Source organism: Triticum urartu, chromosome 4A (assembly GCF_056163025.1).
Source record: "Triticum urartu cultivar PI428250 chromosome 4A, HENAU_Tu73, whole genome shotgun sequence".
NCBI classification, from domain to species: Eukaryota; Viridiplantae; Streptophyta; class Magnoliopsida; order Poales; family Poaceae; genus Triticum; species Triticum urartu.
This window is the reverse complement of record NC_141876.1, coordinates 148051966-148123364: the sequence shown is the minus strand read 5'-3', so window position 1 is coordinate 148123364 and position 71399 is coordinate 148051966. Positions and strand designations below refer to the sequence as shown.

At 46.2% G+C, this 71399-nt stretch overlaps 4 protein-coding genes across 5 annotated transcripts; all 4 read left to right on the top strand.

Moving 5' to 3' along the window:
• Positions 1–23898: 23898 nt before the first annotated feature.
• On the top strand, positions 23899–29578 carry LOC125551350 (ubiquitin-activating enzyme E1 2). Its single transcript, XM_048714556.2, has 7 exons — positions 23899–23997; positions 24087–24417; positions 24987–25204; positions 26355–27149; positions 27233–28101; positions 28263–28698; positions 28869–29578. The coding sequence occupies exons 2-7, from the start codon at positions 24201–24203 to the stop codon at positions 29463–29465; spliced, it is 3132 nt and encodes a 1043-aa protein (XP_048570513.1). The 5' UTR covers positions 23899–23997; positions 24087–24200; the 3' UTR covers positions 29466–29578.
• A 2903-nt stretch (positions 29579–32481) lies between these two features.
• Positions 32482–34313, top strand: LOC125553775 (uncharacterized). Its single transcript, XM_048717482.2, has 5 exons — positions 32482–32914; positions 32995–33071; positions 33192–33228; positions 33312–33408; positions 33612–34313. The coding sequence occupies exons 1-5, from the start codon at positions 32701–32703 to the stop codon at positions 34210–34212; spliced, it is 1026 nt and encodes a 341-aa protein (XP_048573439.2). The 5' UTR covers positions 32482–32700; the 3' UTR covers positions 34213–34313.
• A 5999-nt stretch (positions 34314–40312) lies between these two features.
• LOC125551349 (serine carboxypeptidase 1) lies at positions 40313–43295 on the top strand. Of its 2 annotated transcripts, XM_048714554.2 has the most exons (8): positions 40313–40766; positions 40918–41025; positions 41120–41394; positions 41477–41725; positions 41829–41947; positions 42515–42610; positions 42714–42819; positions 42970–43295. In XM_048714554.2, the coding sequence occupies exons 1-8, from the start codon at positions 40328–40330 to the stop codon at positions 43108–43110; spliced, it is 1533 nt and encodes a 510-aa protein (XP_048570511.1). In that variant the 5' UTR covers positions 40313–40327; the 3' UTR covers positions 43111–43295. The 2 variants fall into 2 exon arrangements, 1 of the variants encoding a protein (XP_048570511.1); XR_007302450.2 differs by lacking the exon at positions 42970–43295 and having other exon boundaries at positions 40373–40766; positions 42337–42610; positions 42714–42795.
• Positions 43296–59074: 15779 nt separating this feature from the next.
• On the top strand, positions 59075–66932 carry LOC125551348 (uncharacterized). The gene is made up of 2 exons (XM_087518030.1): positions 59075–59448; positions 60028–66932. The coding sequence occupies exon 2, from the start codon at positions 64210–64212 to the stop codon at positions 66916–66918; it is 2709 nt and encodes a 902-aa protein (XP_087374156.1). The 5' UTR covers positions 59075–59448; positions 60028–64209; the 3' UTR covers positions 66919–66932.
• Positions 66933–71399: the final 4467 nt, after the last annotated feature.

Genomic DNA, 71399 nt, shown 5'->3' with positions numbered 1-71399 from the left:
ACTATAATATGCAAGGGCTGAATAAAACAATTCCCGAGCTCTTCGCAATGCTTAAGGCTATAGAGGTAGAAATCAAGAAGGAGCATCAGGTGTTGATGGTTAACAAGACCACTAGTTTCAAGAAAAAGGGCAAGGGAAAGAAAGGGAACTCTAAGAAGAATGGCAAGGAAGTTAATTACCACTCCTGAGAAGAAGCCCAAAGTTGGACCCAAGCCTGAAACTGAGTGCTTCTACTGCAAAGGGACTGGCCACTGGAAGCGGAGCTGCCCCAAGTATTTGGCGGATAAGAAGGATGGCAAAGTGAACAAAGGTATATTTGATATACATGTTATTGACGTGTACCTTACTAATGCTCGTAGTAGCGCATGGGTATTTGATACTGGTCCGGTTGCTCATATTTTTAACTTGAAACAGGAGCTACGGATTAAACGGAGATTGGCTAAGGACGAGGTGACGATGCACGTCGGGAATGGTTCCAAGGTCGATGTGATCGCCGTCGGCACACTACCTCTACATCTACCTTCGGGAATTAGTATTAGACCTAAATAATTGTTATTTGGTGCCAGCGTTGAGCATGGACATTATATCTGGATCTTGTTTAGTGTGAGATGGTTATTCATTTAAATTAGAGAATAATGGTTGTTCTATTTATATGAGTAATATCTTTTATGGTCATGTACCCTTGAAGAGTGGTCTATTCTTATTGAATCTCGATAGTAGTGATACACATATTCATAATATTGATGCCAAAAGATGCAAAGTTGATAATGATAGTGCAACATATTTGTGGCACTACCGTTTAGGTCATATTGGTGTAGAACACATGAAGAAACTCTATGCTGATGGACTTTTGGAATCACTTGATTATGAATCATTTGATACTTGCGAACCATGCCTCATGGGCAAGATGACTAAAACTCCATTCTCTGGAACAATGGAGCGAGCTAATGACTTATTGGAAATAATTCATACCAATGTATGCAGTCCGATGAGTGTTGAGGCACGCGGCGTGTATCATTATTTTCTGACCTTCACAGATGATTTAAGTAGATATGGGTATATTTAATTAATGAAACGCAAGTCTAAAACATTTGAAAAGTTCAAAGAATTTCAGAGTGAAGTAGAGAATCATCGTAACAAGAAAATAAAGTTTCTACGATCTGATCACGGAAGCCAATATTTGAGTTACGAGTTTGGCCTTCATTTAAAACAATGTAGAATAGTTTCACAACTCACGCCACCTGGAACACCACGGCGTAATGGTGTGTCCGAACGTCATAACCGTACTTTATTAGATATGGTGCGATCTATGATGTCTCTTACCGATTTACCACTATCGTTTTGGGGTTATGCATTAGAGACAACCGCATTCACGTTAAATAGGGCACCATATGAACTATGGTTTGGCAAGAAACCTAAGCTGTCGTTTCTTAAAGTCTGGGGTTGCCTCACTTATGTCAAAAAGCTTTAGCCTGATAAGCTCGAACCCAAATCAGAGAAGCGCGCTTCATAGGATACCCTAAGAAAACAATTGGGTTCACCTTCTACCACAGATTTGAAGGAAAGATTTTTGTTGCCAATAATGGAACATTTCTAGAGAAGGAGTTTCTCTAGAAAGAAGTGAGTGGGAGGAAAGTAGAACTTGATGAGGTAATTGTACCTTCTCTCAATTTGGAAAGTAGCACATCGGAGAAATCCGTTCTCGTGATGCCTACACCAACTAGAGAGGAAGCTAATGATGATGATCATGAAACTTCAAATCAAGTTACTACTGGACTTCGTAGGTCGAACAAAGCACGTTCCGCACTAGAGTGATATGGTAATCCTGTCCTGGAAGTCATGTTACTAGACCGTGGCGAACCTACGAACTATGAAGAAGCTATGATGAGCCTAGATTCCGACAGATGGCTTGAGGCCATGAAATCTGAGATAGGATCCATGTATGAGAACAAAGTATGGACTTTGGTGGACTTGCCCTATAATCGGCAAGCCATAGAAAATAAATGTATCTTCAATAAGAAGACCAATGTTGATGGTAATGTTAGTGTCTACAAAGCTTGACTGGTCACAAAAGGTTTTCGACAAGTTCAAGGGGTTGACTACAATGATACCTTCTCACTCGTAGTGATGCTTAAGTCAATCCGAATCATGTTAGCAATTGCCGCATTTTATGATTATGAAATTTGGCAAATGGATGTGAAAACTGCATTCCTTAATTTATTTCTTAAAGAGGGGTTGTATATGATGCAACTAGAAGGTTTTGTCGATCCTAAAGGTGCTAACAAAGTGTGCAAGCTCCAACGATCCATCTATGGACTGGTGCAAGCATCTCGGAGTTGGAATATACGCTTTGATGAGGTGATCAAAGCATATGGATTTATACAAACTTTCTGTGAAGGTTGTATTTACAAGAAAGTGAGTGGGAGCTTTGTAGCATTTCTGATATTATATGTAGATGACATATTGTTGATTAAAATGATATAGAATTTCTGGATAGCATAAAAGGATACTTGAATAAGAATTTTCCAATGAAAGACCTCGGTGAAGTTGCTTATATATTGGGCATCAAGATTTATAGGGATAGATCGAGACACTTAATAGGACTTTCACAAAGCACATACCTTGACAAAAGTTTTGAATAAGTTCAAAATGGATCAGTCAAAGAAGGATTTCTAGCTTGTATTGTGAGGTGTGAAGTTGAGTAAGACTCAAAACCCGACCACGACAGAAGATAGAGAGAGAATGAAAGTCATTCCCTATGCCTCAGCCATAGGTTCTATAAAGTATGCCATACCGTGTATCGGACCTATTGTGTACCTTGCCATGAGTTTGGCAAGGGGGTAAAATAGTGATCCAGAAGCAAATCACTAGACAACGGTCAAAATTATCCTTAGTTACCTAAGAGGACTAAGGAAATAATTCTCGGTTATGGAGGTGATAAAGAGTTCGTCATAAAGGGTTACGTCGATGCAAGATTTAACACCAATTCAGATGACTCTGTGTCTCAATCTGGATACGTATTGAAAGTGGGAGCAATTAGCTAGAGTAGCTCCATGTAGAGCATTGTAGACATAGAAACTTGCAAATTACATACGGATCTGAATGTGGTAGACCCATTGACTAAACCTCTCTCACAAGCAAAACATGATCATACCTTAGTACTTTTTGGGTGTTAATCACATGGCGATGTGAACTAGATTATTGACTCTAGTAAACTCTCTAGGTGTTTGTCACATGGCGATGTGAACTATGGATGTTAATCACATGGCGATGTGAACTAGATTATTGACGCTAGTGCAAGTGGGAGACTGAAGGAAATATGCCCTAGAGGCAATAATAAAGTTGTTATTTTATATTATATTTCCTTATTCATGATAAAGGTTTATTATTCATGCTAGAATTGTATTGATCGAAAACTTAAATACATGTGTGAATACATAAACAAATACCGTGTCCCTAGTAAGCCTCTACTAGACTAGCTTGTTGATCAAAAATTATTAAGGTTTCCTAATCCTGGACATGTGTTGTCATTTGATAACGGGATCACATCATTAGGAGAATGATGTGATGGACAAGACCCATCCATTAGCTTAGCATAATGATCGTTCAGTTTTATTGCTATTGCTTTCTTAATGTCAAATACATATTCCTTCGATTATGAGATTATGCAACTCCCGGATACCCGAGGAATGCCTTTTGTGCTATCAAACATCACAACATAACTGGGTGATCATAAAGATGCTCTACAGGTATCTTCGAAGGTGTTTGTTGAGTTGGCATAGATCGAGATTAGGATTTGTCACTCCGAGTATCAGAGAGGTATCTCTGGGCCCTCTTTGTAATACACATCATAAGCTTGCAAGCAAACGACTAAGGAGTTAGTCACAAGGTGATGTAGTACAGAACGAGTAAAGAGACTTTTCAGTAACGAGATTGAACTAGGTATGAAGATACCGACTATTGAATCTCAGGCAAGTAACATACCGATGGACAAAGGGAATTATGTATGTTGTCATAACGGTTCGGCCAATAAAGATCTTCGTAGAATATGTAGGAGCCAATATGGGCATCCAGGTTCCGCTATTGGTTATTGACTGGAGAGGTGTCTCGGTCATGTCTACATAGTTCTCGAACCCGTAGGGTCCGCACGCTTAACATTCGATGACGATATAGTATTATATGAGTTATGTGATTTGGTGACCGAATGCTGTTTGGAGTCCCGGATGAGATCACGGACATGATGAGGAGTCTTGAAATAGTCGAGAGGTAAAGATTGATATATAGGACGATCGTATTCGGACACCGGAAGTGTTTCGGGGGTTACCGGGTACTTATCGGTCATCAGAAGGGGTTCCGGACACCCCCGGCAAAAGATACAGGCCTTATGAGCCAAGAGGGGAAACGCACCAGCCACAAAGGGGCTGGTGCGCCCCCCATATGGGCCGGCCAAAGGAGGAGAAGGAAAAGGGGAAGGGAAAGGAAAGTGTGGATTAGGATTCCCACTTCCTTCCCTCTCCCCCCTCTTTCCTTCCCCCTCGGTTATGCCTTGGGAGGGACTCCAAGTAGGATTCCTCCTACTTGGGCACCTCCTATGGCTGCTCCTCCCACCCTCCCACCTATATATATGTGGGAGGGGGCGCCTAGCACACAACAGACAATTGCCTAGCCGTGTGCGGCGTCCCCCTCCACCGTTTACACCCCCGGTCATATTTTTCATAGTGCTTAGGCGAAGCCCTGTGGAGGTCACTTCACCATCACCGTCATCACGCCGTCGTGCTGATGGAACTCATCTACTACCTCGACATCTTGCTGGATCAAGAAGGCGAGGGACATCATCGAGCTGAACGTGTGCAGAACACGGAGGTGTCGTGCATTCGGTAGTTGATCGGTTGAAGCATGAAGAAGTCTGACTACATCAACCGCGTTGTGAAATGCTTTAGCTTACGGTCTACGAGGGTACGTAGACACACTCTCCCCCTCGTTGCTATGCATCTCCATGGATAGATCATTGCGTGCATGTAGATTTTTTTTTGTTTTCCATGCTACTATTCCCAACATTAGGGATATTTATTGCTTTAATATGACACTTTTGGCGAAACAAGCTTGGCCACTATTGGAATCAGGCACTTTGCCGTTCGCCATGGCTGATGGCAAAGGCATGCCTGTCTGAGGCAAAGGCCTTTGCCATCCTCCAGCAGACGACAATAGGTCTGGCTGAATAGGCTACGGCAAAGGGCTCTTTGCCGTCTGCTGGCGGACAGCAAAGATGAAACGGTCTTTGCTGTCAGTTGGTAGACGACAAAGAACCTGGATGGCACACGTGGTGGGTTAGGTCCGTTAGGGGGTTAACGGCGTGTTTTGTCGTCTGCTGGCAGGCGGCAAAGACCATTGCACCTTTGCCGTCTGCCAGCGGACGACAAAGTAACCAAATAGGCTAGCCCCCAGGTTGCATAGGTAGGTGCCATGTGGCAGCTTTGCCGTCCGCTGGCTGATGGCAAAGCTCTTTGCCGTCCGCTAGCGGACGACAAAGAGCCTGTATAGCCCCTGTTTTTTCTTTTTTTCTTAAATTCATTCAATTTCAACACACAAGTTTGAACACACAAATTCCATAGCAGACATATCCAACACACAAGTTTCATCATATATACATACATAACCAACAGATAGTTCCATCCATACATATTACAATAGTTTCACATTGTTCATCCAACACCTATCCATCCATCCATATAACAAGTTCCACATTGTTCATCAATACAAAATAAAAGTAGAAAGGGAAAAGAAGCACTCCATCCATGCAAGCTTTCGTGAAGTAAATGAAATCTGCAAAATGGGAAACAAGAAAGTTAGAAGAAGAAGAAGAAGAAGACTAGAAAAAGAAGAAGAAGAAGAAGAAGAAGAAGAAGAAGAAAATGAAGAAGAAGAAGAAGTAAGCATACGTAGGTAAAATGGAGCTAAGTATATATGACATTTTGATATAAAGCAGCTAATATAGGTCTTTATTGAGCTAACCTAGGTAACTAAGCATATTAGAGCTAACTTAGGTCATTTTGGAGAAGAATAAGAAGAAGAAGAAGAAGAAGAAGAAGAAGAAGACTAGAAGAAGAAGAAGAAGAAGAAGGTTTTTACCCTTTTCCTTCTCATTCTTCTTCTTTTATTCTTTCTTTTTCTTCTCTTTCTTCTTCTATTCTTTCTTTTTCTCCTCTTCCTTGTTTTTCTTCTTATTCCTTATTTGTGTCATTTTAGAGCTTACATAGGTAATTATGCCATTTTTTTAGCTAACTAAGCTTATTATGTCAATTTGGAGGAAAATAAGGTAAGTATAGGTCATTTTGGAGCTAACCTAGGTTAAATGGGTCATTTTGGAGATAACTTAACTAATTATGCCATTTTTGAGTTAACTAAGCATAATTATGCCATTTTTTACACAAGTAAGCCAAGTGTATGTCATTATTGAGCAAACCTAGGTAACTAAGCATATTAGAGATAACTTAGCATATTAGAGATAACAAAGCTAAGTATAGATCATTTTGGAGATCTGACATACCTGACATAGTTCACTCCTCCTTCTTCTCCTTCTCCATCATCCTGATGCGCTTAGAGCGGCGAGGCAGTGGAGGCAGTGGGATGTAGTCTTCTAACACAATTGGCATGGTCATGTCGCCCGACTGTGGGATCGCCGGTGCCACCACCATCGCGAGGCCATCTTCAGGCGGCACCATCGCTAGGTCATCCTCAGCCACCACCATCTCTTGCCCATCCTTAGCCACCACCATCTCTTGCCCATCATCATCCACCACCATCGCTAGGTCATCCTCAGCCACCACCATCTCTTGCCCACCGTCAGCCAGCACCTCCTCATCCCCACTCTGCTCCTCTTCTTCCCCACTCCATTCCGGATCATCCTCGCTGCTGCTTTTGCTGTAGCCAGAGTCACTGCTGCTGCTCCCATTGCCTGACCAAATGCAACAATGAACGTTAACAATCGATGTGAGACAAAGCCAAATGTGGAGGAAGAAGAGGCATAATGTACTGGCATCGTCGTCGTCCTGGTAGCGCATGAGACACATAGTCGTGTTGAACACCTTCACGGTGAGCATGGCGTCGTCGCCGTATCTGAAGAGAAGGAAGTACCCGTGCCGCAGGTTGTAGGCACGGTAGAACTGCTCCCAACCACGACACAGGTACATGTGGCCGTACCTGATCACCACCTCCACGTCCCAATGCCTGCGAAGCCCACCGCTGGCCTGTCGTAGCTTCACATTCTTTAGCCGATGGCTGTCCAGCATCTTCATAAAAGTGTCAGGCAGCCTCTGCAGTTTGGGACAAGGAGTGATGTAGCAAATAGCAGAGTTATCATAATGAGATGGGTGAAGGGGAGATCTCTCCTTTTATATACCTGCCTCCTGGAGGAATTCCCAAGTATGATACTGAAGAACTCGAAAGCATCCAATGAAGGAAATATGCCCTAGAGGCAATAATAAAGTTATTATTTATTTCCTTATTTCATGATAAATGTTTATTATTCATGCTAGAATTGTATTAACCGGAAACATAATACATGTGTGAATACATAGACAAACAGAGTGTCACTAGTATGCCTCTACTTGACTAGCTCGTTGATCAAAGATGGTTAAGTTTCCTAACCATAGACATGAGTTGTCATTTGATTAACGGGATCACATCATTAGGAGAATGATGTGATTGACTTGACCCATTCCATTAGCTTAGCACTTGATCGTTTAGTTTGTTGCTATTGCTTTCTTCATGACTTATACATGTTCCTATGACTATGAGATTATGCAACTCTCGTTTACTGGAGGAACACTTTGTGTGCCACCAAACGTCACAACGTAACTGGGTGATTATAAAGGTGCTCTACATGTGTCTCCGAAGGTACTTGTTGGGTTGGCGTATTTCGATATTAGGATTTGTCACTCCGATTGTCGGAGAGGTATCTCTGGGTCCACTCGGTAATGCACATCACTATAAGCCTTGCAAGCATTGCAACTAATGAGTTAGTTGCGGGATGATGTATTACGGAACGAGTAAAGAGACTTGGCGGTAACGAGATTGAACCAGGTATTGAGATACCAACGATCAAATCTCGGGCAAGTAACATACCGATGACAAAGGGAACAACGTATGTTGTTATGCGGTCTGACCGATAAAGATCTTCGTAGAATATGTAGGAGCCAATATGGGCATCCAGGTCCCGCTATTGGTTATTGACCAGAGAGGTGTCTCGGTCATGTCTACATAGTTCCCAAACCCATAGGGTCCGCACGCTTAACTTTCGTTGAAGATATAGTATTATATGAGTTATGTATGTTGGTGACCGAATGTTGTTCGGAGTCCCGGATGAGATCACAGACATGACGAGGAGCTCTGGAATGGTCCGGAGTTAAATATTCATATATTGGATGATATGGTTTGGCCAAGGGGTCAGGCCCATGGGGCTATAAGTCGGTGCAAAAGGAGTTTTGCGGAGGCCAGGGGGCCAAACGCCGGAGACCCTGGCGTCTGGCCCTGGGCCAGACGCCAAGGATTGTGGCATTTGGTCCTGGAGTCCGAGTGGGACTCTTGCCTTTCGGGCAAAACCGACTTTGAGGAGGCTTTTGCTCCAAGTTTCGACCCCAGGGCTCAACATATAAATACAGGGGCAGGGCTAGCACCAAAGACACATCAAGAAACACCAAGCCGTGTGCCGGCAACCCCGCCCCCTCTAGTTTATCCTCCGTCATAGTTTTCATAGTGCTTAGGCGAAGCCCTACGAAGATTGTTCTTCACCAACACCGTCACCACGCCGTCGCGCTGCCGGAACTCATCTACTACTTCACCCCTCTTGCTGGATCGACAAGGCGAGGACGTCACCGAGCCGAATGTGTGCAGAACTCGGAGGTGCCGTGCTTTCGGTACTTGGATCGGTCGGATCGTGAAGACGTATGACTACATCAACCGCGTTGATATAACGCTTCCACGAACGGTCTACAAGGGTATGTAGACAACACTCTCCCCTCTCGTTGCTATGCATCACCATGATCCTGCGTAGGATTTTTTTTGAAATTACTACGTTCCCCAACAGTGGCATCCGAGCCAGGTTTTATGCGTAGATGTCATATGCACGAGTAGAACACAAGTGAGTTGTGGGCGATATAAGTCATACTGCTTACCAGCATGTCATACTTTGGTTCGGCGGTATTGTTGGATGAAGCGTCCCGAACCGACATTACGCGTACACTTACGCGAGACTGGTTCTACCGACGTGCTTTGCACATAGGTGGCTGGCGGGTGTCAGTTTCTCCAACTTTAGTTGAACCGAGTGTGGCTACGCCCGGTCCTTGCGAAGGTTAAAACATCACCAACTTGATGAACTATCATTGTGGTTTTGATGCGTAGGTAAGAACGGTTCTTGCTAAGCCCAGTAGCAGCCACGTAAAACTTGCAACAACAAAGTACAGGACGTCTAACTTGTTTTTGCAGGGCATGTTGTGATGTGATATGGTCAAGACATGATGCTATATTTTATTGTATGAGATGATCATGTTTTGTAACCGAGTTATTGGCAACTGGTAGGAGCCATATGGTTGTCGCTTTATTGTATGCAATGCAATCGCCCTATAATGCTTTACTTTATCACTAAGAGGTAGCGATAGTCGTAGAAGCATAAGATTGGCGAGATGACAACGATGCTACGATGGAGATCAAGGTGTCGCGCCGGTGACGATGGTGATCATGACAATGCTTCGGAGATGGAGATCACAAGCACGAGATGATGATGACCATATCATATCACTTATATTGATTGCATGTGATGTTTATCTTTTATGCATCTTATCTTGCTTTGATTGACGGTAGCATTATAAGATGATCTCTCACTAAATTTCAAGATAAAAGTGTTCTCCCTGAGTATGCACCGTTGCCAAAGTTCGTCGTGCCCAGACACCACATGATGATCGGGTGTGATAAGCTCTACGTCCATCTACAACGGGTGCAAGCCAGTTTTGCACACACAGAATACTCAGGTTAAACTTGACGAGCCTAGCATATGCAGATATGGCCTCGGAACACTGAGACCGAAAAGTCGAGCGTGAATCATATAGTAGATATGATCAACATAGTGATGTTCACCATTGAAAGCTACTCCATTTCACGTGATGACGGTTATGGTTTAGTTGATATGGATCACATGATCACTTAGAGGATTAGAGGGATGTCTATCTAAGTGGAACTTCTTAAGTAATATGATTAATTGAACTTTAATTTATCATGAACTTAGTCCTGGTAGTATTAGCATATCTATGTTGTAGATCAATAGCTCGCGTTTAGCTCCCCTGTTTCATTTTTGATATGTTCCTAGAGAAAACTAAGTTGAAAGATGTTGGTAGCAATGACGCGGATTGGATCCGTGATCTGAGGTTTATCCTCATTGTTGCACAGAAGAATTATGTCCTTGATGCACCGCTAGGTGACAAACCTATTGCAAGAGCAGATGTAGATGTTATGAACGTTTGGCTAGCTCAATATGATGACTACTTGATAGTTTAGTGCACCATGCTTAAACGGCTTAGAATCGGGAATTCAAAGACGTTTTGAACGTCATGGACCATATGAGATGTTCCAGGAGTTGAAGTTAATATTTCAAGCAAATACCCGAGTTGAGAGATATGAAGTCTCCAACAAGTTCTATAGCTAAAAGATGGAGGAGAATAGCTCAAGCAGTGAGCATGTGCTCAGATTGTCTGGGTACTACAATCGCTTGAATCAAGTGGGAGTTAATCTTCAGATAAAATAGTGGTTGACAGAATTCTCTAGTCACCATCACCAAGTTGGTAGAACTTCGTGATGAACTATAGTATGCAAGGGATGACGAAAACGATTCCCGAGCATTTCATGATGATGAAATCGATGAAGGTAGAAATCAAGAAAAAGCATCAAGTGTTGATGATTAACAAGACCACTAGTTTTAATAAAAAGGGCAAAGGGAAAGAAAGGGAACTTCATGTAGAATGGCAAGCATGTTGTTACTTCCGTGAAGAAGCCCAAAGCTAGACTAAAGCCCGAAACTGAGTGCTTCTACTGCAAAGGGACTGATCACTAGAAGCGGAACTACCCCAAGTAATTGATGGATAAGAAGGATGGCAAAGTGAACATAGGTATATTTGATATACATGTTATTGATGTGTACTTTACTAGTGTTTATAGCAACCCCTCAGTATTTGATACTAGTTCAGTTGCTAAGAATAGTAACTCGAAACGGGAGTTGCAAAATGAACAGAGACTAGTTAAGGGTGAAGTGACGATGTGTATTGGAAATGGTTCCAAGATTGATATGATCATCATCGCACACTCCCTATACTTTCGGGATTAGTGTTTAACCTAAAATAAATGTTATTTAGTGTTTGCGTTGAGCATGAATATGATGTAAAGATTGGAGGAAGTGTTGAACCCTGTGGTCTCGGGCCGCTGTTTATATTGACAATATGTCGTGGGTTACAAGTTTTGGGAGGTCGCTAGGACTCTCCAGGATTACACGAGAAGAAACAGAGAACTACACAAGAGGGAGAAAGGATAGAAGTTTGAATACAACATATATCGCTACTTTTTCTATCTAACATCCTCCCTCAATCTAAACCTATGAAACTCTATCAAGATTTAGATTGTATATGAACTCGTTCATCCTCCTCATGGAAAGTGGCTTAGTAAACCCATCAGCAAGTTGATCTCCTGTTGGAATAAACCTGATGTCAAGTAGCTTCCGAGCCACTCGTTCTCTGACAAAATGGAAATCAACTTCTATATGCTTTGTTCGTGCATGGAAAACAGGATTTGCTGAAAGGTAGGTTGCACCAATGTTGTCACACCATAACCTTGCAGCTTGTGGAACTTTTATCCCAAGTTCACATAGCAAAGTCTGAATCCACATGACTTCAGCGGTTGCATTTGCCAGTGCTTTATACTCAGCTTCAGTACTGGATCTAGAGATAGTAGCCTGTTTTCTTGCACTCCATGATATAAGGTTTGATCCCAAGAATACAGCAGATCCACCTATGGACCTTCTATCATCAACACATCCTGCCCAATCTGCATCAGAATATGCACTTACTAGCATAGATGGTGACTTAGTAATCTTAACTCCAAGCCCCATTGTATACTTGAGATACCTCACAATTCGCTTAACAGCTGTCCAATGAACTGTACTAGGAGCATGCAAATACTGACATACCTTGTTCACAGAATATGAAATATCTGGACGAGTTAAAGTCAAATACTGAAGCGCACCAACAATACTTCTGTAATTTGTTGCATCCTCTGGACCAAGTGCCTCTCCTCCCTCAACTGAAAGTTTTTCTGAAGTTGAGAGTGGTGTACTTACAGGCTTGCAGTATTCCAGTCCAATCCGTTTTATAATATCAGCAGTATATTTTTCCTGTGCCAAAAGTATTCCATCTTTCACCTGTTTTACTTCAATACCAAGAAAATAGTGAAGATTACCCAAATCCTTCAATGAAAACTCCATATTAAGATCATGAAGAAGACTTGTAGTAGCATCTGGATTGGAACTACCAACAATAATATCATCAACATAAACAAGAACAAATATTGTTATACTTCCTTTGTTATAGAAGAATAGTGAGGTATCTGCTTTTGATGGAGTAAACCCAAGTCGTTGTAACTGAGTACTTAACCTTGAGTACCAGGCTCTAGGTGCCTGCTTTAATCCATACAAGGCTTTATCTAGCTTGCAAACATGATATGGTGTATTTTTGTTTTCATATCCAGGTGGTTGCCGCATGAACACTTCTTCCTCAAGAACACCATGAAGAAGCGCATTCTGTACATCTAGCTGTCGTAAACTCCAACCTCTAGAAATAGCAATAGACAGTACAAGTCTGATGGTAGCTGATTTAATAATAGGACTGAATGTATCCTCATAACCAATCCCAAATCTCTGCTTAAAACCCTTTGCAACTAGCCTAGCCTTGTATCTGTCTATGCTTCCATCTGCCTTTCTTTTGATCTTGTAAACCCATTTGCAATCAATTACATTTTTACCTTTACCCGGTGGAACTAAATGTCAGGTTTTATTTTTCATGAGTGCTAGATATTCTCCATCCATAGCTTCTTTCCACTCTTTATGTGCTAATGCATCACTAAGACTTTCTGGTTCACCAACGCTAGTAAGAAAAGCATGTTTGCATTTGTCATACCTTATGGTGACATCTTTGTACTCCTTGGGCTTGAATATCCCAGATTGAGACCTGGTAGTTCGCTGAGACACCTGAGGTACATCAATTGTAGCAGCAAAGTTGTTGTTTTCGGAACCACATGCCTCTGATGTAGCAGATCCCGAGACAGCCGGGTGAGCCACAGAAGATCCAGGCACGTCACACGGAGAGGATCCAGGCTCCGGATCCGAGAACTCCAGATCAGCAGAGGGAATCAATCTCGTGTCGGATGCCAACCTTGTACTGGGCGAACCAGCAGGAGAACTCTGCGTGGCATCCGCTGGAGCCGCCCGCTCGGGTGTGCGGCAGGCCGCCTCGTGCGGGGGCCCCGCCTCGGTCGGCTTGTCTCCCATGGGCCTGGCCAGCCCACGCGTGGCGGCTGGCGACCGCCCGCATCCAGGCCCGCGCCCAGACTAGCGGGGCCACTTGCTGCTGGCGCTGGCGCTGAATCGTCATTGGATCCAGCGCCAGTTTCGTCTTGTTCTGCACACATAAAATCATGGCTAGAAACTGCATTGCTGCCATTAGATGCACTGTTTTCATCTGAATCTTTTCTGGTTGGATTAATCTCATGATCGGTTTCAATTAATTCACCCCCGTGATCAGGAGAAGTCAAAGGATCAGAAAGAAGAGAAATTTCTTGACGAAGGAGAGCACCTACATTTGGATGAAGTTGAGCAAATGGAAAAGGAGTTTCATCGAAAACAACATCACGAGAGATATAGAATCGTCTTGTGGAAACTTCAAGACACTTGTAGCCTTTGTGGAGATTGCTATGGCCAATGAAAACACACTGAGTTGACCGAAAGTTGAGTTTGTGACGATTGTATGGTCGAAGATTTGGGTAACAAGCACACCCAAATATTTTTAGGGAGTTGTAATCAGGTTTTTGATGATACAGGCGCTCTAAAGGAGTGGAATTTCCAATGACTCTACTAGGAAGCCGATTTATGAGATATGTGGCAGCAATAAAAGCCTCATCCCAATATTTGAGAGGCATAGACGCATGAGCAAGTAGTGACAACCCCACTTCGACAATGTGACGGTGTTTGCGCTCGGCAGAACCGTTCTGTTGATGAGCATGAGGACAAGAAACATGATGTTCAATGCCTATACTTCGAAAGAAAGAGTTGAGTTTTTCATACTCCCCGCACCAATCACTTTGGACGGCAAGAATTTTTCTGTCAAAGTGACGTTCAACGAGCTTTTGAAATTCTTGAAAAACAGAAAAGACTTCAGATTTGTGTTTAAGAAGATATATCCAAGTAAACTTGTTGAAATCATCAATGGAACTAACATAATATTTCTTTCTTCCAAAAGAATATCTTGCATGACCCCATACATCACTAAATATAAGCTCTAAAGGAGCATGAGAAACACTACTAGACTTCGGATAGGGAAGTTGGTGACTCTTGGCACATTGACAAGCTTCACAAACAAACTCACTATTTTCTCTACCTGACAATGGAAGATTGTCTTTATTAACTACTTGCTCAACTATAATAGAAGACGGATGTCCTAATCTTTGATGCCATCTTGCCAAGGAGGGCTTAACGACGGAGTAAACTTGACGATGATGCTTGCGGCTAAGAAACTTTGATGTAATGAGGTAGAGACCACCGATGCATCTACCGTGATGAAGAAGTTCCCTCGTTGCCCGATCCTTGATGAAAAAATATTTTGGATGAGTTTCAAAAAAGACATTATTATCAGCTGATAAGCGAGACATAGATGCAAGATTTTTGTTAGCTTGAGGAACATGAAGAACATCTTCAAGAATAAGGTCACGTTTAGAGGTAGGGGAATTAATGAAAGCACGACCAATATGATGTATATACATACCTCCACCGGTTTCAGCAGTGTTCACTTGATCGTTGCCGTAGTATCATTCACGAGTTGCAAGTTTCTCAAGCTCACTTGTGATATGATCGGTTGCACCAGAGTCAGCGTACCACACGGTTTCTCCTTCTCCTGCTTGTTCTCTCAGGGCAGCAAGGACATGGCGCTCTTCAGGCACAAAGTCCTCATCATACCTATGCCAGCACTCAAGTACTTCATGACCAGGCTTCTTGTAGAGTTGACAGTAGGGTCGAGGCCGCCCACCAGATCGGCCTCCATTGTTGTTGTTGTTGTTGGAGCGTGCACCATTGTTGTTGTTGTTGGAGCGCCACGCCCATAGCCGCTGTTGTTTCCGCCTCGGCCGCGCCCTTGCTAACCTTGGTGACCGCGGCCTCGACCACCATAGCCACGACCACGAGTCAGAGCGTTTGCCGAAGATTGACACAGATTTCCCTGTTGGAGCAGATTGATGCAGGCTTCAAAACTAAGAAGCTGATTGTAGAGCTCAGTGACGGTGACGGGCTTGACGCGGGCAGAGAGAGCCGAGACGACTTCATTGTACTCCATGTCCAAGCCCTTCAGGACGAAGGAGACGATCTCGCCTTCGCCAAGCGGGGATCCGATGCAGGCAATTTCATCCGTCAGAGCTTTGATCTTGGCGACATACTCGGGCATCCCCATGTTGCCCTTCTGGAGGTTTGCAAGAGCGATGCGAGTATTGACGATCTGCGACTGTGTTTGCGCAGCGAAGAAGGCGTGGATGGTGTTCCACACCTCGGCCGACGTCTGGAGAGTTACGACCTGTGCAAGCACCTCACGTGATAGAGACCCCGTGAGATAACCTTGTAGTTGCTGCTGCTGGGCGTACCAGATCGTCCTGGCGTAGTTGAAGACCTGCTCTTCCTTCCCATCTTTGTTGATGGTGATGGTGGCAGAGGGCGCCGTCTTTGTGGCATCCAGGAAGTGCTCCATCTGTGCCCCCTTGATCTGGGGTAGCACGATGGCCTTCCAGAGAAGGAAATTCGTCCTCGTCGGCTTCTCTGACGGAGGCGACCCGAGGGAGCTAGCGCTGTTGCTGGAGGTGGAAGAAGAGGCATAGGAGGAACCGGCGAATTGGGTAGTCAGGGTGCTTGCGGTGGATGTGCTAAGGGTGGAGAAGGTAGAGGCGGCGGCGGTGGATGCATCGGTTCCTGCCATGGCTTCGACCTGCGGTGGCTAGATTGGTTTTCCTCTCGGGGTTGAAGGCTTTCTCATGGATTGCTAGATGCGATGAGGATTGGCTGTGATGACCATGTAAAGATTGGAGGAAGCGTTGAACCCTTTGGTCTCGGGCCGCTGTTTATATTGACAATATGTCGTGGGTTACAAGTTTTGGGAGGTCACTAGGACTCTCCAGGATTACACAAGAAGAAACAGAGAACTACACGAGAGGGAGAAAGGATAGAAGTTTGAATACAGCATATATCGCTACTTTTTCTATCTAACATATGATTGGATCATGTTTATTGCAATACGGTTATTCATGTAAGTTAGAGAATAATTGTTGTTCTATTTACATGAATAAAACCTTCTATGGTCATACACCCAATGAAAATGGTTTGTTGGATCTCGATTGTGGTGATACACATTTTCATAATATTGAAGCCAAAAGATGCAAAGTTAATAATGATAGTGCAACTTATTTGTGGCACTGCCGTTTAGGTTATATTGGTGTAAAGCGCATGAAGATCCATACTGATGGGCTTTTGGAATCAGTTGATGCTTGCGAACCATGCCTCATGGGCGAGATGACAAGACTCCGTTCTCCGGAACAATGGAACGAGCAATAAATTTGTTGGAAATCATACATACTGATGTGTGTGGTCTAATGAATATTGAGGCTCGCGGCAGGTATCATTATTTTCTGATCTTCACAGATGATTTGAACAGATATGAGTATATCTACTTGATGAAACACAAGTCTGAAAAATTTGAAAAGTTCAAAGAATTTCAGAGTAAAGTGGAGAATCATCGTAACAAAAATAAAAGTTTCTACGATATGATCGCGGAAGTAAAATATTTGAGTTACGAGTTTGGCCTTCAGTTAAAACAATGTGAAATAGTTTCACTACTCACGCCATCTGGAACACCACAGTGTAATGGTGTGTCCGAACGTCGTAACCGTACTTTATTAGATATGGTGTGATCTATGATGTCTCTTACCGATATACCACTATCGTTTTGGGGTTATGCATTAGAGACAACTACATTCATATTAAATAGGGCACCATCTAAATCTATTGAGACGACACCGTATGAACTATGGTTTGGCAAGAAACCTAAGCTGTCGTTTCTTAAAGTTTGAGGTTGCAACACTTATGTGAAAAAGTTTCAACCTGATAAGCTCAAACCCAAATCGGAGAAGTGCGTCTTCATAGGATACCCAAAACAAAATGTTGGGTACACCTTCTATCACAAATCCGAAGGCAAGATATTCATTGCTGAGAATGGATCCTTTCTAGAGAAGGAGTTTCTCTCGAAAGAAGTGAGTGGGAGGAAAGTAGAACTTGATGAGGTAACTATACCTGCTCCCTTATTGGAAAGTAGTTCATCACAGAAATCTGTTCCTGTGACTACTACACCAATTAGTGAGGAAGCTAATGATGATGATCATGTAACTTCATATCAAGTTACTACCGAACCTCGTAGGTAAACCAGAGTGAGATCCACACCAGAGTGGTACGGTAATCCTGTTCTGGAGGTCATGTTACTTGACTATGACGAACCTACGAACTATGAGGAAGCGATGATGAGCCCAGATTCCACGAAATGGCTTGAGGCCATGAAATCTGAGATGAGATCCATGTATGAGAACAAAGTATGGACTTTGATTGACTTGCCCAATGATTGGCGAGCCATTGAGATTAAATGGATCTTCAAGAGGAAGACGGACGCTAATAGTAGTGTTACTATCTACAAAGCTAGAATTGTCGCAAAAACATTTTCGACAAGTTCAAGGTGTTGACTATGATGAGAGTTTCTCACTCGTATCTATGCTTAAGTCTGTCCGAATCATGTTAGCAATTGCCGCATTTTATGAAATCTGGCAAATGGATAAACAAAACTGCATTCCTTAATGGATTTATTAAAGAAAGAGTTGTATATGATGCAACCAGAAGGTTTTGTCAATCCTAAAGGTGCTAACAAAATATGCAAGCTCCAGCGATCCATCTATGGACTGGTGCAAGCATCTCGGAGTTGGAATATACGCTTTGATAAGTTGATCAAAGCATATAGTTTTATACAGACTTGCGGTGAAGCCTGTATTTACAAGAAAGTGAGTGGGAGCACTACAGCATTTCTGATAAGTATATGTGAATGACATATTGTTGATCGGAAATAATGTAGAATTATTCTGCAAAGCATAAAGGAGTGTTTGAAAGGAGTTTTTCAAAGAAAAACCTTGGTGAAGCTGCTTACATATTAAGCATCAAGATCTATAGAGATAGATCAAGACGCTTGATAAGTTTTTTAATGAGTACATACCTTGACAAGATTTTGAAGTAGTTCAAAATGGAACAGTCAAAGAAAGAGTTCTTGCCTGTGTTACAAGGTGTGAAATTGAGTAAGGCTCAAAACCCGACCACGGCAGAAGATAGAAAGAGAATGGAAGTCATTCCCTATGCCTCAGCCATAGATTCTATAAAGTATGCCACCAGATCTATTGTATACCCTACACTGTTTTTGGCAAGGGAGTACAATAGTGATCTAGGAGTAGATCACTGGACAGCGGTCAAAATTATCCTTAGTGGAATAAGGATATGTTTCTCGATTATGGAGGTGACAAAAGGTTCGTCGTAAAGAGTTACGTCGATTCAAGCTTTGACACCGATCTAGATGACTCTAAATCTCGATCTAGATACATATTCAAAGTGGGAGCAATTAGCTAGAGTAGCTCCGTGCAGAGCATTGTTGACATAGAAATTTGCAAAATACATACGGATCTGAATGTGGTAGACCCGTAGACTAAACTTCTCTCACAAGCAAAACATGATCACACCTTAGTACTCTTTGGGTGTTAATCACATAGCGATGTGAACTAGATTGTTGAATCTAGTAAACCCTTTGGGTGTTGGTCACATGACGATGTGAACTATGGGTGTTAATCACATGGTGATGTGAACTATTAGTGTTAAATCACATGGAGATGTGAACTAGATTATTGACTCTAGTGCAAGTGGGAGACTGAAGGAAATATGCCCTAGAGGCAATAATAAAGTTATTATTTATTTCCTTATTTCATGATAAATGTTTATTATTCATGCTAGAATTGTATTAACCGGAAACATAATACATGTGTGAATACATAGACAAACAGAGTGTCACTAGTATGCCTCTACTTGACCAGCTCGTTGATCAAAGATGGTTAAGTTTCCTAACCATAGACATGAGTTGTCATTTGATTAATGGGATCACATCATTAGGAGAATGATGTGATTGACTTGACCCATTCCGTTAGCTTAGCACTTGATCGTTTAGTTTGTTGCTATTGCTTTCTTCATGACTTATACATGTTCCTATGACTATGAGATTATGCAAATCCCGTTTACCGGAGGAACACTTTGTGTGCCACCAAACGTCACAACGTAACTAGGTGATTATAAAGGTGCTCTACAGGTGTCTCCGAAGATACTTGTTGGGTTGGCGTATTTCGAGATTAGGATTTGTCACTCCGATTGTCGAAGAGGTATCTCTGGGCCCACTCGGTAATGCACATCACTATAAGCCTTGCAAGCATTGCAACTAATGAGTTAGTTGCGGGATGATGTATTACGGAACGAGTAAAGAGACTTGGCGGTAACGAGATTGAACTAGGTATGGAGATACCAACGATTGAATCTCGGGCAAGTAACATACCGATGACAAAGGGAACAACGTATGTTTTTATGCGGTCTGACCGATAAAGATCTTTGTAGAATATGTAGGAGACAATATGGGCATCCAAGTCCCGCTATTGGTTATTGACCAGAGAGGTGTCTCAGTCATGTCTACATAGTTCTCGAACCCGTAGGGTCCGCACGCTTAACGTTCGTTGACGATATAGTATTATATGAGTTATGTATGTTGGTGACCGAATGTTGTTCGGAGTCCCGGATGAGATCACGGACATGACGAGGAGCTCCGGAATGGTCCGGAGTTAAAGATTCATATATTGGATGATATGGTTTGGCCAAGGGGTCAGGCCCATGGGGCTGTAAGTCGGTGCAAAGGGAGTTTTGCGGAGGCCAGGGGGCCAAACACCGGAGACCCTGGCGTCTGGCCCTGGGCCAAATGCCGAGGCCCATGGCGTCTGGGCCAGACGCCAAGGATTGTGGCGTTTGGTCCTGGAGTCCGAGTGGGACTCTTACCTTTTGGGCAAAACCGACTTTGAGGAGGCTTTTGCTCCAAGTTTCGACCGCAGGGCTCAACATATAAATACAGGGGCGGGGCTAGCACCAAAGACACATCAAGAAACACCAAGCCGTGTGCCGGCAACCCCGTCCCCTCTAGTTTATCCTCCATCATAGTTTTCGTAGTGCTTAGGCGAAGCCCTACGAAGATTGTTATTCACCAACACTGTCACCACGCGCGTCGCGCTGCCGGAACTCATCTACTACTTCGCCCCTCTTGTTGGATCGACAAGGCGAGGACGTCACCAAGCCGAACGTGTGCAGAACTCGGAGGTGCCGTGCTTTCGGTACTTGGATCGGTCGGATCATGAAGACGTACGACTACATCAACCGCGTTGATATAACGCTTCCGCGAACGGTCTATAAGGGTATGTAGACAACACTCTCCCCTCTCGTTGCTATGCATCACCATGATCCTGCGTGTGCGTAGGAATTTTTTTGAAATTACTACGTTCCCCAACATCCAACTCGTACTCCAGTGTGGCAGAGCGCAGCCTGCGGTGGTGGCCTCCCCCCATCTCTGATAAGCAGCAGAAGAGACCAATTACTACCCTTACAACATTATAGCAGCAGAAGTTTTGAGCAGAAGATAATCAACTACACGAAGTTATCATTTCACATTCAAAAAGCAATGCACTTGTGGACATATGTGGCAATAACTTGAACCCTTCAAAACTAGGGATTTCTTTATACATGAAACAAAACTGAAAATGTAAACCAAATTAACAAGTTGCAGTTACTTGGAGTAACATTTGGTTTTAATTTAACTATAATATGCAAGGGGCTGATATTGCTCAGATATGTGTTACAAAACTGAGAAACAAGTTTGAAGAGAGAATAACAAGCACTAGTGCTGGCACTCTACTTTGGGCAGTTAGTTAGTGGAAATTTTGCTAATAGATATGCTTTAACTGATTTCCTGGAACGTAAATAATTTCCTGGAACCCAAAAACCATTGGACACTGAAACAACGATATTTGCATCAATAAATAACTATTTCTTGCTACAAGTGCCAGAAATATCTTAATCTTGGTCTGAAGATGGGCACAGGTTAATTAACTGCAAGTGGAGACATTGGGTGCATTTTTCTATGAGCACACTTGCTAAGTTGCTATCACATGGTTAGCTGCTGAAGGCAAAGCTCTCACATGGTAATGATGGATCGTATTGACTTGAGACCTCGATGTCCTAGACCAATCAAGGTGCTCATGAAATAAAAATCATATATAACTGTTTTTTTACCGTGTCAAATTGGACCCTTATTAAAACAACACACGACAATACTATAATCTCCAAGTACTTATCTCTTAATTTTCTCTCAAGCCTTAACCTATCTGTTTCTTGTTCTGTTTCCCAGTGATTCCTTTACATTAGCAGCACACAACTTCTGCCATGGCTTCAATCAGCAACAAAATAAGAGATAAGTACTTCTGCCATGACAAACTTAATTGAGGGCGAGGAGCGGTCGAGGTCGAGGTCGGGGTGGCGCGGGGCGGAGGAGGGGGTCGCCGGGGCGGCGGCGGTGCGACGACGGGGTTTGCGCGGGGTCGTAGAGGGGGTCGCCGGGGCGGAGCGGCGATGTGGGTGGCGCGGGGCGGCGGCGGCGCGGGTGCGGGGCAACGGGGTTGGCGTGGGGGCGGAGAGAGGGGACAGAGAGAGGGGTCGGGCGCGGGCATGTTTGATTTTTAGTTAGGGCACGGTTCTTTGCCGTCTGCTGGCAGACATCAAAAAACTTTGCCGTCTGCCAGCGGACGAGAAAGAAAGTGGCCGTTAGGTGGCTGTCGCTAGTGGGCCACCCTTCCTCTTTGCCGTGCATCTATGCCGTCAGCTAGCGGACGGCAAAGAGCCGGCTGACGGCAAACAATATCTTTGCCGTCAGTTTCATTTAACCTTATGGCAAATACCTTCTTTGCCATCAGCTAGCTGACGGCAAAGAGCCAGCTGACGGTAAAGATCCTGATTTCAGTAGTGGGCGCCTCATTGACAATCCAGACTCATTATGTGAAACTACTCTAAAGGCTAAATGTTTCTCGGAAAGGGACCTTATGAGTGCTACATTAAATAAGAAGAAAGCATCAGACATCTCACAGAGCATTGTGGCAAGGGTAGACACGCTGATGCATGGTCATATATGGAGGATCAGCGTTAGTGAGATGGTTAAATTTGGTAGGACTTGTGTCCCCAATCGCCTTCGAAAAAGCGTTAACAACTAAAGGAAATAATATTCTCTCTCGTGTATGTGATTTTATTGATCCCTCGACAGGAGATTGGGACACACAATTGATAAATCAAACTTTTTGTCAAGTTAATGGTCAAAGGGTACTAGCCATTCCTCTCCCTTTACATGAAATGATGGATTTTACTGCTTGGACTCCTACAAAGATCGGTATTTTTCCCGGTTCACTCAGCCTGGGATTTGGAATGGTATAGCCAATTTGGACATAAGATTCAAGCCCCAACAAGATCACTAGCTCCTAATGAACGAGAATTCAGTTTGGGATTTATGCCCAACAAAAATCATAATATTTATTTAGAGGGCATTACACAGTAATATACCTTGTCGAGCTATTTCAGCAGGTAACACATAAAGGTTAAAGCGCACTGTTCTGATTGTAATTTTGGTCTAGACAATATTAGACATTTTCTTTTTGAATGTTCATGGTTGGTGAATGTTTGACGACATCTAGGTTTGTATGATGTTATCAAAAGAGCATGTTCAATTGACTTAGCTGGCGAAGCCATACTGGAGCATTTGTTGCGCATGGCGGACAATGAAGTTCAAATCCTAGGCATGCCAAAATTGAGAGAATAAGTGGCTACCACGACACGGTATCTATGGTTTGATCACATAAAAGTTTATCATGGAGAAGACATCCAAAGTTCTTCATAGATTAGCCTTGCGGTGCGTGGCGAACTTCTAGCATTGCTTGCGTGCCAAAGGCTAAAGCTCGATCCTCTGCATGGATAAAACCGCAGTCTGGCTACATGAAGTTATATGTTGATGCTGGATTTGTTATTTGCTCAAAGGGAAGGGGAGGTGTGTGTGTGTGTGGGGGGGGGGGGGGGGGGCTATCAGCCGAGACCACAAATGGAAAGTTCATAACTGCAACAAATGAAAAAGTTGAGATTTGTTATGACTCTCTCACATAAGAGACCTTGGCTTTGAGATTCGGTATAAATCTTGCACGAACTATTGATTGTAGGAACGTTGAGATCAATTCGGATGACATGGAAGTTTGTAACAAACGATTTCCTAAAATAAATAAATAAAGCAAGAACCAGATTCTCTCTCTGCCTAGAAGGAAAGCAGCAGTCCAGCACACGTACACTTCCAGTTCCACTGCCAAGCGGGCCCACAAGCCCCGTGCCCCACCTGTCAAGCCACCCCCACCCCCAGATAGGCGAACATCGCCAACGTTTGTATAGTTGAGTCGACCTCCTAATTCTCTCATCTTCCTCGTATAACCCTAGAGGCTCTCCTTGCACTCCACGAATCCTTGGTGAGCTCCGTGCTTCCGCCCAATCCCCCCTCTCTCCGATCCTCCTCCCCCTCGCTCTCCCCGCCTCACGACGAGCTGCCCGCGGCCAGTTGCAGGCCCCTCCTCGCACGCTGGATCTGTCGCGGCAGCTCCCGCCGGCCGCCTACTACTACTGCCTGCTTTTCGCGGCGGCGGCTGGGCTCATCGGCGGCGTCGCGCACTATATGCTTCCTCGGAAGCGGGAGGTCGTCGCCAGCGAGGTCGATAACTTGCAGAAGAAAACCCGCCCCGCTGCCGCCGACGACGCCATGGCCAGGCCCACGGAGATCGACGAGGACCTCCACAGCCGCCAGCTCGCCGTGTACGGCCGCGAGACCATGAAGCGTCTCTTCGCCTCCAACGTCCTCGTCTCCGGGCTCCAGGGCCTCGGCGCCGAAATCGGTAACAACTGCTCAGTCCCCCCTTCTTTAATTTCTTTCCACAATTTCAATTCTCAACTTATACCGTGGGCAGCACTATGAGTTGTCACTTCTATCTCGATTGGATATATTATTATGTTTTTAAGTAGAGTACTAATAGTGTTAATCCTCGGTTGCTATTGTGAGCTGATATGGGATGCGCCAGGATGTCCTGTACAGCGTTCTTATCTCAGCTCTGCCTCTACTGGTTGCGTTCGTAGTTTGACCCATCAAACCAAGTGATATGCCTCATCTGGAGGGACTGATTTTATTATTTGAGTCCTAGAACACTCCTGGTCCTAGATGTGCTCATCTTATTCTGCCTTATGATTGTCTGCAAACCATCAACAGATTTTTTTTGTCTCGCTGTGTTTCTGTATTGTCTGCAAACCATCAACCGATTTTTTTTTGTCTCGCTGTGTTTCTGCACTAGTCTTGTTACTGTTTAAGTTCTCGTTCTGAAATTTGAATTGGCTTTCCAGTATCTAAGTCATTAGATGTTAAAATTGTTTGTCTTACAAATAATTTACTTATAATATCCATGTGTTGCAGCAAAGAACCTTGTGCTTGCGGGTGTCAAGTCTGTAACTTTGCATGATGATGGTAATGTGGAGCTATGGGACTTGTCAAGCAACTTTTTCCTCTCAGAGAAGGATGTTGGGCAAAACCGTGCTCAAGCTTGTGTTCTGAAGCTACAAGATCTTAACAATGCAGTTGTCATCTCCACTCTAACTGGTGATTTGACCAAGGAGCACCTTTCTAAGTTCCAGGTATGTGAGCAGAAAATTGATGTGTGATCTCCTTGCTGTTTTTTCCTACTCCTGTGCGCTTTCCATTTAAGTTTATGTCGGTATTCTGCATGTACTTTCTGTCCATGTGAGTTGTAACAACAGAGTGTCCATGTGAGTTGGAACTTGGAATAGCTTAAAAGTAATTCACATTCATATACCCTTGGGTTTCTGTGTCTTCTTCCTTGCTACTTTAGTTGTGTGGTTTTGGTCTGAAATGGCACGCTTCGTCTGTGTTTTGTATTTGCCAACGTGTATCGTATAATTCCATGTAGAGCCTCCCTATGTGCGTCGTTTCAAGGCGCCACTAGGGCAGGTGGATTAGGCTCCTAGGCAGCTTTGTTATACTGTTATGTCTCCAGATTCTTTTGATTAGAGTTGATCTGTTTCCTAGTTGGTTAGTCTTTTGCTTTCTCCAGATGACTTTGTTCAACCTTTTCCTAACCTATACGACCTCTATAAAAAGAGGTACTACTGTTATAATGCAGTCCACATATCAAAAGGGAGATCAGACTCCAACCCTAAGGTGCTGCCCTAGCTGCATTTTCTGCCATAGCAACCCAGACAGCAAAGGCTGTACGCCCTTGTCCTGAAACCCACCATGATTACAACCTATACAATGTTGCATGTGACATAGAAATGCAATCAACTTTTCTTAGTAATATCTTCACCACAGCCATATATCAATCAAAACCGCGCAAACTGGTGAGAAGACGAGCAGCAGCAGCAGCATATGGAACCCCAGCAGAAATGTAAACAGCAGCAGCCTTTTGTCCCAGCAAGTTTTGGTAGTGTAGCTAGATATGAAACCCAACAGAAAAATATGTAGACCAAAAAGCAAGAGAGAGAAAAAACCCCCAAAAGATGAACAAGTACACAACTATATTTTTTTAGCATTTCTGTAGACATGTTATCTGTTTGCTTTGATTTTGTGGACATATATTTGATGCTAGCATGGCCCGCAATGAGTTTTGTTCCCATTTTCTTGCTTTTGACAGTGTGGTTTTTGCTTTGCATACAAGTTTACATGGTTTTAGCTTTTGAGGAGTATTATACAAATTATGTATTCTTGTTTATTACAATTCTATTTATTATTTCTTCTCGGAATAATCATTTCCGTATGATCTTACAGGCTGTAGTCTTTACTGATATCACCTTAGAAAAGGCAGTTGAGTTTGATGATTACTGCCACAACCATCAGCCACCCATTGCTTTCATTAAGTCTGAAGTCCGTGGTCTTTTTGGCAGTGTCTTTTGTGATTTTGGTCCTGAGTTTACTGTTTTGGATGTCGATGGAGAGGAACCACATACAGGAATTGTGGCATCGATCAGTAATGACAACCCAGCGCTAGTCTCCTGTGTCGATGATGAGCGACTGGAGTTCCAGGATGGTGACTTAGTTGTATTCTCTGAAGTTCATGGAATGACTGAGCTGAATGATGGAAAGCCAAGAAAGGTTAAGAACGCCAGGCCTTACTCTTTCTTTCTGGAAGAAGACACTTCCTCATTTGGCACATACGTCAGAGGTGGGATTGTCACACAGGTCAAGCCACCAAAGGTTCTTAAATTTAAACCCTTGAAAGAGGCCATGAAAGAACCAGGAGAATTTCTTATGAGTGATTTCTCTAAGTTTGACCGCCCCCCTCTCTTGCATTTGGCTTTCCAAGCTTTGGATAAGTTCCGGAATGAATTGAGACGATTCCCTGTCGCTGGTTCTACTGATGACGTGCAAAGGCTGATAGATTTAGCTATTAGCATTAATGAATCTCTGGGTGATGGGAAACTCGAAGAAATTGACAAAAAGCTCCTGCAACATTTCGCAAGTGGTTCCAGGGCTGTTCTGAATCCTATGGCTGCAATGTTTGGTGGTATTGTAGGTCAGGAGGTTGTGAAAGCATGCTCGGGGAAATTTCATCCGCTTTATCAGGTTAGAATTTGCCGTCTCTTTTATTCAATATCCATTCCAATTTGTTTCAGAGATATGTAATGTTAGTCGTCTTGATTTCACAGTTCTTCTATTTCGATTCTGTCGAGTCTCTCCCTGTTGAGCCTTTGGAGCCTGGTGATTTGAAGCCAGAGAACACAAGATATGATGCACAGATCAGTGTGTTTGGATCTAAGCTTCAAAACAAACTGGAGCAGGCAAAAATCTTTATGGTCGGCTCTGGGGCGCTCGGGTGTGAATTTCTGAAGAACCTGGCACTGATGGGCATTTCTTGCAGCCAGAATGGAAAGCTGACTGTGACAGATGATGATGTTATTGAAAAGAGCAATCTCAGTCGCCAGTTCCTTTTCCGTGACTGGAACATTGGGCAGCCCAAGTCGACTGTTGCTGCTACGGCTGCCATGGCAATTAACCCTAAGCTTCATGTCGAGGCCCTTCAGAACAGGGCAAGCCCTGAGACCGAAAATGTCTTTAATGATGCCTTTTGGGAAAACCTTGATGCTGTTGTCAATGCCCTTGACAATGTGACTGCAAGAATGTACATAGACTCCCGATGTGTATATTTCCAGAAGCCACTTCTAGAATCTGGAACTCTTGGTGCTAAATGCAATACACAAATGGTCATACCTCACTTGACAGAGAACTATGGGGCGTCCAGAGATCCACCTGAAAAGCAGGCACCTATGTGCACTGTACATTCATTTCCTCATAATATTGATCACTGCCTGACCTGGGCTAGGTCTGAATTTGAGGGTTTACTTGAGAAGACTCCCACTGAAGTAAATGGTTTCCTGTCAAATCCTAGCGCATATGTAGCTGCAGCACGAACTGCTGGTGATGCACAAGCTAGGGATCAGCTTGAACGTGTTATTGAATGCCTTCATGGAGACAAGTGTGAGACATTCCAAGATTGTATTACCTGGGCCCGTCTTAAGTAAGTTTTAACCCTGTTTGTCCATACTCTTTGTATACCTGCTTCGTTTTAATATGGTTGAACTGTACAAAACTATTGCAGACAAAAGTATTTGCTTTTGACTATGCTTCATAGGTTTCATGTTACTCACTACACTATTTTTTATTGATGGTGTAACTTAGGTTTGAGGATTATTTCTCCAACCGTGTGAAGCAGCTGACGTATACTTTCCCAGAAGACTCGATGACTAGCTCTGGTGCTCCATTCTGGTCTGCACCAAAGCGGTTTCCACGACCTCTTGAATTCTCGTCGACGGATCCAAGTCAGCTTAACTTTATTTTAGCTGCTTCGATACTAAGGGCAGAGACATTTGGAATACCCATACCTGACTGGGCCAAAACTCCAAACAAAGTGGCTGCTGAAGCTGTTGACAAGGTGATTGTTCCTGAATTCCAACCAAAACAGGGGGTTAAGATAGTTACAGATGAGAAGGCAACTAGTATATCGTCTGCATCTGTTGATGATGCTGGTGTCATTGAGGAGCTTATCACGAAGCTAGAACAAATCTCCAAAACACTGCCACCGGGGTTCCACATGAACCCAATACAGTTTGAGAAGGTCAGTGTTATTCGTCTCTAATTCTTCCTCGGAAGTAGTGTTTGCCTGCACTTGTATACGATGGAACTTATGCTAAATATCTACCCTCTAGAATGAACAGAAATGTAATCCAGATTTGCAATTTTGCATACAAGTTTGAGAATTACTGATATGCTTTTCTGTATGTGCAGGATGATGACACCAATTTCCATATGGACGTGATAGCTGGTTTTGCCAACATGAGGGCGAGGAATTACAGCATTCCTGAAGTGGACAAACTGAAGGCTAAATTCATAGCCGGCAGGATTATCCCTGCCATTGCCACAGCAACCGCAATGGCCACTGGCCTTGTCTGTCTAGAGCTTTACAAAGTCCTTGCCGGCAGGCACAAGGTTGAAGACTACCGCAACACGTTTGCAAACCTGGCAATCCCCCTCTTCTCCATTGCCGAGCCGGTCCCACCCAAGACCATCAAGCACAAGGACTTGTCCTGGACGGTCTGGGACCGGTGGACCGTAACAGGCAACATCACGTTACGGGAGCTCCTGGAGTGGCTCAAGGAGAAGGGGTTGAACGCATACAGCATATCGTGCGGCACGTCGCTGCTGTACAACTCCATGTTCCCCAGGCACAAGGAGCGGTTGGACAGGAAGGTGGTCGACGTTGCCAGGGAGGTGGCCAAGATGGAGGTGCCATCGTATCGGCGCCATCTGGATGTTGTGGTGGCCTGCGAGGATGATGATGACAATGACGTTGACATCCCACTCGTATCTGTCTACTTCCGTTGAAAGGATTCCCTCTGAATTGACATCATCTCGTGTCCCATCTTTCCAGTGAGTTACTTTATATAGTTATACTGTAAACTGAGCTGGGGTTTAAAGCAATATTACTGATTTTCGTATGCACCGACTTGTTAGAGCTCAGTTCAGATCCTTTGGAAAATGTGGTGTCGAGCTTGATACCTCACCGTGATAATTGATGCATGACACCGTTGAACTTGAATGGCCTGTCTGTTTTCGCGTTTAGCTCGCGAAGAAGTGCATCCGCAATTACACAAGTTTGCTTGTTGGAAGAACGCTGTAGATGACCTCCCAAGCTGATGTTTAACCTAAGTTGTTGCCGCTAGAATTCCGCATCGACAGAAGAATGCGTACGGTAGACCTTTGTCCGACACGGGTACTACGGATAATTTGTTTGGGACATTTTATATATCACAAACGTTTATGGATAGAGCAACGTGTGAAACTTCACATACAGTTTTATAGGGACAAATGTATGCACTCTTACATCCAATTGCATATGGTGCATGATAAGTAAATGTGTGTGATAGTCTCTTTATAGTATACGCTTTACAATCGTGAATTGTTTGTGATGAGATGCACATAGTAAGCGTTGCATCACAGAATAACGCATGTGATGATAATGTCAACCCACACAAGTAGCAAGGATGGAGCATTTAGGACATTTGATATATCACAAACAAACAGTTGTGTGATGACTCAGGTTTTGGATAGATGCAGGCATAGCATATGCTTAGTTTTGCAGAACGTATGCATTCCTACTCTCTATCGCCGACGGTTTCTAGATCATGTAGGAAAGACCCACACACAACCAAGGCGATGGTTTAAAACTCTGTCGTGAAAAGGGGTTAAAAACCGTTTATATAGCACATCGCTGCACCGGTGACAAGGGCACCACCACGGGCACACGGGAGAATCACCACAGCTGCTGCTCCGGTAGCCGGTGCTCCAGTGCTGATCAATCCTCGTGACGGGAGCACCACCTGAGGTGCAAGGGCGCGAGCACGAGGAGCAGCGGTGCCAGCTTTGCATGGCCATGAGCACGAGTACCAGTGGCGCCTATCGCGCATGGCCGCGAGCGCGAGGACGACATGGTTGGGTGACGACGTGGTGAGTACCCCTTAGTCCAGGACACCATCACCTTCTGTGGCGGATTCTCCCTCCGGCAAAGTGCCGGAACAAACCTCCAGAATGGATCTCCTCGGAACAGAAACTCGTGGCGGCAGAAAAAACAAAGAAAAATCTTGCAAAGGGTTTCGCGAAATATGAAATTTATAGATGGAAGAATGGACGAAAGGCGATGCTCATCCTCCGGTGCCCGTGTCAGGCCCCATGCCCGTGTGGAGGCCTTATGGGTCTCCTCATCCTCCGGTGCTTTTTTAAACCTTCGTGTCCCGGAAAAAATCATATTAAATATTAATTTTCTACAAAGCCAAAAACATGCAGAAAACAACAATTAGCACTAGGTACTAGATTAATAGGTTAGTCAAAAATAATAATATAAAATGCTATAAAAAGTATACAAATGTAATATTATAATAGCATGAAACAATTAAAAATTATAGATATGTTTGAGACGTATCATGACCTTCTTCATCCTCCGGTCTAGTTACCAAAGCAAGGCAGTTCAAGTCTGATAAAGAGTCCTTGATGTCTTCTTCCGACAAATCTGCTGTTGGATGGATGCTATGGAGGTTACACCTTCCCAAGTGGTTCATCCTCGGCGATGATGTGATTCCATCTTTGTAGATCTGCTTTTGGGCCCAATTGCAATCTTATTTCTTGGTTGGGGTATTTGCAAAAGTCATGTACTTAGTTGTATTTTTCTTCTTCAGGTCCTTATATGAGCTTTCAACTAGCACCATCGTCTAGTAAATAAAGCATTGGACCTGTCTCATGTTAAAAAAAGATCAATCTGATCTTTTGTTTAATAAAACACCCAAAAAGCATCTTAGATTTGATTAACATCAAGGAAAACAAACGCCAGTACAATGAATACACAACTGAACGTAGAACGACCAGTAAAAAAAAATACAGAAGTGCCGCAAGGTGACTCTGTTCAAATTGCATACAGAAGTATCTATAGCTATGCAAAGAGAGAGAACCAAAAACTCACCACAGTCAAGGAACATTTATTTGCACGACCAAATAGTAGTATTTCATGGCAGATGTTAATTCTTTTAGCCAGGACAGAAGAATAGGAGTCAAAAGAGAAGAATAAATTCTTCTTAAAAAAAAGAAGCACAACTTTTTCTTGAAACTCAGGTAACCTTTAATTGCACAATGTACCAAAAAGTTAAAGTGCTAACATATAACATTCAACCAGAAATTTAGTTAATGTGTCTTACAAGAAGAAATCATGATTACTGTTACTACTAAGCAAACGATTGACCTATAATGATGTCTACCCTGTGATGTCTACTGTACAAAAGAACAAAAGTTTAGTAGTGGGCCCACCAGGCAGTGAGGGATGCCAATATGGATGTTGAGTATTCAAGGACTATTTTTTTAAAAGGTCGGCACTGATCTGCTTTTGCACAAACATAATGAAACGTGCGCTTGTGATGTACCGCGCTTCTTCTAGGACCCACCGATTGCACACTAGTGTATTACGTGAAAACTCATGCAATCTCATGCACGCGTGTACTTAAGATTCATTGCGTGTGCAAGGACCTAGCTGGACTTTTTAGTTAGTGTTCAGTGCTGGCCTTAGATCTCTCTTTTCCAAACCAACTAGAGAAAGTGAAAGCCACACACACCAAAGTGATAGCTAGTCAGAACGGGCGACTTTGGACTAACTTTAATTAATTTCAACAGTAAAAAAACGAGCTTGCTTCCAGCACTTAACTGTCCTTCTCTCCTTAGGTATACAGGACTAGTACATGTACTGTAAAGTGTAAAGGTTACACTTAACTCAATCTTTCACCACCTCACTTTTAATTTGGATCTCCCATGCATTAGTATGCTTCCTTCCAAAGTCCACATATAATGTAGGAGTATGCATGAGCTCACTTCTGTTGTCTCCCACGCGCCAGCTAGCTTCACATGCAGATAGATAGAATTCAATGGCGACCTCCTTTAATTTGGCCTGATCTATATCTTCCACCAGAGTTGATTAAATGATAATGAGATGAGATCGATGCAACACAACAACAACAGCCTCAAATCAGGTCTCAAGCGCCTCGATCATCAAGTAGCTAGCGAGATCACCATCGGCTAAACGATGGGGACAAGCAACATGGGCAATGAAGGGAGCTCAGCCGCAAGCAACGATGACAGCACGGTGGAGGAGGAAGGCGGCCAGGACATGACCAGGGCCGGCGACTCGTCGTCGTCAGTGCGCCCCTATGTTCGTTCCAAGAATCCCCGCCTCCGCTGGACGCCAGAGCTCCACCACTGCTTCGTCCGCGCCGTGGAAAGGCTCGGCGGCCAAGATCGTAAGCCTACTCTCATTTTCCACAATCCTAGCTATATATGCATCCATCGACATGTTAACTTGATGTTCATCTTTGTGCAGTTGCAACTCCTAAGCTGGTCCTTCAGTTGATGAACGTTAGAGGGCTTAGCATAGGCCATGTCAAGAGCCATCTCCAGGTACGCATCACTTTACTTCTTATTTTTGCATCGTCGTCTTTTGCTGTGCGTTCATATTTCACTGATTCCCCTTTGCATGCGCAATGCTAATTCTGCAATTAATTGACGATGGGCCTTCAGATGTACAGAAGCAAGAAGATTGACGATTCCGGCCAGGGTATGTCCACGAACTCATGAATTTCACAGCCCTCCTTTGGATTCAGTATATTTTGCCCTGATCTGGTCGACTCTTATGTGCAGTCATCATAGGTCACTTGCAACAGGGAGGACAAGTCTATAACTATGCTTATCTCCCCTTCCATCATCGTGTCAGTGGTGCCGGTACAATGCTCTCTAGGTAGTTCATTGGATCTACTAAATTGCCCTCTACACATTCAAGTTTTTTGTTAAGCGATCGACTATATATTTTGGATAATTGGGGATAAATTTATTTTCCTCGTCCTCTGCATTATGAGATAAAACGACTAGCAAAGTTATTCAATAATCCTAATTTGTTAGTTCTGAGTACTGACTAATTAATCTCCTTGGATGGCGAACTAGGTTTGGCACTAGACCATGTCCTCCATCGAGGGGGAGCTGGCATGAACCATACTGGCTCCATGGCCACCGTTTACTTGGATCAAAACCATACTATTCATCATCAGCAGCAGCTCATCATGACGAGGCTCTCCTTAGAGCACGTGCTCAACATGTATCTGGCTATAACCCAGCTTTGATAGTCCAAGAATCCTCTTCATCGAGAAATGATTATCACGCCATGAATCGCTACCACTATGAAAGACGGCCGCTGCAAGCTGCTACGACGGAGGACAACGATGATCAGATCCATGGTCGTGATATAAACCTGGATCTCTCGCTCGATATCGGTGGTGGACAGCGGCTAGAGATGAAGAGCAAGAGAGGCTGCACGAGATGGGGGAAACAAGCAGAAGAAGATGATGACGATCAGGTTGATGTCAATGAAGAATTGAAGAGCACTGCTACTAGACTGTCTCTATCCCTACTCTCTCCTAGTCCTATTACTCTTGATCGAAAGGGGAGTAGTGCTAGTGATCATGCACTAGGTCTAGATGTCAATGTGGATAAGATAGGGAAAGTGCAATATGCAATCAGGGCAAGCACTCTTGATCTCACCATATGATCGATCTGTTGCAGTGTAGTACTTAATACTTATCCATATCCATGTATACATATGTAGAGCAAGAAACCTATGTATAACATATAAAACTTATTTAGTATTTATTATATGTGTCCTTTTTTCCAAAAACAGGGGAACGCCCTCGGCCTCAGTCATTATATATTCCTTTTTTTCTTTGAAAAGAAGGTTGAACCCCCCGCCTCTGCATCGAGTGATGCACACAATCATTTTTGTTACTCCCTCTAATTCTAATTAATTGACTCAGCCTTATATAGAGGTTGCATCAATGAATTTGGATCGGAGGGAGTATATTATTCAACAATGCCTTATAAGATAAAACATCGATCCTTCTTCCACCCTCTAGGCAATAAAGACACACCACCTTCAAACTTGATGATAATGGTGGTCTTGATCAGGGTTGCTTGCCCTGACCTCATCGAGTCTGCCATCCTCACGATTCAACCAGAGTGCCACCGAGAGGAGCAGACGTCGTGCACTGCGCCTCTAGACAGCCACGGTCGCGGGACACTAGATCCCTGCCACCCCCTTCACCGGCAGCGCACGGCTTTCTTGATGGCCACCTGTGTGGGGATGACAAGGGGAGAGGGGAGGGCGGAGGGGTTGGCGGTAGATGGGGTAAGGTTTTGCGCCCCCGGTCGCCCTGGAGGAGGCGACACAAGGGACGAGAGAGAGAGAGAGAGAGAGAGAGAGAGAGAGAGAGAGAGAGAGAGAGAGAGAGAGAGAGAGAGAGAGAGAGTCCATGTATATCTGCCATTATATTGTCATTGGTATTTCATCTTGATGATGACCCTACTCTTCTAAACTAAGGGATCCTCTAACTCAAAAGGGATTTCAAAGGGTTTTGAAGTGCCCGAATCCTTGGAATTTTTCCTATCGGAGGTCATTGTATTCACAATATTGGATTTTTAGGAACTTTTCTGTAGGTTCCTTTGCATTTAGTTCCGCAAATTTTTTTTCGTCCACTCAAACATCATTTTAGATAAAAGGCACAATATGTACCCGACTTTAAACTAATAAAACAAATAACGCCAACGTCATACAAATAAAGTTCATATTACAGAACAACCAAAGGTAAACATGACAGCTCAAAACAAGTAAGCATCAAATAGAAATCTAGAGGAGCACAAGTCAGGCGGCGTTGTTTCTACTGATCACGTGGAAGCCCTTGATCTTGGACAAGACTGTCCTAGCTTACGCAATATCCTTCTTTTTGCCCAACGGGCTGCACTGCTAAACAAACAGAGACTATTTGAAGATATAGTCAACAGGTTGGCTTGGAATTTTGCCTCTCATCACAGTTTTGTTACGGCAAGTCCACAAGGCTCGGATTAAAGCCACAAAAGCACGGTAGGCTAGGCTACGATGTTTCCCGTGACTACTAGCTAGTAACAATAGAATGTCGTTAACTGAAGCACTCTCAAACGCAACTCCGTAAGAATCTAGCTGGAGCACAATGGAAGATGTGGTTGCCGTCTTCAAGATCTTCACGCAGGGCACACATGTCGTTCCCAAGGGTGTGGCGCTTTTGAAGGTTGATAACGGTGGGGAGACGATCTCTGGCATCCTGCTAGAGGAAGACCCAAATGTTGAGAGGAACAGTAGTAGCCCACAATGCTTTAGCAAAGCAGATCCAAGACCTGGGAAATAGTTTCACATAAGTCGATTTGACTGAGAAGTTACCCAAAGCTTCAAGATTCCAAGTAATGACATCCCTGTTGTTAGACAATTGACAGGGCCCCAAATCCCAAAGAAGCGTCTCCCACGATGATCTCACTATGGAGGCAAGATTTCATTTGAAAGTAATGTTGGGGTTGCCATTTAGAAACACATTTTGAACCATGATGTCGGGATCTGAGCCAACGAGAAAAGAGATCTTGGTATTTGGAAAACAAGCGAAGGTTAAGCGCCCACTTGGATAACCAAAATTTGGTGTTGGCGCCGTTACCCACTTCAAACTTAGCACTCACAAGGAAAATGTATAGGTCATTTGTGGATTCCTTTCCATAATTGAGAACCACTCTTTTTCGCTGCACAGACAATTGAGTTGGGGAAGTACTTCGCCTTGAGGATCTGAGCCCATAGACTATCTTCGTTTTTCAAAGTCTTCCATATCCGTTTCTTAAGCAATGATAGGTTCATCTTCCTCGAATTTGTAATCCTCAAGCCGCCCTTGCATTTAGGTTTACATAAGTCTGCCATTTGACCATGAGATACTTCTGTTTGGAGGCGTCTCGCTTCCCAAAATAAGTGCACAAGAACTTTGGCAAGCTGACGATGGGTCTCATCTCCCAACAGAAATAGCCCCATGGAGAAAGAGGGATTAGCTTATACATAAGCATTGGCAAGTGTAAGTCTCGCTCAGAAGACATAATCTTGCCTTTGCCACACTTGATAACTTACATACAGTTGGGTCCCAGTCAAAGCTGATGAGATATTTGTCGGAGGCTGGGAGGCCGGGTATGTGATAGGGGAGTTGATGAGCCAACAATTGAGCAAAATCATGACCCAAACGACATCAGTGTGTTGCACCGCCAGGGTTACAACCTCGCTCTTGGATTAGTTAATCTTCATACCCAACAGCAAAGCCCCCTCAGCTTGGTCCGGAAACACATGAAATTGTAGACTCAAACATGTTGCAGTTTTAGAAAGGTCCAAACATGACTTTGCAGACTGTAGTCGCCTATTCCTACCAATATATTTAAACTAAAGCAAATCTGCTTATTCCAAATTTTGCTACTTTTGTACAAAATGTGCGTCTGATTAGGATGCTGAGATCTTTTTAAGTTCCGCATTAATGCAAAAGAGTGCGTTAACAATACATGAACAAGTAAACTTTTTTACAGACCCAAAATTTGTCTTTTTTGTCGAAAGCTACTCAGATGTCCAAATGATGTGAAATTTAGGACACACCTCACGCACCAAATTATCTACCATGCAAAAAATATTTTGAATATTTTGAATATTTGTTTTGAGTTTTTTTTCTTTATCGCAGGTGCAGATGAGCCTGCGCACCGAATCACTGCTCTCAAAAGAGTGGTACTTCATAGGAATATCATAGGAATAGGAAAATTATAGGAAATAAGGTGGCATGCATCTCACTTCCTATAGGGAAAGAGATGTCACTTGATTCATAGGATAGGATTTTTTCCATTGAGTCTAGGCTAATGTTTTTTTCTTTAAAATGTGAAGGATTGATTCCTATCCTATATAGGAATAGGAATCCATTCCTACAAACCAAAGGGCTTCATAGGAATTTTTCCTATAAAAATCCTATCCTCTAAAAATCCTACAAGATTCCTCCAAACTAAAGAAGGCCTAAACAGAGGAATAACAGGAACATACAACAATTCACCATTTGTAATTGCAATGGCTCTCCGGTTGGCGCCACCGCTTCCCCCGCCACCACCGGAACCAGATTAGATCGTCGTCTTCACGCCTCCGCCACCGCCGTCTAGGGGTGTTTCGTCGTGCATCTATGTTGGGCTTGTTGTGCTGTGCCCACAGAGGAACTTGGGTCTATTTGTGTTTGTGTGTGTGAGTGTTGGACCTTGTCTGCGGTGGCGTTGTGTTGATGTGTGGTGTGTTCTGTTGTTACCTTGATACTTTGTGCTTCGTGGTTGCTTTATTTATAAAGCGAGGCGAAAGCCTTTTTCGGTAATTGCAGAATATTCAGTTGGATGAAATGCAAGGTTATCTCATAAAAACAAGTTGAAAAGTAAGCTCTCTTTGTAGAACGTGCAATTATCTCCCTAAACCACCATGCCGAACATTTGCTGACTAGATTTACATACTTCGTTGTGTTCGAAGGACCTCCTTAGCTGTTGTGCCTTTCAATTGACGACAAGACAATTATCTGACGTTCTCTGCACATCGCCATCCCAATCGCCCAGCCCATCCAACACTAGAAGGCGCCTTATTTTGCGCAACAAGCTAGGAATGTTCCTGCACAATTTAAATCATCCCGCAGAAGTCAAACAAACATACACGGATGCTGAAATGCCCCACTGAGAATTGGATAATCCTTTTTGCATGACCACCGTTCATGATCGTGAACGCTTTCTGTACCAAGTAAAACTTGACTTGAGCATAAGAGTTGTTCTTTATTCAAAATGCTAAAAAAATTTTGATTTTGCAAGGAACCAGAGCACCAGCAGAAAGAAATATTCTTTGCTCCCTTTGTAGTCCTTGTGGCATGCACATCTTCCTTGCTCTCACTAACTTCTTTGTCAGTATGAGTTGTCTTTGGGGAAATTCTTCATATATGTACACTAGTAAAAGGTGGGATTCTCTGCCAAAGTTTATGCTTCCTGCCCAAGAACTCGTCTTTCAACTCTAGCCCCAAAGTGGCATCCCTGAGTGCATAACGACCTACTAGAAAAACAAAACAAAAAGAAGGGAAAAAGAGATGAAGCACACTAACAAAATGGTAGTATGATGCCCCAATTCAAAGACGACAAACGGACAAAACTGAAAAAATATTTGGAAAGAGAAAGTAACCATGACCAAGCAGACTTTTTCTTATATTACCTAAAAGAGTGTATTTCCCCAAAAGAAATATCTCAGGCCAGACAGGGCTGTTGTGAACAGCCAATGTTATCAGTAACCGTTGGTGAAAGTATTGTGCTATACTCACTGCTTAAGTTTAGCATCTACTTTATCACAGAAAAGTTCCAGACCGAAAGGGTAACTTGCTTGAAAGTCATACCTAAAGAACAAAATGGAATATGCGCAAACAATTCCATGGTGTATCCATAAGTCATATCAAACTGCAAACAGCAGTTCTTAAGAAACATGCATGAGAAGGAATCAACATTCTAGTACATGGTAACATAATTCATAAGGTGCCAGTCCATGTCTACAGTGCTCGAGTCACTCTTACTCTCCAGATTCTGTCAATCTACTAATTATGTCGAAGAGAGTTGCCCAGTTAATTAAATAAAAACCAAGCACAAAGCAGATTACAACCGTCTACCCAGGACACCACCGACAGACATGGCCACACTTGCACAAACTCAACGCGCACTGTTCGGCAACTCCGACTTCACCATAGGTGACCACAAAAGAATAGCTAACCACAAAAGCTCCACAAATCAAAAAGCCACAGCAGCCAACCAACACGCCAGCGAGAAGACAACTCTGATTTTGAGGATGAGCCTCACAGGAGAAATGTGCAAGGCCTGCGCTGACCAGATCCGCTGAAACTGGACCACCCTTCATGTGTCATCGTCACCACTTGGTCGACCTCATGACAGGGAAGTTCTGAGTTAATGGTAACAAGGCGAAACAGAGCACATAGAAGTAGGGAACCGACGGACAAGCAAGAAAGCTGACTACCAAGCCATGCCGCAACCCAACGTTGTTCGCCATCATCATCGTTGGCAAATCAAACGCAGAGCAAACGGGATCCAAGCCAGCGGACCCGTAATCCGCACCAAGAAAAGTGACCGGGAAGCCTTGTCACACATAAATATGATATGCAATACAATGTATGTATGATGATGACCAGTTGCACTAAGCCAGAATTGGATGACATGAGAAATTTATGTATTCCAGCTTTATGGGGCAATTATGCAATGAAACAGCCTTCTTTTTAAACTCAATTTTAGTTGGGCCGGAATACACAACACATCAGAAAAGTAAACTAAAGGTAAAGGTTTCCCGGGAATCTTGAGGATACAGTTGAGTGTACAAGAAGCTTATGACGGTGTATGAGAGATCTCCTTCAGTGAAGGTCAGACATACTCGTGCTATTGTTGATAAAAAAAAAGAGGGTGACATTGCCACCATGATGTGGACAATGCACTTAATACATATTGTGATAGATGAAACACCCCCAATCTGGCCTGAGCTGGGAATATGTCCTCCGGGAATCATGCTGATTTTGTTATATCACAGTCGACGAAAAGGAACCATCAGTTTAATTGAACAAGAACACCATTGACAAATGACAACACAAACATAGATGCCATGATAAAGACAGAATATTAAGCGCCTTTGAGGGCCAACTTGGAGGGGGGAAAGGTCAAAGAATCAACAAGATTATGGTTTCCTTGGAGGACTCCCACAACTATACTGCAAACAGAATGTCCCGCTATAAATGAAGATTGGCCAATGGCAACACAGCACAGGACCCCAAACACACATGCACACGCTTCCTATCAAGATGAAAAGAGGCCTACTAGTAGTATTTTGGTCCTTGTTCTGCCTCTGTGTGGCAAACACAGCTACTGGCAACAAGCCCAAACACCCTATTGAGTTTGATCAATTAGAAATATCCAGGAAATATGTTCCAGCAAAACAGCATGCATCTGCGAGCAAGAGCCCTTCTAGTTCTTCAGTCCATGGTGGCTCACAAGATTATCAGCGAAAGAGGGATAAGATTATAGCAATGCCAGGCCAGATGGAGGAAGCGGAATTCACACAATATGCAGGGTATGTCACTGTGGATGCAAATGCTGGAAGGGCTTTGTTCTACTATTTTGCTGAGGCTCCTCAAGATCCTTCCAACAAACCACTAGTCCTATGGATGAATGGAGGTATGTTATATGTGCTCTGCTTATCCATAAACTTGCAGTATAATTTAACCATAAAACTATGTGAGTGAGACCAGCAACGATGCAGATGTGCACTTGAGATTGAATGATGTTACAAACCTTCTTTGAGAACTATTGCTAATGAGGTTTGCAGGCCCTGGTTGTTCATCCTTTGGAGCTGGAGCCATGCTAGAACTTGGACCCTTCTCTGTCCATAGTGATAACAAGACACTGTACAAGAAAAAACATGCTTGGAACACAGGTAAATTCACTCCAGCCCTGCCCACAGTTAATTGTTAACAAAGAGGTCACATTTATACCCAGATGAATTTATCAGCCTTCATCCACAAATGCAGTAGCAAATATGCTGTTTGTTGAGATCCCAGCCGGTGTTGGGTACTCATACTCCAACGCGACATCAGACTATCACAACACTGGTGACAAAAGAAGTACAGATGATGCGTACACCTTCCTTGTCAATTGGCTGGAGAGATTTCCCGAGTACCGAGACCGTGATTTCTTCATAACCGGCGAGAGTTATGCTGGCCACTATGTACCAGAGCTAGCTAATTTGATTATTTCTAACAACAGAGCCAGAGGTGCGACTAATGTCAAGCTTAAAGGTGTTGCTGTAAGTGCTTAACAATAACTGTTTTGAAGCTTCTAATGCCAGTAAGATTCTAATCAATGATGCCACTCTCAAATTTGGTCAGATCGGCAACGCAGACTTGCAATACAATTTGACTCTAAGAGCGACATTTGACTACTTCTGGATGCATGCTATGATTTCTGGAAAAACCTACAGAACTGTACAGGCCAACTGTGGCTTCAACGGGACATATACTAAAGATTGTGATAATGCCATGAACTTGGCCATAAAGGAGAAGGGTAATGTTGATGACTACAACATCTATGCACCAATATGCCGTGATGCCTCCAGTCCTCTCAGATCAAGTGACCCGGTATACACAATTAAACACATTAATCCACATACTTGTCAAATTTCATTTGTTACATATATGCCTCTTGGGATACTGAATTTGTGGCTGACCAATGTAATGTAAGGTGGTGTTCGGTGATCCCTGCACAAATCACTATGTTTCATCTTATCTAAATCGTCCTGAGGTCCAAAGAGCCCTACACGCAAACACCACAGGGTTGAACTACCCATGGACGGATTGCAGGTATAAAGATTGGAATACCCAAGTAGGTTTCAAAATTTTGCAGCCAATTTTGGGCACAATTATTTCCCAGAAATAATTCCATTCTTTTGTTTTCTTAGGGCTATCTGAAAAGGTAATCTATACATTTAAGTACAAATCACAAATTATTTATATGACTGACCCTAAGAACTTCATCACTAGAGAAGTACTTGTAAGCCTCCCATCACTCACTTCTGATTTGCTTTACTGCCAAAAAGGTACCTATAATCTATATAAGCTAGCCATCAAAGATTAAGACTCTGTGAACCACAGACCATGGTAGGTATTAAAAAGTGAACAATAAAGAGGGCATAATGGCATATCTCCATAAGATTCTTCAGCCTATACAGACTATACTTTTGCTTGTGCAGGTGCATCAATCTGAGATTATGCATAAACCTTTTTTACTGCTGGGAATTTTCTCAGTCTTCGGTATCAAGCAACCTCGTACTAAAGGAATATCAAGGAAAATTCGATAACCGGAAAGCAATCAACTTGTATTAGACTTAGAATATGTTTCTAATCGATTTCAATGTCTCACTCAAGCAGTCAACTTGTATTCGATAACTGGAAAGATTCACCCGAGACCGTGCTGCCATCGATCAGGAAACTCATTTCAAGTGGCACAAGGGTATGGCTGTACAGGTACTCCTATATATATAGCCCCCGGATTCTGTTTCTCAAGTACCGAAGCAATCAATTGTTAATGTCTTATTAATCCCTAATCAACTGCACCCTTGTGTACCAGTGGTGATATGGATGCAGTATGTTCTGTGACCTCGACCCAATACGCACTGGACATTCTTGACCTGCCCACAGAAACATCTTGGCGCCCATGGCGCGTCAACAATGAGGTAAAGAATCCACGGCTGATCACCTGACTAACGCTGAACAGTAGAGAACTTCAGATTACATTATTATTTCCTAATTCCTATAGCTACATGGCTATGTGCACCTGCGAATGAAGCTAAAAATTGTTTACTGGTTCCTTCCTGAAATGGCAGGTTGCTGGCTATGTGGTTGGGTACAAGGGCCTGGTGTTTGCAACAGTCAAAGGAGCGGGGCACATGGTCCCTTTTTATCAGCCCCGCAGGGCCCTAGCGCTATTCTCATCCTTCCTAGAAGGAAAGCTTCCGCCACAATGATCTAATTGTTAGGGATAAATTAGCACATATCTATTGTAAAACGTCGATAGCGAAGTCCGACCCCAAGAAGTCGCATCCCTTCTCTCTCTCTTAACATGTAAATGTCATCCTTTGGATGCATTCCCGCAGGCATGCATATATATCCTTTGTATCAGTGAAATCAATGATGCTTGACCATTCACTTCCTTCCAATCTCGTTTTACATTATAATTTTTAGATCATCCGGAAGGCTCAAAAAGCCATTCCGGTATATGTGAAACCACAAATTCCAAACAAAGGTTTGAGGATTCGGAAGCTACAGAAAGAACGTCTAGAAAGGCTAAAGTAGCTAAAAGTAGCAGACAACTAGAACATTCAAAGCCTATCACCCAAATTAAAGCATATGAAACCCAGTGCTAGGCGGAAAGACATCTTCTAGTAGCCAGGCAGCTCTCCGTTCACATGGCTTGCATTTCCAGCGGCACCACCAACGTCGAGGAAGTCCTGGTCTTCTTCATCGGCGAATGGGTTGGAGAGCCGGCCAGCTCCAGAGGGGAAGCTGGGCTGAGTGGGGAGGTCTTCGGCACCCTGGTTAGCACAGTTGGGGAGAATGGAGGCGAAGGAGCACTACCACAGGAATATCTAGACAGGGCTCCAGTAATGGAAATGTTTTTAATTGGAGATAAACATAGCACCTTCAGTGCCATTGCCTAGCCCCGTTACCCCACGGACAGTAGTGGAGCATCACACAAATTGCTGGGCGGGCCAAGCTAAAGAACACACAAAATATTCAAACTAGATCATTCGCATTAATCAGTATACCTTCTCTTCTTATTTGTTACAAGATCAAGTGAGCAGATCAAAAGAAGTTATGCCAAAATTTACTACTCCCTTACATTGTACAGAGGACGCGTGGGAGCATATGATAATTTGCCAGGCACTACAATTTTGACTGGCCTTGCACATAGCTACATATACTACAATTTGTAATCTGTAAACAACAATTGAGTGAATTGTTTATGCTAGCATATTGGTAACGACATGAACAGATAATGACCTAAGTGAAATTTAGGGGAAGAAGAACGCCGTAAAAAAAAAATAGGGGACGAAAATTGGGAATGATTCAAAGAAGTTATATGTGAAGCTTGTAGTCATTCAGGAGAATTGGAGAAATTGAGGGTACGATAGGATCAAATTCAAGAAGGAGCTCATTTTTGGGAGTTGCCTGTGTTGCCGGTGGTAGCTGGGTGTACTTGTGGCCGCGTGGAGTCGTAGGCTGGCCGACTCCGACTCGCCCTGCTGCTGTGTGCGGTGTGCCGGTGGCCTGTCCGGCCGTGGGCGGCGGCTGATGTGTGCCGCAGTCCCCGTGGCCGGTGGGTGGCGCCGCGGCGGCGGCTGCTGAGTCGTCGAGTGCTGCGTTTCTGCGTGGCGTGTGAGGAGTGAGCTCCTGGGCCATGGGCTGCATCCATTCCAGCCATCTAGTGAGTGCTGGGCCTAGATATCGATTTGTTTTTCCCTAAAGCTGGGTAGGTGTGTCTCAAGAAAAAAACTGGGTAGCCTATACAAGTACCCTCACGCTTAGGGTTTCTAGCGCCGCCTCTGGCGATTGCGATCGTCGGCGAGGGAAGCTGGTTTTTGTGATTGCTGCCGAATCATCGCCCCCACTGGAGGCGGTGAGGGGGATTACTGGAGACTCAGGTGCGCTTTGCTGAAACTCGCCGCCATGGCGGCGGAAGGAGGCCCTTCATTGCAGGCGGGGAAGAAGTTAGAGACTGATCTGGAGGAGATGATGAAGAATATGGAGCTGCTGGAGGAGGAGTTGGATGATGTGGTCATTGGGAAGGCTGATGCCCAGAAGTTTGAGGCGGAGGCCAGGTGGATGGCGATAGCCCGTGTCAACACCAATAGATCCTTCAGCTCCTCTGCGTTTTTTGAGAACATGAAATTCATATGGGGGCTGGCCCAGACACCTAAGTTCAGAGAGGCGGGTGAGAACTTGTTCATCTTCCAGCTCTTTTGCCTTGGGGACTAGAAAAGGGTTGTTCATGGAGGCCCATGGCTCTTCAGGGGGCTTGGGGTGATCATTAAGGACTATGATGGCAAGACAGACCCAGAATTGGTGGCTCTGGATGGCCTGTATGTTTGGGCGAAAATACATAAGATACCTGATATGTATCGCCATGAATCAATTGTTGATGAGTTAGCTCGCAGAATTGGCAAGGTCCGCGTGGTGCAGATCCGCCCCACCCTCTATTATGAAGGAGATTATGTCAAGGTAAGAGCGAGGATAATCACTGCAAAACCTTTGACTCGCTTTACCCTGCTTATTGTGGAAGGAGAAGGCAGACGCATGCTCGTTGTTAAGTATGAAAAGATCCCGTTCTTTTATCAGGTGTGCAGCTTCATGGGTCATAGCCATGAGCAATGTGGCAACAGTGTGTGGAAGGATGAAGATAAAAAGTGGGGCAAATGGATGATAGCTCAACGCCGAACTGTGATGTACTCGCAGCCTATGGGGCGGGGATTTTCTGTTGGAAATATGCCCTAGAGGCAATAATAAAATGGTTATTATTATATTTCTTTGTTCATGATAATTGTCTATTGTTCATGCTATAATTGTGTTATCCGGAAATCGTAATACATGTGTGGATACATAGACCACAACACGTCCCTAGTGAGCCTCTAGTTGACTAGCTCGTTGATCAAAAGATAGTCATGGTTTCCTGACTATGGACATTGGATGTCATTGATAACGGGATCACATCATTAGGAGAATGATGTGATGGACAAGACCCAATCCTAAGCATAGCTCAAAGATCGTGTAGTTCGTCTGCTGTAGCTTTTTCGAATGTCAAGTATCATTTCCTTAGACCATGAGATTGTGCAACTCCCGGATACCGTAGGAGTGCCTTGGGTGTGCCAAACGTCACAACGTAACTGGGTGACTATAAAGGTACACTACAGGTATCTCCGAAAGTGTCTGTTGGGTTGGCACGAATCGAGACTGGGATTTGTCACTTCGTATGACGGAGAGGTATCTCTAGGCCCACTCGGTAATGCATCATCATAATGAGCTCAATGTGACCAAGTGGTTGATCACAGGATCATGCATTACGGCACGAGTATAGTGACTTACCGGTAACGAGATTGAAAGAGGTATTGGGATACCGACGATCGAGTCTCGGGCAAGTAACGTACCGATTGACAAAGGGAATTGTATACGGATTGATTGAATCCTCGACATCGTGGTTCATCCGATGAGATCATCATGGAGCATGTGGGAGCCAACATGGGTATCCAGATCCCGCTGTTGGTTATTGACCGGAGAGTCGTCTCGGTCATGTCTGCATGTCTCCCGAACCCGTAGGGTCTGCACACTTAAGGTTCGGTGACGCTAGGGTTGTAGAGATATTAGTATGCAGTAACCCGAAAGTTGTTCAGAGTCCCGGATGAGATCTCGGGCGTCACGAGGAGTTCCGGAATGGTCCGGAGGTAAAGATTTATATATAGAAAGTTCAGTTTCGGCCATCGGGAAGGTTTCAGGGGTCGCCGGTATTGTACCGGGACCACCGGAAGGGTCCCGGGGGCCCACCGGGTGGGGCCACCTATCCCGGAGGGCCCCATGGGCTGAATTGGGAGGGGAACCAGCCCCTAGTGGGCTGGTGCGCCCCCCCTTGGGCCTCCCCTGCGCCTAGGGTTGGGAAACCCTAGGGGTGGGGGCGCCCCCCACTTGGCTTGGGGGGAAGCCACCCCTTGGCCGCCGCCCCCTTGGAGATCCATCTCCTAGGGCCGGCGCCCCCCAAGGCCCCTATATAAAGAGGGGGGAGGCAGGGCAGCCGCACCCTTGCTATTGGCGCCTCCCTCTCCCTCCGTAACACCTCTCCTCTCCGTCTGCGCTTGGCGAAGCTCTGCCGGGATCCTACTGCATCCACCACCACGCCGTCGTGCTGCTGGATCTTCATCAACCCCTCCTTCCACCTTGCTGGATCAAGTTGGAGGAGACGTCTTCCCAACTGTACGTGTGTTGAACGCGGAGGTGCCGTCCGTTCGGCACTAGGTCATCCGTGATTTGGATCACGTCGAGTACGACTCCATCAACCCCGTTCTCTTGAACGCTTCCGCGCGCGATCTACAAGGGTATGTAGATGCACTCCTCTCTCCCTCGTTGCTAGATGACTCCATAGATTGATCTTGGTGATGCGTAGAAAATTTTAAAATTCTGCTACGTTCCCCAACAGTGGCATCATGAGCTAGGTCTATGCATAGTTTCTATGCACGAGTAGAACACAAAGCAGTTGTGGGCGTCGATATTGTCAATTATCTTGCCGTTACTAGTCTTATCTTGATTCGGCGGCATTGTGGGATGAAGCGGCCCAGACCGACCTTACACGTACACTTACGTGAGACTGGTTCCACCGACTGACATGCACTAGTTGCATAATGTGGCTGGCGGGTGTCTGTCTCTCCCACTTTAGTCGGATCGAATTCGATGAACAGGGTCCTTATGAAGGGTAAATAGAAATTGGCAATTCACGTTGTGATTTTGGCGTAGGTACGAAACGTTCTTGCTAGATACCTATAGCAGCCATGTAAAAACTTGCAACAACAATTAGAGGACGTCTAACTTGTTTTTGCAGCAAGTGTTTTGTGATGTGATATGGCCAAAGGATGTGATTGATGATATATGTGATGTATGAGATGATCATGTTCTTGTAATAGGAATCACGACTTGCATGTCAATGAGTATGACAACCGGCAGGAGCCATAGGAGTTGTCTTTATTTATTTATGACCTTCGTGTCAACATAAACGTCATGTAATTACTTTACTTTATTGCTAAAGCGTTAGCCATAGTAGTAGAAGTAATAGATGACGAGACAACTTCAAGAAGACACGATGATGGAGATCATGGTGTCATGCCGGTGACAACGATGATCATGGAGCCCCGAAGATCGAGATCAAAAGGAGCAAATGATATTGGCCATACCATGTCACTATTTGATTGCATGTGATGTTTATCATGTTTTACATCTTATTTGCTTAGAACGACGGTAGCTTAAATAAGATGATCCCTCGTAATAATTTCAAGAAAGTGTTCCCCCTAACTGTGCACCGTTGTGAAGGTTCGTTGTTTCGAAGCACCACGTGATGATCGGGTGTGATAGATTCTAACGTTCGAATACAACGGGTGTAAGCCAGATTTACACACGCAATACACTTAGGTTGACTTGACGAGCCTAGCATGTACAGACATGGCCTCGGAACATAGAAGACCGAAAGGTCGAGCATGAGTCGTATAGAAGATACGATCAACATGAAGATGTTCACCGATGTTGACTAGTCCGTCTCACGTGATGATCGGACACGGCCTAGTTGACTCGGATCATGTTTCACTTAGATGACTAGAGGGATGTCTATCTGAGTGGGAGTTCATTTTGTAATTTGATTAGATGAACTTAATTATCATAAACTTAGTCTAAAATCTTTACAGTATGTCTTGTAGATCAAATGGCCCACGTTGTCCTCAACTTCAACGCGTTCCTAGAGAAAACCAAGCTGAAAGATGATGGCAGCAACTATACGGACTGGGTCTGGAACCTGAGGATCATCCTCATAGCTGCCAAGAAAGATTATGTCCTAGAAGCACCGCTAGGTAACGCACCTGTCCCAGAGAACCAAGACGTTATGAACGCTTGGCAATCACATGTTGATGATTACTCCCTCGTTCAGTGCGGCATGCTTTACAACTTAGAACCGGGGCTCCAAAAGCGTTTTGAGAGACACGGAGCATATGAGATGTTCGAAGAGCTGAAAATGGTTTTCCAAGCTCATGCCCGGGTCGAGAGATATGAAGTCTCTGACAAGTTCTTCAGCTGTAAGATGGAGAAAAATAGTTCTGTCAGTGAGCACATACTCAAAATGTCTGGGTTGCATAACCGCTTGACTCAGTTGGGAGTTAATCTCCCGGATGACGCGGTCATTGACAGAATCCTTCAGTCGCTTCCACCGAGCTACAAGAGCTTTGTGATGAACTTCAATATGCAGGGGATGGAAAAGACCATTCCTGAGGTATATTCAATGCTGAAATCAGCAGAGGTGGAAATCAAAAAGGAACATCAAGTGTTGATGGTGAATAAAACCACTAAGTTCAAGAAAGGCAAGGGTAAGAAGAATTTCAAGAAGGACGACAAGGGAGTTGCCGCATCCGGTAAGCAAGCTGCCGGGAAGAAGCCAAAGAATGGACCCAAGCCCGAGACTGAGTGTTTTTATTGCAAGGGAAGTGGTCACTGGAAGCGGAACTGCCCCAAATACTTAGCAGACAAGAAGGCCGGCAACACTAAAGGTATATGTGATATACATGTAATTGATGTGTACCTTACCAGTACTCGTAGTAGCTCCTGGGTATTTGATACCGGTGCGGTTGCTTACATTTGTAACTCAAAGCAGGAGATGCAGAATAAATGGAGACTGGCGAAGGACGAGGTGACAATGCGCGTCGGGAATGGTTCCAAGGTCGATGTGATCGCCGCCCGCACGCTACCTCTACATTTACCTACGGGATTAGTTTTAAACCTCAATAATTGTTATTTAGTGCCAGCTTTGAGCACGAACATTGTATCAGGATCTCGTTTAATTCGAGATGGCTACTCATTTAAATCCGAGAATAATGGCTGTTCTATTTATATGAGAGATATGTTTTATGGTCATGCTCTGATGGTGAATGGTTTATTCTTAATGAATCTCGAGCGTAATGTTACACATATTCATAGTGTGAATACCAAAAGATGTAAGGTTGATAATGATAGTCCTACATACTTGTGGCACTGCCGCCTTGGTCACATAGGTGTCAAACGCATGAAGAAGCTCCATGCAGATGGACTTTTGGAGTCTCTTGATTACGAATCATTTGACACGTGCGAACCATGCCTCATGGGTAAAATGACCAAGACTCCGTTCTCAGGAGCAATGGAGCGAGCAACCAACTTATTGGAAATCATACATACTGATGTGTGCGGTCCAATGAGTGTTGAGGCTCGCGGTGGCTGTCGTTATGTTCTCACCCTCACTGATGACTTGAGTAGATATGGGTATGTCTACTTAATGAAACACAAGTCTGAGACCTTTGAAAAGTTCAAGGAATTTCAGAGCGAGGTTGAGAATCAACGTGACAGAAAAATCAAGTTCTTGCGATCAGATCGTGGGGGAGAATACTTGAGTCACGAATTTGGCACACACTTAAAAAAATATGGAATAGTTTCACAACTCACGCCGCCTGGAACACCTCAGCGTAATGGTGTGTCCGAACGTCGTAATCGCACTCTATTCGATATGGTGTGATCTATGATGTCTCTTACCGATCTACCGCTATCATTTTGGGGCTATGCTTTAGAGACTTCCGCATTCACTTTAAATAGGGCTCTGTTGAAATCCGTTGAGACGACACCGTATGAATTATGGTTTGGGAAGAAACCTAAGTTGTCGTTTCTAAAAGTTTGGGGATGCGATGCTTATGTCAAGAAACTTCAACCTGAAAAGCTCGAACCCAAATCGGAAAAATGCGTCTTCATAGGATACCCTAAAGAAACTATTGGGTATACCTTCTACCTCAGATCCGAAGGCAAGATCTTTGTTGCCAAGAATGGGTCCTTTCTAGAGAAAGAGTTTCTCTTGAAAGAAATAAGTGGGAGGAAAGTAGAACTTGATGAAGTATTACCTCTTGAACCGGTAAGTGACGTAGCTCAAGAAAATTTTCCTGAGGTGCCTGCACCGACTAGAGAGGAAGTTAATGATGATGATCGTGAAACTTCAGATCAAGTTGCTACTGAACTTCATAGGTCCACAAGGACACGTTCTGCACCAGAGTGGTACGGCAACCCTGTCTTGGAAATCATGTTGTTAGACAACAGTGAACCTTCGAACTATGAAGAAGCGATGGCGGGCCCGGATTCCGACAAATGGCTGGAAGCCATGAAATTCGAGATAGGATCCATGTATGAAAATGAAGTATGGACTTTGACTGACTTGCCCGATGATCGGCGAGCCATAGAAAATAAATGGATCTTTAAGAAGAAGACAGACGCGGATGGTAACGTAACCATCTATAAAGCTCAGCTTGTCGCTAAGGGTTATCGACAAGTTCAAGGGGTTGACTACGATGAGACTTTCTCACCCGTAGCGAAGCTGAAGTCCGTCCGAATCATGTTAGCAATTGCCGCATTCTATGATTATGAAATATGGCAAATGGACGTCAAAACGGCATTCCTTAATGGTTTCCTTAAGGAAGAATTGTATATGATGCAGCCGGGAGGTTTTGTCGATCCTAAGAATGCTGACAAGGTGTGCAAGCTCCAACGCTCGATTTATGGGTTGGTGCAAGCATCTCGGAGTTGGAACATTCATTTTGATGAGATGATCAAAGCGTTTGGGTTTACGCAGACTTATGGAGAAGGCTGCATTTACAAGAAAGTGAGTGGGAGCTCTGTAGCATTTCTCATATTGTATGTGGATGACATACTGTTGATGGGAAATGATATAGAATTCTTGGAAAGCATAAAGGCCTACTTGAACAAGTGTTTTTCAATGAAGGACCTTGGAGAAGCTGCTTATATATTAGGCATCAAGATCTATAGAGATAGATCGAGACGCCTCATTGGTCTTTCACAGAGTACGTACCTTGACAAGATATTGAAGAAGTTCAAAATGGATCAGTCAAAGAAGGGGTTCTTGCCTGTATTGCAAGGTACGAGATTGAGCACGGCTCAATGCCCGACCACGGCAGAAGATAGAGAAAAGATGAGTGTCGTCCCCTATGCCTCGGCCATAGGGTCTATCATGTATGCTATGCTGTGTACCAGACCTAATGTAAACCTTGCCGTAAGTTTGGTAGGAAGGTACCAAAGTAATCCCGGCATGGAACACTGGACAGCGGTCAAGAATATCCTCAAGTACCTGAAAAGGACTAAGGATATGTTTCTCGTTTATGGAGGTGACGAAGAGCTCGTCGTAAAGGGTTACGTCAATGCTAGCTTCGACACAGATCTGGATGACTCTAAGTCACAAATCGGATACGTGTATATTTTGAATGGTGGGGCAGTAAGCTGGTGCAGTTGCAAGCAAAGCGTTGTGGCAGGATCTACATGTGAAGCGGAGTACATGGCAGCCTCGGAGGCAGCACAAGAAGCAGTCTGGGTGAAGGAGTTCATTACCGACCTAGGAGTCATACCCAATGCGTCGGGACCGATGACTCTCTTCTGTGACAACACTGGAGCTATTGCCCTTGCCAAGGAGCCCAGGTTTCACAGGAAGACCAGACATATCAAGCATCGCTTCAACTCCATTCGTGAAAGTGTTCAAAATGGAGACATAGAGATTTGTAAAGTACATACGGACCTGAATGTGGCAGATCCGTTGACTAAATCTCTCCCTAGAGAAAAACATGATCAACACCAGAACTGCATGGGTGTTCGATTCATCACAATGTAACTAGACTATTGACTCTAGTGCAAGTGGGAGACTGTTGGAAATATGCCCTAGAGGCAATAATAAAATGGTTATTATTATATTTCTTTGTTCATGATAATTATCTATTGTTCATTCTATAATTGTATTATCCGGAAATCGTAATACATGTGTGAATACATAGACCACAACACGTCCCTAGTGAGCCTCTAGTTGACTAGCTCGTTGATCAAAAGATAGTCATGGTTTCCTGACTATGGACATTGGATGTCATTGATAATGGGATCACATCATTAGGAGAATGATGTGATGGACAAGACCCAATCCTAAGCATAGCTCAAAGATCGTGTAGTTCGTTTGCTGTAGCTTTTCCGAATGTCAAGTATCATTTCCTTAGACCATGAGATTGTGCAACTCCCGGATACCGTAGGAGTGCCTTGGGTGTGCCAAACGTCACAAAGTAACTGGGTGACTATAAAGTTACACTACAGGTATCTCCGAAAGTGTCTGTTGGGTTGGCACGAATCAAGACTGGGATTTGTCACTTCATATGACGGAGAGGTATCTCTGGGCCCACTCGGTAAAGCATCATCATAATGAGCTCAATGTGACCAAGTGGTTGATCACGGGATCATGCATTACGGCACGAGTAAAGTGACTTGCCGGTAACGAGATTGAACGAGGTATTGGGATACCGACGATCGAGTCTCGGGCAAGTAACGTACCGATTGACAAAGCGAATTGTATACGGATTGATTGAATCCTCGACATCGTGGTTCATCCGATGAGATCATCGTGGAGAATGTGGGAGCCAACATGGGTATCCAGATCCCGCTGTTGGTTATTGACCGGAGAGTCGTCTCGGTCATGTCTGCATGTCTCCCGAACCCGTAGGGTCTGCACACTTAAGGTTCGGTGACGCTAGGGTTGTAGAGATATTAGTATGCAGTAACCCGAAAGTTGTTCAGAGTCCCGGATGAGATCTCGGGCGTCACGAGGAGTTCCGGAATGGTCCGGAGGTAAAGATTTATATATAGAAAGTTCAGTTTCGGCCATCGGGAAGGTTTCAGGGGTCGCCGGTATTGTACCGGGACCACCGGGTGGGGCCACCTATCCCGAAGGGCCCCATGGGCTGAATTGGGAGGGGAACCAGCCCCTAGTGGCGCAGGGGAGGCCTAGGGGTGGGGGCGCCCCCCCACTTAGCTTGGGGGGGGAGCCACCCCTTGGCCGCCGCCCCCTTGGAGATCCATCTCCTAGGGCCGGCGCCCCCCAAGGCCCCTATATAAAGAGGGGGGAGGGAGGGCAGCCGCACCCTTGCTATTGGCGCCTCCCTCTCCCTCCGTAACACCTCTCCTCCCCGTCTGTGCTTGGCGAAGCCCTGCCGGGATCCTACTGCATCCACCACCACGCCGTCGTGCTGCTGGATCTTCATCAACCTCTCCTTCCCCCTTGCTGGATCAAGTTGGAGGAGACGTCTTCCCAATCATACGTGTGTTGAACGCGGAGGTGCCGTCCGTTCGGCACTAGGTCATCGGTGATTTGGATCACGTCGAGTACGACTCCATCAACCCCGTTCTCTTGAACGCTTCCGCGCGCGATCTACAAGGGTATGTAGATGCACTCCTCTCTCCCTCGTTGCTAGATGACTCCATAGATTGATCTTGGTGATGCGTAGAAAATTTTAAAATTCTGCTACGTTCCCCAACATTTTCATCTCGCGGCAGGGGCCGAAGCCGCGGCGGTTTTGGCCGTGGTTTTGTTCCTACCAGAGGAGGAGGTGTGGTGAATGAACAGGCCAGGAATGCTACTTCTGGAGCATCTCGTACTGAATCTGGTGATGCAAACTCCCAGGCAAGGAGGCAAACAAGGATGATCTCCCGGTGGGGGTTGAGGAAACTGAAACTGGTCCAGTAATGGAGGAGATAGCCAGCCCGGACAAGGGGGGACAACCATGCTTGAGAAATGATCAGGAAAGGGATTGCTTGCTGAAACTGTATCTGGGAACAATGAGATAGACATAGGGGTGGTGGGGGAAACAAGCAGGATCCCCAACAAGCGCCAGTCGCAGGAGAATCATGTAGCGGCCACCGAAAGGACTGCCATGGCGTCCGTTACGGGAGCTAGCAGTGCCCTTGTTACTACTGGGATGGTACTACACGGGGTTCCTCCCTTACCCCAGTGTATGTGTCACCAAGGAAGACCAACAAGAGCCCCAAAAAACTGACCAATCAGCAAGATTTGGAAGGTGGGGAAGACATGACAACTATTGCCAGTACTCAATCGGCGGGCTCCCGAGGGGGCGCCGCCGGGCACAATGAGTTACATATGCTGGAACTGCCGAGGCGCGGGCAAGGCCTCGACAGTTCGCGAGCTTCGCAATATCATGAAGAACTTTGCCCCTACCATGCTTTGTATTTTAGAAACACAAATCGACAAGGCAAGGGTAGAAAACTTAGCATCTTCAGTGGGTTTTTGATAATGCTTATGCTATAAACAGTGTTGGTAGAAGTGGAGGCATTGGCCTTTTTTGGAATAATGCAATAAAGATTGATATTCTCGGGTACTCGGACTATCATGTGGATATTTCTGTAAGTGATCTAGGTTGTGATCTATGGAGAATGACAGTTGTCTATGGTGAGGCCCAAACTCACTTACGGCACCAGACATGGGATACCATCAAAAACATCAGCAACACAAGCAACCTTCTGTGGCTGTGCATAGGTGATTTCGACGAGGTCCTTTGCCCAGATGAACATGTGGGAATTGGGCAGAGGAGTAATGCACAAATTCAAGCATTTCGTGATGTAGTGGATGTTTGCATGCTGATGGACATAGGTTTCAAAGGAAGGTTTGGGGCTTTTGAGAAGAAAGTAACAGGTGGATCTTATACAAGAGTTAGACTGGACTGTGCTCTAGGGTCGGCTGAGTGGTGCTCGCTATTCCCCAATGCGAGTTTGACCCATCTAGATGCAGTTACATTAGATCATTGCCAGATTTTGCTTGAACTAAACAGTACACAATCAATACTGAAAGGGGCAAGCAAGATCATCAGGTATGAAGTGGCATGGGAGACGCATGAAAATCTATGAGATATGATTCAGGATTCTTGGTCAGCTAGCCAACCAAGCTTGTGAATGGAGAATATTAAACAAAAACTAGCCAACCTCTCGAAAAATCTGAAACTTTGGGACAGGGACACCTTTGGGTCGGTTAGGACAAAACTTAAACATTTTAAGAAAGAATTGGGGAGGCTGCGAGATGATCCGGCGCGCGTCAGTCCAACCCATCAGGAACAGAAGGTCCATGAGAGACTTGTTGAATTGTACCATAGGGAGGAGATATTGTGGCATCAACAGTCGAGAATTGAATGGCTTACATCGGGTGATAAGAACACCATTTTTTTTCATATGAGAGCAAGCTTGAGGAGAAAGAAGAATATGATCAAGTCACTTTCAAGTGCTTTGGGCATTATGGTGGATGATCCAACGGATCTAAAGTAATTGGTTTCAAACTTTTACAAAGAATTGTACACCTCGGAGGGTGTAACAGGGATGGAGGCTGTTTTGGAACATGTACCCCGCAAAGTCACGACAAATATGAATGGGATTATGTGTGCTCCATACACGAGGGAGGAGGTGAAAATAGCATTATTTCAGATGTTCCCTACCAAAGCCCCAGGGCCGGATGGGTTTCCTGCTCACTTTTATCAAAGGCACTGGGACGTTTGTGGAGAGGAGGTGACAAATGCGGTCTTGCGAATTGTCAAGGGAGAAGAAAGTGTGGATTGCATTAATGATACTTTTTGGTCTTAATACCAACGGTAATGAACCCAACCCTTCTCACTCAATCCAGGCCTATAAGCGTGTGCAATGTTCTATATAAAATTGCGTCAAAAGTGGTGGCAAACAGATTAAAGCAGATTTTGCCAGACATTATATCTCAAGAGAAATCAACATTTGTTCCAGGAAGATTAATTATGGATAATATCATTTGCGCTTATGAATGTCTACACTTTATGAAGAGGAGCAAGGCCAAATCCAATAGTCACCGTGCGCTAAAATTGGATATGATGAAAGCCTATGATAGGCTAGAATTGGATTATTTGGAGGATGTCATGACCAAACTAGGTTTTGCACGGGCATGGATTGATATTTTGATGGGCATGATTAAGTCAGTGTCTTTCTCAGTTTTGTTTAAAGGAGAAAAGTTAGAACAGTTTAAACCCACCAGGGGTATTCGACAGGGAGATCCAATCTTCCCTTGCCTCTTCTTGATAGCAGCGGAGGGCCTCTCGTGCCTTTTGAAATCTGGAACTCAATCATCGCAATTTGTGGGAGTACAGGTGGCCCCGACAGCTCCGGTTGTCAACCATCTTCTCTTCGCTGATGATAGTCTGCTGCTTTTTAAGGCGAGTGATGAGGGGGCGGCTGAAGTATCAAACCTGTTGACTACTTACTGTAACGCTTCGGGTCAGAGGGTGAACAATGAGAAATCGTCCATCTTTTTCAGTAAGGGATGTCCTCAGTCTGTTCGTGAAGGTATAAAGAATTCCCTTAATGTGCACAATGAACAACTCAATGAGAGGTACTTGGGCATGCCGACAGATGTAGGTCACTCAAGGAATGGTACATTTAAATACTTGAGAGACAGAGTTTGGGAAAAGATCAAGGGATGGATGGAAAAGTTATTGCCATATGCAGGGAAGGAAGTGTTGATAAAAGCGGTTGCTCAAGCAATCCCAGTTTATTCTATGGCATGCTTCACATTACCATGTGGCATTTGTGAGAGCGTGACATCTATGATTCGACAATTATGGTGGGGTAGTAAAAAGGGTAAGAAGAAGCCTTGTTGGGTCTCTTGGGACATATGCACTAAACCCAAATCTTTGGGAGGTCTCGGCTTTCGGGATATAGAGATTTTCAACTTGTCCCTCCTTGCCAGACAAGCATGGAGGTTGATTGAGGGTCCAGCCACCTTGAGTGCAAGGATATTAAAGGTAGTATACTACCCATCGGTTTCACTTCTTGAGGCTGAACTGGGAGCCCAACCATCATAGATTTGGAGGGCGATATTGGATGGTCGTGATGTGGTCTCCAAGGGCATTATTAGAAGAATTGGAATGGGAGAGAGTACTAGTATCTGGAAACATAATTGGTTGCCGCATTCGGGACTAATAAGGTCAATCACGTCACTAGTATCCCAGCCGCCTTTATTAGTTTCGGAATTTATCGATGCCTCATCATCGTCTTGGCGAGAGAATGAGTTAAGAAGAGTTTTTGTTCCTATTGATGTGGAGGAGATATTGAAGATACCACTATGTACGAGGAGGATCAATGATTTTTGGGCCTGGGGAGAGGACCACCAAGGCAAGTTTTCTGTGAAATCATCTTACAAGATGTTGTACAATCTGAAATTTCAGCAAGCGCATCTCCTTGAGGGCGCCGGGGGGACGTCTGTTGTTGATAGAGAGATGAAGGCCTGGGTAGCAATATGGCATATCAAGGTGCCTTCGAAGCTGAGGAATTTCGTTTGGAGACCGTGTAATGAATCAATCCCTATGGGGGATGTATTGCATCACCGTCACATGTCAACTACGTTTGCATGTCCCTTTTGTTCAACTCATGATGGATGGAAGCACACACTTGTTGATTGTGTTATGGCCAGGTGCATTTGGTCACTGTCTTCAGAAGAACTAGTTGAGAAGATGTGCAATAATCTGAAATTAAACGCCAAAGGTTTGATATTCACACTGCATGAAATACTATCAGAAGAGGAGTTCACTCGCTTGGTGGTGACACTATGGGCGATCTGGAGAGCTAGGAGAAGAGCCGTTCATGAGGACATCTTTGGCAGTCCGCTGCAGACTCATACTTTTATCAATGCTTACTTGAGGGACCTGCAGGTACTAGTGAAGCCCAACCAACAGGCACGCTTGAGCATGAGTAGCAGACTGTCTCAGTGGTTACCACTGCCTTTGGAGCATGTAAAAATGAATGCTGATGCAGCAGTTTTAAACGGGACAGTGGGGGCTGTTGCAGTCGTTTGCAGGGATATACATGGAGTCTTTCTGGGTGCGTCGGCTATTACTTTTAGGCACATCCATAACCCAACCATACTTGAGGCATTAGCAGTGAGGGAAGCGTTGGCAGTGGCATAAGATTTATATGTTCAGAAGATTTACGTTGCGTCTGATTGTAAGAGCGTGGTGGAAGAAATCAAGCAGGGGTCGTCGTTGGCAGGCCATGCGGCTATTATACATGAAATCATAGCTAGATCTTATGCTTTTTCTTCATGTAATATAATCCACGAGTTTAGGAGCTCGAATTTGGAGGCTCACAATCTCGCTAGACATGCACTTTCACTCGGGTTGGGTCGCCATATTTGGTTAGACCAACCCGGGGATCTTAGTTTCATTCCTGTAAACATGGTGGCAGTTTGAATAAAGTCTAGCAAGAATGTCTCAAAAAAACTGGGTAGGCCACGCCTTTTAAAAAACACATTTGCTGCCGGCCCGCCGGGCGAAGCGTTACGCCGGACGTGCACTGCACGTTAGATCAAGACACATCACAATGCATGTCAGGGCCCCATGCACCGCTTTAGGGTCAATCTTATCATTTCTACTGCGTTGTCCACCCCTCATTCCCGTGGCCTTCCTCTTTGCTCATTTCGTGTCCACACAACATGTTCTCATCTCTTTCTTTCTACCCCTCTCCTTCGCCATGAGAGAAGAACCACATAGCTCGGCATGTGCATTCCTTTTTTTGGGTCCATCAGCGGCGGCATGCTCCTCTCCATGAGATTAGCGACGGCGACAAGTGTTGCAACCAACACCCACCGATGCCGGAGACAACGGATACAAGTGCGGGAGACCCCGTGGTGGCATGCATTCAAGATGTTGGAGGTACATCGACAAAATGCTGGAGATCTCGGCCAGTTTATTTTTGTTGCAACCAAGTGTGTGTTTATTTTGCTGGAACCAACTTCAGATTTTGGTACCAAGTATTTGGGTTTTATTGGAACAAACCAAAAAATTTGCTACCATGCTTGTTTCCCTGGTGGAATCAGTGTATTTCTTTTGCTACAACTGTCTTCGACTTTTGCTGGTACTAACCAATTTTTTGCTTCCATGTACTTTTGTGTTGGAACCATTGTATCACTTTTGCTACAACCGTTTTGATTTTTTGCTACTACCGCCTTGTTGATTTGTTACATCCATTTTTTCATGAGGTTACTGAGACCCACAACTATGTGTTTTTTTTGCTACGACCATTGTCGATTTTGCTACCATCGGTGTCAACATTTGCTGCTTTCACGCCCGTGAAAATAAGAGCTGCAACCAAAAATGGCGGCGAGGTGCAGCGTCAGTGCGGGGTGTTTTTCAACCAAGGTGTTGGGGGCGTTGCAAGATTTGTTGGGGAAGTAGATCGAGTTTTTTGCTGCAGCCACATCCATGGCGATGACTACGTTTTTTTGCTGTTAGCAAGTACAACATCGCTTGGTTGGCCACGGAGGAGATCTCACCGGAGCTCCTGAGCTACGACCACAATGGCGAGGGCCTGGAAGCGGCGTGCCAGGGGAGCGTGGGGATTTCCCTTTTTCTATTGCGACCTATGCGGGAAGAAGATGACTCAAGGGAAAGCCAAATCTAATAGTTGTACATGAAGGAATCAGACAATTGAGCGGTGCCTGGCCCAAATTTGGGCCGGTCGACGGGCGCCTACCACTAGCCAAAGATGAATGGACAAAGACTAATTTTTTTGAACCTAAACACTCATGATCTTTTTTCACGCAGGGAGGGGGGAGTGACCCCTGGAGTACACATAGCTCCACCTCTGAGCTTATCCATGTAGAGAGTCTCTGAGCTAGAGTCTATAGGGATGTGTTTAGATGCTGGGCTATCACAGTTTGGGATAGGGATAATCGTACTTTTGCATGGATACCTGTCATTTGGTTGGTGGGCGAGTAGGAATAAGGATGGCCGGATACTCGTAATATTCCCGTAAAACGAGGCTCTACTTGTCCGTGAAAATCTCATAGATTTGGGCATCCTGAGCGCATGCACGACGCAAAGGCAGGCCGTGAAACGTTTTCTCGGTTTTATTTTGTTCACCTCTCAAACAAAAGGCCAACCCTATCTCTTTCCGCTTTCCATCTCTCTTTTCTCTACCGTGGTGGCTATAGATCGAAGCGCGACAATTGAGAGGTGAGACACGGCGGTATGGGTCTCTCCTTGCGTTGTTTACTTGTCGTTCCATCTCTTCTTCCTCTATCGATCATCTATCGCATCGGGGTTGCAATGTTAACCCAGCATAGGGCATGGAGGCGGTAGACACAAGTCAATACCGCGCGCGGCCATCGGAGCCCTGTGGATGGAGGCGGTTTCTCTCCGGCAGGGCATGCGCGATGTACTCAGCGGGGCGTGGTGTGTGTCGTATGCGCATGCATGATGTACTCACTAGGTGTGGTGTGTGTGGTCTGTGCATGCCATGTTGTGTGTGCGTGGTGTACTGGTGTGTACTACCTCCCCTTGATTTTTCTCTCCAAAAATTTGATCCTTTGTTTGATTTTGTGCAACAACAGCTCAATGGGCAAAGGGGGCCGGGGAGTGAGGGGACATATCTTTGATATCCTTGTTTTTCTTCTAGAAATGGCTATCCCCAACCATGATTCATCATCCAAATCAAACAAAACATGGCTAACCTCACACATCAACCAAACAGAAAAATGTCTATCCCTAAACGGGCGGTTGGGGATACCCATAACCACACTAGCTGTTGGGAATCATTGCATGGAAAACAAAAAAATTCTACGCACACGCAATGATCTATCCATGGAGATGCATAGCAAAGAGGGGGAGAGTGTGTCTATGTACCCTCATAGACCGTAAGCGGAAGCGTTTCACAACGCGGTTGATGTAGTCGAACTTCTTCGTGCTTCCACCGATCAAGTACCGAACACATGGCACCTCCGCGTTCTGCACATGTTCAACTCGGTGACGTCCCTCGCCTTCTTGATCCAGCAAGACGTAGAGGTAGTAGATGAGTTCCGTTAACACGACGGCGTGATGACGGTGATGGTGAAGTGATCTCCGCAGGGCTTCGCCTAAGCACTATGACAATATGAAGGGGGGTGTAAACGATGGAAGGGGGCGCCGCACACGGCTAGGCAATTGTCTGGGGTGTGCTAGGGATGCCCCCCCCCCACACACACAGATATATATATATATATATAGGTGGAGGGAGGGAGGAGCAGCCAAGGGGTGCGCCCCAAGTAGGCCGAATCCTACTTGGGGTCTTCCCCAATTCGGCCTCCCCCTGCCATGATTGCCGGAAGGAAAAAGGGAAGAGGGAAGAAGATAAGGAAGGGGGTTGAACCCCCTCTTCCCCTTCTCCAATTCGGCCTCCTGCCATAAGGGGGGCGCGCCACCTAGTCCTGGCCATGGGCAGCCTAGCCCGGTCGGCCCGACCCGGCCCGACCTTGTCCACGGGCCGGGATCAGGCCTAGGTTTTGAGCCCGATGGCCGGGCCAGGCCAGGCCCGGGCCCGTCATTTTTGCCGTTTAAGGAAGAGGCCCGGCCCGTGGCCCGAGGCCTGACGGGATTTTAGCATGATGGGCTGGGCTCGGGACCGATTTTTAGGCCCGGCAGTCTGGCCGGGCCGGGCCGGGCCGGGCTCGGGCCTGTTTTTTTTGCGTCGGGCTTTGGTTGGCCCGGCCCAAAGCCCGGCCCGGCCCGAGGGATGGCCAGGTATAGCGCCACCCCTTGTGGGCTAGTGTTCTCCCCTCCCATGGCCCATGTGGCCCATATGTTCCCCCCGGGGGTTCCGGTAACCCCTCCGGTACTCCGATAAATACCCGATACACTCGGGAACACTTTTGGTGTCCGAATACTGTGGTAGTACAACATTCATTCACCAAATCACATAACTCATATAATACAATATCATCATCGAATGTTAAGCATGCGGACCCTACAGGTTCGGGAACTATGTAGACATGACCAAGACACCTCTCTGGTCAATAACCAATAGCGGAACCTGGATGCTCATATTGGCTCCTACATATTCTACGAAGATCTTTATCGGTCGAACAGTTATGACAACATACGTTATTCACTTTGTCTATCGGTATGTTACTTGCCCGAGATTCGATCGCCGGTATCTTCATACCTAGTTCAATCTCGTTACCTGCAAGTCTCTTTACTCGTTCTGTAATACATCACCTCGTGACCAACTCCTTAGTCGTTTGCTTGCAAGCTTATGATGTGTATTACCGAGAGGGCCCAGAGATACCTCTCCATACTCGGAGTGACAAATCCTAATCTCAATCTATGCCAACTCACAAACACCTTCGAAGATACCTGTAGAGCATCTTTATAATCACCCAGTTACGTTGTGACGTTTGATAACACAAAAGGCATTCCTCTGGTATCCGGGAGTTGCATAATCTCATAGTCGAAGGAATATGTATTTGACATGAAGAAAGCAATAACAATAAAACTGGACGATCATTATGCTAAGCTAACGGATGGGTCTTGTCCATCACATGATTCTCCTAATGATGTGATCCCATTATCAAATGACAACTCATGTCAATGGTTAGGAAACCTTAACCATCTTTGATCAAAGAGCTAGTCAAGTAGAGGTCCACTTGGGATATAGTGTTTGTCTATGTACTCACACATGTATTAAGGTTTCCGATTGTCGGAGTAATGGGCCACAGGTAGGCCAACCCGAGTCCCATAACCTTTCAAGACATTGGGGCAGGTGCGCCCCTCAAGACCCCAGGACAAAGAGCTGCCTCCTGAGGAGTCGACGGCAAGGCGGACGACTCCCGCTCATGGCCGAGTCCCAGGGACGACTTCCAGAGAAGCCGGCTTTGGGGAGTCGGCCTGCGACTCCAACAAACCCCATGACCTCATCAAAGGGGACGAGGCAGGGGCGTGGCTACAGCAAAGCCCACCCCCGCCCCTCACCAAGGGCAGGCATGGCCACAACACGCCGTACCCCGGAAGATCTCCGTGCGGCGTGGCCCTGTTGCCATGTCGGCCCTGACATCAGCACCGCAGGGCCGAATCCTGCACCCACGACGGCTTGTTTGTACGGCCTGGAGGCAGCAGGGCCCACCGGTCAGTGAGACCCCGGGAGACGGCGGGAGAACCACCAGTCGGACCCGTCGGGAGTCGGCCCGGGGGAGTCGGCCGAGCCCTCCCCCGGGGCCCACGCGCCATTAATGAAGATGAGATGGGGAGTGGCAACAGTGATCGCCCGCCAGGCGGCGGGGCTGTTGCCATGACCTCATGATCGATCCCGCGTCATCAGAAGTACGGCTACAGTAATCAGCAGCCGGCAAGACCCGCCCGCGGCGGACGCGGCCTGTCGGCTTCGTACTCGGCCAGTCAGCGGGGCCCGCAGTCGGCGGGCCCCAGCGGTCAGCAGAGAAGACGGAGGCCAGAGACACTGACGGCTGGGCCCGCGCCCAGCCAGATTACCATTGTACCCCTGGGGGGTAGGCCTATATAAACCCCCCAGGGCACCCATGCAAAGGGTTGGAACCCATTAGCTCTAGACCAAATCATATAGGAGGGAGAGAGCTAGTCTTGCCCTCTCCTACCACCAGAAAACAGCTCAAGGAGCAACTATGTAAGCACTTTACCATAGTGATCATGCGGAGACCCCGCAGAGCAGCAGTAGGGGTATTATCTCCCCAGAGAGCCCCGAAGTTGGGTAAGATTCGCCGGCGTGCATGTCTTCGCCTCATCCCGTTTCCAGGCACCGGCGACGTTCTACTCGCCCCCACCATGATAAGCCATCCGTTGGCATATGACGCACCAAACCCCCGACATTTGGCACCCACCGTGGGGCCTGGTGCACCGCCGTCTGGAGATCTGTTCTGGACGGGAACCCTTTTCCTCCCTAGTGAGCGCAGCCAGCCAGGCACGCCCGATGGAGTTTGCGCCGACGCGCTAAGCGGCGTTGAGATCGCCTGCGCGGTCAGCTCCTTGGCCGAACTCGTCAGCGAGGTCCGCCTCTCCGACGAACCTGCATCCAACGCAGGCACGGATGGCCCCGAGAACCTCCTCGCGGGCCTCCTCGATCAACTCCACGTTTCTGGCGAGCCTGCCGTAGACTTGGAGTCCGTAGGCTCCACCGACCCGATGCTGGTCGACTCCGACACCGCGTCGCTCGACGCGTTCCCCACCAACGTGGTGGTCTACGACGAACTTCTCCCCCACGCAGAGAGCGACGGAAGCACTATCACTGAGGTGCTAGTCATCAGTCATGACGAGTTCCCCGGCGGAGGAGCGCCTGACTCACTCGGCGTGGCGCTGCAAGACCTAACTGCGCCCATTCCGGAAGACGTTGACGCAGAGACGTTGGAGGCGCGCCGCCTTCAGCTCGTTGAAGGCACGAAGAAGCTGGCCAGCATGAGGCGCTTGTCAGAAGCCTACCAGCGGGAGATGGATCGCGCCGTTGGCGTCTCGCCGGCCCTGGCGGAGCCCAGCCGCCTTGGCGCGGTCTGGCAGCGCGGCGTAGCCATCGCCAACCTGTTTGGGGCAAGCCGCCCTGTGTACGCTACACCAGCAGAGAACATCCGAGCCGCCCAGGCAGCGGCGGACGAGCTGGACAATTTCGAGGGTGAAGAACGCCACCTCATGATGGAGCGAGTCCAACGGCTTCTCGACGCGGCCGCCGCGCAGAACGAGGCCGGCTGCCGCGCGGAGGCGCCTCAACGGCCCAACGACGACCCTCACCGAGACCAAGGCGCGACATCTCGGACGCCGACTGGCGGCGGCCGAGGAAGAAGAGACAAGGAGCTGACTGTCAGCCACAGTCGGACTCGCATTACCATAGAGCGCGACCGAGACAGCCGCCCAAGGGCAGTGGAACGACGGGACGACTGTCCGCCTCCCCCTCCCCGCAAGGAGAGGCGAGTCTCCCCGCCGCCTGTTGACCATCCGACTCTCGGTGACCGCCTTGGCCGCCGAGAAGGAGTTGGAGAGAACGACGCCCGCCATCGGATCGACCGACTCCACCGATCCTTAGCACTGGAAGAAGAAGACGAGCTGGGTCCGCCTTGTTTCGGCCCCCGCATTCGGGACGAGCCCTTTCCCAGAGGATTCACGCTCCCAAGAGACACGCCCAAGTATACCGGCTCCGTGAAGCCGGAAGACTGGCTAGTCGATTACTCCACGGCTGTCAGCATAGCAAACGGCAACAAGCGTGTCGCCGTAAAATACGTTCCGCTCATGCTCCAGGGCACGGCCCGGACATGGCTGAACATCCTAAAGCCCCGCAGCATCAACAGCTGGGTCGACTTCACCGAAGCGTTCGTCCGCAACTTCACCAGCACGTACAAGCGTCCTCCCAAGCCTCGTCAGCTCTCCTTGTGCGTGCAAGGCCCCAACGAGTCGACTCGCGATTACCTCACGCGTTGGGCCGAGCTTCGAAACTCCTGCGAGGGCGTGCACGAGGTGCAGGCCATCGAGTACTTCACGGCCGGGTGCAGAGAAGGCACCCTCCTCAAGCACAAGCTCCTTTGCGATGAGCCAGAAACCCTTGACGAGCTGATGATCATAGCGGACAAGTACGCCACGGCCGACTCCTCCATGAAGGCGGAAATTCAAATCAGCACGACTGGCAAAGTGGCTCCTCAAGCTCCAAGAACTCCGGCGGCAGACGCCGGCCGGCGACAACAGCAGGGCGACAACAAGCGCAAGGCCACGCAGGCGGCTTCCAGCAGCCGGCAGGTCGCGATCGTTGAAGCCCAGCAGCCAGAAGAGCAGCCCCCGCCCAAGCGAAAGAAAGGCGGCAAGCCAAACTGGTTGCCGGCCTTCTCCTACGAGCAGACCTTGGATGGACCTTGCAAGTTCCACAGTGGTGCAAAGCCGTCAAATCACACCACCCGGAAGTGCCACTGGCTCACCAGGATCACCAAGGGAGACGGCCTCCTGCCTCCCCCGCCTGCTGGGCAGCCGCCTCCACCTCTGCCCCAGCAGCCGGCTGTCAGGCCAGTCGGCGTAGTACAAGACGAATACCCTGAAGAGCATGGAGCCTATGTGGTGTTCACCAGTGTGGCTGATGATCGACGCAGCAGGCGGCTGCAGCGACAAGAGGTGAACGCGGTAGCGTCGGAGATGCCAGAGTTCATGCACTGGTCTGAGAGGCCCATCAGCTGGAGCAGGGCTGACTACCCAGAAGTGATGCCGAGTCCGGGCTCCTATGCTTTGGTACTGAACGCCACCTTTGCTATGGACAGACGAGCCGCGCGTTTCTCGCGATTTCTGATAGACGGGGGCAGCAGCATCAATATCCTGTACAAGGACACCATGGAGAAGTTAGGAATCAAGCAAAGACAGCTTCAGAACAGCTGAACTGTGTTCCACGGCATTGTTCCTGGGCTTTCCTGCTCGCCAATCGGCAAGATCCTGATGGACGTCCTCTTTGGGGACAAAGATCACTTCCGTAGAGAGCCCGTTTGGTTTGAGGTGGTGGATCTTGAGAGCCCATACCATGCGCTGCTTGGCCGACCTGCCTTGGCCAAGTTCATGGCGGTCCCCCACTACGCCTACCTCAAGATGAAGATGCCCAGTTCCAAGGGAATTCTGACTATGGCTGGCGACTACCAGAAGTCGTCTGCTTGCGCAGCAGAGAGCAGTCGGCTGGCCGAGTCCTTGGTAATCGCGGCTGAGAAGCGGCTCCTTGAGCGAGTTGTGGCGATGGCCGGCGAGCAGCCTGAGGTGTCACCCAACCCAAAAGAGTCGGAGACTGAGGGTTCGTTGAAGCCAGCGAAAGAGACAAAGAAGATACCATTGGACCCGGAGCACCCAGAGAGGTACGCCGTCGTAGGTGCAAACCTCGACAGCAAATAGGAAGGCGAGCTCGTTGATTTCTTCCGTGAGAATCGAGACACCTTTGCATGGTCCCCCAAGGACATGCCAGGTGTACCGACGGAATTCACCGACCACAAGTTACATGTCCGATCTGATGCAAAGCCGGTCAGACAGCCCCTGCGCCGCTTATCAGAAGAGAAGAGAAGAGTTGTCGGAGAAGAGATAGCCCGACTCCTAGCAGCCGGCTTCATTATGGAAGTGTTCTTTCCAGAATGGCTAGCAAATCCGGTCCTGGTACTAAAGAAGAACAAGCAGTGGTGAATGTGTATTCACTACACGAGCCTCAACAAGGCCTGCCCCAAGGACCCATTTGCTTTACCAAGAATCGATCAGCTGATAGACTCCACAGCCGGATGCGAGCTGTTGAGTTTTTTGGATGCATATTCAGGATATCACCAGATCAAGTTAAACCCGGCCGACATACTGAAAACCGCCTTCATCACGCCGTTTGGAGCCTTCTGCTACCTCACCATGACGTTCGGCTTAAGGAACGCCGGCGCCACCTTTCAGCGTTGCATGCAGAAGTGCCTCCTCAAGCAGCTCGGCAGGAACGCCCACGTTTACGTGGACGACGTGGTGGTGAAGACGGAAAAGCGTGGGACACTGCTGGAAGACCTCAAGGAGACCTTTGAGAACCTGCGCCGGTTCCAGATCAAGCTCAACCCCGAGAAGTGTGTCTTCGGAGTACCAGCCGGCCAGCTCCTTGGCTTCCTAGTCTCTGAACGCAGCATAGAATGCAACCCAGTAAAAATCAAGGCCATTGAGAGAATGGAGGTACCTAGCCGACTGCTGGATGTGCAGAAGTTCGCCGGCTGCTTAGCGTCCATCAGCCGATTCATCAGTCGGCTGGGCGAGAAAGCTCTCCCCTTGTACCAACTCATGAAGAAGACCACTTTTTTCGAGTGGAAGCATAAGGCGGACGAAGCTTTTCACCAGTTGAAGAAGATGCGAACTACTCCATCCATCCTGGCGGCTCCGACTCCCAAGGAACCTATGCTCATGTACATCGCTGCCACTAGCCGAGTAGTCAGCACGGTCATTGTAGTAGAGCGCAAGGAGGAAGGCAAGGCGCTGCCTGTCCAGAGACCGGTATATCACCTGAGCGAGGTACTGTCGACCTCCAAGCAGAACTACCCCCACTACCAGAAGATGTGCTATGGCGTACACTTTGCTGCCAAGAAATTGAAGCCTTACTTTCAAGAGCATCCAATCACGGTGGTCTGCACGGCCCCACTTGCCGAGATCATTGGTAGCCGAGATGCTTCTGGCCGAGTGGCCAAATGGGCCATAGAGCAGGGTCCTTACACCATCCACTACCAGCCGTGCACCGCCATCAAGTCACAAGTACTGGCCGACTTCCTCGTCAACTGGGCCGAGACCCAGTACCTACCTCCAGCACCTGATTCCACCCATTGGCGGATGCATTTCGACGGCTCCAAGATGCGCACTGGCTTGGGAGCCAGCGTCGTCCTCACCTCTCCCAAAGGCGACAAGCTCAAGTATGCGCTGCAAATCCACTTTGCCGCCTCCAATAACGTCGCCAAGTACGAGGCGCTCATTCACGGGCTCCGGCTTGCCAAAGAGCTTGGCATCCACCGGATCTTGTGTTATGGCGACTCGGACTTAGTGGTCCAGCAATCATCTAGCGACTGGGACGCGAAAGATGCAAACATGGCGAGCTACCGTTTCCTCGTGCAGCAACTCAGCGGGTATTTCGAAGGGTGCAAGTTCCTCCATGTGCCAAGGAATGACAACGACCAAGCAGATGCATTAGCACGAATCGGCTCTACCTGCCAAGCAATACCATCTGGTGTCGCCCTTCAACGCCTCCTCAAGCCGTCTGTCAAGCCTTCACCAGAATCAGACTCCATTTTTGTGCCAGCTCCTCCCGAAGACGTAGGATCCGACTCCAGAGCTCCGGTAGCCGGAACGAGGATTTTGGCGGAAAACCCCAAAGCTGCCACAGCCAAATCCGGCCCGAGGACTGCGGTGGCGGACTCAAAAACTCCAGAACTCGGTCCAAGGACCGCGCCAGTCGGCCTAGGGACTTCAACAACCCAGCAAGCAGCTGTTGACTCCACCCCCCCGCCTCCCAGCCCAACCGCCCTCGTCCAAATCGCAGTTCTAGCAGTCGAAGAAGTAGCAGCACCCTCATGGGCCCAGCCCATCCTCAAATTCCTGGTGAACAAAGAGCTGCCGATGGATGAAACTTCAGCTCGGCAAATACAACGCCGGGCGGCAGCCTACACCATAGTCAATAGAGAGCTGGTCAAGCGCAGCGTCACTGGTGTCTACCAGCGCTGCGTAGAGCTAGAGCAAGGCCAAGCGATTCTCAAAAACATCCATCAAGGCGAGTGCGGCCACCATGCGGCTTCAAGAGCACTCGTCGCCAAAGCCTTTCGACACGGTTTCTTCTAGCTAACTGCCTTGGAAGAGGCCAAGGAGCTGGTCCAAAAATGCAAAGGGTGTCAGAAGTTCACCTCCAAGCCGCACCAGCCAGCTTCTGCACTCAAGACCATCCCCATTGCCTGGCCTTTCACAGTTTGGGGTCTAGACATGGTGGGACCATTCAAAACAGCACGAGGTGGTTTAACTCACTTACTTGTCGCAGTGGACAAGTTCACCAAGTGGCTAGAAGCAAAGCCAATCAAGAAGCTGAACGGTCCGACTGCCGTAACTTTCATCTCCGATATCACAATTCGGTACGGCATACCACATAGCATCATCACCGACAATGGCACAAATTTCGCCAAAGGCGCCTTGGCCCGTTTCTGCGCAACACAGAGCATCCAACTGGACCTAGCGTCCATCGCCCATCCGCAGTCAAACGGCCAAGTGGAGCGAGCAAACGGCCTCATCCTGTCCGGCATCAAGCCTCGGTTGATCGAACCTCTAGAGCGCTCGGCTGGCTATTGGCTCGACGAGCTGCCAGCCGTCCTCTGGAGTCTGTGCACGACTCCAAACAAGTCAACCAGCTTCATGCCCTTCTTCCTCGTCTACGGTGCCGAAGCCGTCATCCCAACGGACATAGAGTTCGACTCCCCACGAGTCACCATGTACACCAAGGAGGAAGCAGAAGAAGCACGACAAGACGACGTCGATCTGCTGGAAGAGGGCCGGCTGTTGGCACTCAGCCGGTCCAGCATCTACCAGTAGAGCCTGCGCTGATACCACAACAGGAAGGTCAGGCCAAGATCTTTCCAAGAAGGCGACCTTGTGCTCCGGCTGATCCAGCGAACAGCCGGCCAGCACAAGCTGTCGGTGCCTTGGGAAGGCCCTTTCATCATCAGCAAAAGTACTGGGCAACGATTCCTACTACCTGATCGATGCTCAGAAGCCCCAAGCACGCAAGAGGGACCACTCCGGCAAGGAGATAGAGCGGCCATGGAATGCAAATCTCCTCCGAAGATTTTATAGTTGATGCAGTATGTACCACACTACCTTTTGTATTAAAGTACCAAGACTTCGGGCCCCCCGAGGCGAGCTCGGGGACTGCCCTCTTTTGTCTGTATGATAAAAATTATGACTGCGAGTATGTTACTCCTTTTTATGCCGTTTGGCACCGGGCTCGACAAGTTGGCCCGAGGACTTGCCGCCTTGCACTATGAAATGCTTCCTGCAGTCGGACAAGTAGTGTGTAAACGCCTAAACCGTCTCCTGTCAGAAGCCGCAGCTCACAGAGCGACTATACGGTGGGCAGCAGTAAGGTAGAATGGGCATTCGCATGAAAAATGGCTAAGGACTCAAAGCATAAAACATAGCTCAAGACAGCTTCCAGCCTTTCTCGCAAATCGACTCCCGGATAGTCGGATTGCCGTCTTCTATCTAACTTGCTCAAAAAATCTTGAAAACGGCTAAGTACTTGCTTTCCCAAAGTAGCCTAGCACTTGATCCAGCGACAGTCCGCAGAGCGGCTGTCCGATTGGCAAGGCAGGCAACTAAGAGAAAGCGGCAAAGGAAAA

Excerpts from the sequence above, each read along its gene's own strand:
- LOC125551348 (XM_087518030.1), top strand. The coding sequence starts at position 64,210 with ATGCGGAGACCCCGCAGAGCAGCAGTAGGGGTATTATCTCCCCAGAGA.
- LOC125551349 (XM_048714554.2), top strand. The coding sequence starts at position 40,328 with ATGAAGATTGGCCAATGGCAACACAGCACAGGACCCCAAACACACATG. Across the intron at positions 40,767-40,917 it reads AGTCCTATGGATGAATGGAG|GCCCTGGTTGTTCATCCTTT; the intron begins GTATGTTATATG and ends TGAGGTTTGCAG. Across the intron at positions 41,395-41,476 it reads TCAAGCTTAAAGGTGTTGCT|ATCGGCAACGCAGACTTGCA; the intron begins GTAAGTGCTTAA and ends AAATTTGGTCAG.
- LOC125553775 (XM_048717482.2), top strand. The coding sequence starts at position 32,701 with ATGGGGACAAGCAACATGGGCAATGAAGGGAGCTCAGCCGCAAGCAAC. Across the intron at positions 33,072-33,191 it reads ATGTCAAGAGCCATCTCCAG|ATGTACAGAAGCAAGAAGAT; the intron begins GTACGCATCACT and ends ATGGGCCTTCAG. Across the intron at positions 33,229-33,311 it reads GATTGACGATTCCGGCCAGG|TCATCATAGGTCACTTGCAA; the intron begins GTATGTCCACGA and ends TCTTATGTGCAG.
- LOC125551350 (XM_048714556.2), top strand. The coding sequence starts at position 24,201 with ATGCTTCCTCGGAAGCGGGAGGTCGTCGCCAGCGAGGTCGATAACTTG. Across the intron at positions 24,418-24,986 it reads GGGCCTCGGCGCCGAAATCG|CAAAGAACCTTGTGCTTGCG; the intron begins GTAACAACTGCT and ends CATGTGTTGCAG. Across the intron at positions 27,150-27,232 it reads AATTTCATCCGCTTTATCAG|TTCTTCTATTTCGATTCTGT; the intron begins GTTAGAATTTGC and ends TTGATTTCACAG.